Raw genomic sequence first — 72,089 nt, 5'->3', positions numbered from 1 at the left:
CCTGTTCTTCTGTATACACAGAACTAAAGAACCCATTCAGTAGCTCTGCTTTTTCTTGATCCCCGATTACCAACTCTCCATTGCCATTATTTAGGGGACCTTCTTGTTCTGTCCTTGTTTTTTTTTTTTTTTGCATAATGCATTTAACTTTTTGTTTTCCATCTTTCATATGTATTTTGGCTTAATTTAAGGCATTAATACTTGTTCTCTTTGGGTATGCATTTTTCTATATCTTTGTTCAATGTCGATTTCTCCCACTATCTGACAATCACTGCTCGCAGTCTATATCCTTAAGTAAAACCTTTAACCTGGGAAAATTGGCCTTTTTAAAATTAAGGAATTTTTCCCTCCCAACCTTTATTTGTTTTTGACAATTTAAGCAGAATTGGATAAGATTATGGTCACTATTACAAGATATTCACCAACAGTGACATTTCCACCAAGTCTTGTATTATTAGAGATGATCAGATCCAGCAGAGCGCCCCCTCTAGTTGGATCTTTTACAAGCCAGACTATAAAATTGTCCGATAAGAAATTGATGAATTTACTCCCCTTTACAGATGATGCACTGCCATGACCCAAGTCAATATCCAGGTGGTTAAAATCTCCTATCAAGACCACTGTACCCGCCTGTTCCGCCATCCCCCTCTATTTTGGAGGGGTCTATAGATTATACTAAAAGTATTTTATCAGTGATCACATCCTTCTGCAATTTCACCCACAAGGATTCCCCATCTTCACACTTTTCACCCACATTTGCCTCTTTCACAATCATGCCACTTCTGACATACATACCTACTCCACCTCCCTTCTAATTTACATCAATTTAAAAAAAAAGTATAATTACCTATATCCCTGGAGCGATCATGTGACCACTGCAAGGACACTTTCTGATAATTTGTTAACGTTCCGTTTCACCGCTTCTGAAACGGAACGTCACCATCACTCTTTCGCCTTCCCTATCCCATGCAATACTTACCAGCCTTCCTGTGTCTGGGGAACAGGTCCTCCCCCTATTCTTGTCTTCTACAGTGGGCGGAATAGGTTAGGCAGGGAGACGGGGAGAGTGGGAAGGGCTAGTAATGGGCGGGATCGCTAGTCAGTGAGTGGGAGGGTAGGCTAGTGAGTTGGAGGGTTTTGTAACTGAATGAGAGAAGAAGAGGGGGGGTCTGAGTAAGAGGGAGTTAATATATAGCTACATAGGAAGTCTGTATAATATGTATACAAAGACAGAGAATGCAGCAGTAACCAGAGACACTCAGAAATCACTCCAATAACTGATAAAGGTACATGGGTGTATTTATTAACCCATCACTAGCACTAATACACACACACACACACACACACACACACATATATATATATATATATATATATATATATATATATATATATATATATATATATTATATATATATATAAAATTCTGCCTGGAAAACCATTTTAAACTCTCCCAGTTTGCTCACTAGGCTGCTGGCATGTGTGAACATACACTTTAACTTGCCATCCAAGCTCACACATTCATTATCAGAAATGTGCATTTTTGAAGTTTTATAGCCATATTCGTCTATACTGTTCAGTTGCAATAAATCTCTCTATCGTCTATTCTAATCCACCATCACTGCGAGCAGTCCCATTGAAGTGAATGGGAAGTGCCGGTGTATACGGCAAGCTCTGCTCATGCCGTGCCGTACACACCGGCACTTCCCATTCACTTCAATGGGACTGCTCGCAGTGAAAGAAGCAGCCCATTCATTTCTATGGGGAGCGCTCGCATGCCGGCTCCCATAGAAATGAATGGGAAGTGTTCGGCAGCCCTGCTGTAACGCCGGCGTGTATGGCTGTGATACACGCTGGCGTTACATAGTGTGAATGCCCCCTAATAGTTCCTAATACAGCCTAATGCTGCCTAATACTCCCTGATGTTGCCTAATACAGCATAATAATGTGTAATACTGCCTAACCACTGACTGTAGGCCAGAATACAGAAACACTGAACTAAATATTTTATCCTCCATTCTTCTTTATAATAACGTCAATGTTTATGGACATTTGTTGAGAATCTTAACGTTAATAAATGTTTTGTGTTTATGTCTCATCTTACGTCTCATCTGAGCTTCTTCTCTATAATATAACATATGATTCTTCTCTGTAAGAAATGAGGAAGGAGGTTTTTGTACGGCTCTGTATCACTGTGTGTAAGGAGTGCCATAACTGTGCTGACAGTAATAATCTGCTGCATCGTCTTCTGTCATTCTTGAGATTGTAAGAGAGAATGAAGTTTCAGATCCAGATCCAGTGAACCGGTCTGGGACTCCTGTACGTCGGGTGGTTGCAGCATAGATAAGAAGATTTGGCAGTTGTCCTGGTTTCTGTTGGTACCAGTGTAAATGGTTGCTTACAGTGGCACTGGCTGTAACTGAGATGGTGACTGTATCTCCGAGGGACACAGCGATAGAACCTGGAGTCTGAGTCAGTGCAATATCTCCACAGGATCCTGAGGAGGAGAAATAAGAGGAGACATGAATGTATTTCTATCATGGCTGTAATATGTCATCTGTGCTGCTGGACGTTACACTGTGTCAGTAACTCTCACCATGAATAGAGATCAGTAAGACACACAGCAGAAGCCCCTGAGAAGCCATCTTTATGTCTCTGGAGTGACAGCACAGACTATAGAGATGTCACCTGTACAATGTTTCCTATATAGCAGCTGTAATCCCTGGGGAGAGGCCCCTGAGAGCAGATACACAAATATCACATGGAAATCACCTTCTACTTCTCACCATCACACTTATTGTCTCTATGACAAGTCCTTTCTATGACCAGAAGACGAGATATACAAAATTACTTTGCATTACTTTTCTTGCCGGCTCTCGGTGTCTCCTCTCTGGGTCTATATAAGATTATTCTCTTCTGTACTTTGGATGGATAAACTAAAATATAATTACACAATGGAAAAGAGAATAACGAGAAAAAAAAGTATATCAAGAAAGAAAATATATATTTAACCACTTCATGACATACATTTTTTTTCATACCTGCAGTTTTGGGAGCTATAACTTTTTTTACTGTTCACATTTTCAATTAATTTGTATGTCTTCCTTTCATATATTTTTGTTTTTAATATACGAGAAAGTGTAAACCGAAAATAGAAATCTGACTAAGGGGTCATATCCCCGAAACGCGTAGACTTATTCGTCCCTTTATCCCGTCTGCACAAGGATGAATCCACCTGTTGCTTTTTCAAGAACGATATATATTTTTAACTTGGAGCATGTTTCCACAGTAAAATTTTGGAATTTTTTTAAAAAAAACGAATCATCCGATGTGCTGAGACTACTTCAATTTGCTACTTTTTTTAAATGTATTTATTTTAGATTTGCTGATTCGGCGTATATCTGGGCTACATTTGTCTCCAGACTCCAAGCCATCGGGAAGGCAGGGACAGTAATAATCCATTCCTGCCTTCTCTATGCGATGTTAAGCTGTTAAAGGGGTTGTCCAGGATAAAATGATGTTTCTACAGTAAGTTAAACTCCCTCCCCCACCTACTTTCTAATTTACTTACTTTACAAAAAATCTATATTTACCTAGATCACATTTTCAGATTTTTTGGTGACGTTCTGTTTCCCCATTTCTGTAAATGAAATGTCACCAAAACTAACTCTCACCTCATCATATTTATCTGTCTTCCTTTCAAGATCTTCTGGGCATGGAACATCACTTCCTTCTGGGTGGTCCTCCACTTCTAAACGTCTGTCGGCACCTGCGCAATACTCCTGGAGTGCCTGCATGCCATTCCTTTGCAATAGAACTGGATTGTAACACTGACCCCGTGCCTTTATTATTACAAGGCTCCTACGATCTCAATCGGTTCTTCCCAGGCTTGTCATAGCAATATAGCTATTGAGTCTAGTCCATTATTGACCACGCTCAATAATAACATTGTGAATTTCCCATACATGGCAATACAGTTGTGTTGCCAACTATTGGACTTGCAATCAATTGATTGCAAGTTCAAGCCCCTGAGAGCTAATAAAATAGTAAAAGAAAAGTTTATCCATCCACTGCTTTGACATACTTGAGCAGCACGATCAGTGCTCCCCAGGACTGAAGACCCCACCCAAAGTGCACCAAATGCCTCATATACATAAAACATCAAAGATGTTTTTCTCCTCATCTACAAAACTGATAAGACAGATATATTATTTATCACTGTGATGTGCTCAGTAGGACAGCAGGACAGTGACTATGTCTGGGGGGACTTGGTAGACACATTTTAACCCCTTCAGTACCGGGCCAATTTGTGGTCCAGGACCAGACACATTTTAGGTTTATTATGTATGTGCGGTTTTGAGGTCTATAAAATTTTTCTCATATGTCTTAGTCAACTAATTTTTGCGTCTTTTTTCAGGGACACATAGGGCTTTATTTTTATGTTATTTTTATTTTCAAATGTGTTTTATTTTTTTTTATATCCAGGAAAATATAAACAAAATAGGAGGGAAATTGTGTCTGGTTTTCAATTTATAATTTTTTTTAAATTTAATAACACAAAGTGTCACTGAAAAACTTTATAATATAGTTTTTCCTCTCCGTTACGGTAATTTTTATTTTGTATGGTGTCGTCGGGGGTGGGGTTATAACCTTTAATAACGGCGTTTTATTAGCGTATTATTTATTTATTTTTTATTATTATTTTATTTACATTTTTTTAAAACTTTTTTATTATATTTTTATTTTATTTTTTCCCAGATTGTGTCCCCATAAGGTGATAAGAGACCTTTGGGGACATCTGATCACTTTTTTTTTTGTACTGGAGGCTGATTTCTCCTATAACTGAGGCTGCTACATTTAATCTCAGTTACAGGAGGAATACAACCTCCTGCACACTGCTATACACAGTATGCAGAGCTGATCTGAGTCCTGTAGGACCCAGCAGCTCTTGTAAGACGCTGCTCCCGGCAGATCACATGTCTGCCAGGTCAGAGGGCAGCTGATTTATGGCTGCGTCCATAGCCGTGTATACAGCGCTCATTGAGCGCTGTATACACAACGATCGAGATAGCAGGGGAGGTAATAAATCTGCCCTGCTATCTCTCTGGGAGCTCCGGCTGAAGTTACAGCCGACTCCTAGTGAAAGCAGCTGAACGATCTTGTGCAGCTGCTGTGTTCTGGCTTGGACGTACAGGTACGTCCTGGCAGAACTAGACAACCACTATCCGGACGTATATAGTCTATGGGCGGTCCGGAAGTGGTTAACCATTCTGGAGATGAGTCAGATATGGAGACCTCTGTATTCATGTTACATGGCCGGCACAGGTTACAGCTCTGGCTTAGTACAGTACAGGAGGCCATTGATATATCATCCTTCAAGTCACTAAAACTAGACAGAGATGGAGACAGAAGAGGAATTGTTCCTTGTGGTTTGGAGTTTCCCATGAAATACTTGTGTCCTAGACCAGGGATTCCTCACCAGATGAGATGTGATGTGTCTTATCCTAATGGACTTTGTCAGATTCATCTTCAGAAATTTATGTCACTTTATTCTGAGATTTATTGATGTTGGGCAATTATTAGTGTAATATTTAGTAATAAAGTTTCCATTATTCATGTATTTCCTGATAGAATTTGTGCTGAGAATCTTCAGTATCATCCTAGTAGTATAAGATTTCATCCACAAGATGGCACCTGACACTATTACTGGATATTCTGAATACCTGAATTCTTTGGCATTTGTTCCCTTTCTAGGTGAGGAAGAATTACAGGGGAGATGTGATATGTCCGTCCCAGGAGGAACCTTGTCTACCAGGACTTCATGATAGTTCACCAAGTAACATCACATAATCCATGACAGACCCATGAGCCTTATAGCTCCTCTTACACTATATTACATGGCTACTGATTTTTGGAGATTTTATCAGTTTTTAAGAATTTGTCAGTATAGAGAAATCCCTTTTAAACCATGGCTGGACAATAGTTTTTTTTTATCAGTGGCATAACTACCGGGATAGCAGCGGTAGCAGCTGCCACAGGGCCCGGCGACAGCTGCTACTACTGTGTTTTTTTTTTTTTTTCTTAATAGGTCGTTACCGGCTAGATTTACTCCAGCTGGTAAAGGGCCCTATTTACATACCAATCCTGGTAGGGGCCAGGATCGGTAAGTGACGCCAGGGGCCCCACAAACAGTATAATGATCGGAGGCCCGGGAGAGGTAAAGGAACATAAAAAAGGGAACATAAAAAACTTACCTCTCTGCACTTTAGACAGGCTTTGGGCCTATTTGTGTGACATCCCTGATGTCACATTACCGGGAGCTGCGTCCAGGGTCATGTGACGTCCGGACGTCATTGAAGATGGCCGACACCACGAGGACTGCAGCTGAGCCGGGAAAAGGTAAATTACAGTGGTTTTTATGTTGGTATCCCCTCTCGGTCTCCGATTATTATCCTCTGGGGTCTGAAAACACCGCATAGTATATTAATTGTTCATGGGTGTCCACAGTGAGGTATAATACTGTGTTCAGGGGCCACTATGGGGTGTTATCGGAACCCAAGTGGTTCCAGTCTCAGATTGTCAGGAGATGTCCAAATTAATTAATTATTACGAGCTCGGAAAAGAAAGATCACCGGGACACAACGTGTGTTCTCTATGATAATTCTCTCAAGTTTATTGAGGCTGCCCATGGGATTATAAAAGGAAATAATGGCTTCATGCCAATTTACTCATCACACAATACATCATAGAGAAATGCATGTTATAATTGGTTAAAAAATAAAATGGGCGTTTACACATGATGAGCACGTAGACAACACATTAGTTAACACATGAATATCCGTGTCCGCCATCTTGTGCACCTGCCAACACTGGCTCATTGTCAGTAGACCTTGGAATGTTTCACGATAAGGCCTAGCTCTTGTTTCCCACATGAAGGGAGTATGGGAGTGAGGCAGACACCGGACCATCTTATCAGGAGACCTTGATAATAAGCTGGGAGAAGAACTTGCTGAACAATAAGACATTCTAATAACTCAGCTTCTTATAATATACTGAATATATTCTCTTAAAGTCATAGACACAATTACCATTGATTATTGATCTGCAAGCCATTTTCTAATATTTTTCCACCACAGGGGCATAATATTGTGTACTGAGGCCACTATGGAGCATAAGGGTGCATTCAGACTACGTAACGCCGGGCGTGTATGAGAGCCGTACACGCCGGCATTACGGCAGACTGCCGAACACTTCCCATTCACTTCAATGGGAGCGCTCGTAACAGCGGCGTTTACGAGCGCTCCCATTGAAGTGAATGGGAAGTGTTCGGCAGTCTGCCGTAATGCCGGCGTGTACGGCTCTCATACACGCCCGGCGTTACGTAGTCTGAATGCACCCTAAGAGTGCACAAGAACGCGCGGGGGGGGGGGGGGAGTGTCGGTCGGTCGAGGTCTTCGGCGTCGGTCTGGGGGGGGGGGACCCATGTCAAAAGTTTGCCACGAGGCCCCGCCATTTCTAGTCACGCCACTGGTTTTTTAGACTTTTTCATAGTTTTTATACTTTTGACCTATTGATGGAAATGTTTGACATTGCTGCAAAGTTGTTGGGAAGGTAAAGGTGAAGCTATAAACCAGTAAGAGAACCAGGGAGGAAAATTGACTTCCTTATAGGTCCAAGATTTTTTTTACAAATATTATAGAGATATTGATAAGTTCCTTGTTCAACCGATGTCCAATTGGAAAGAATTTAATGCAGAGCTGTATCTAAGCTTTCCTTCATCTGTGCCAAATATGAATTTCATGTCTCTAATGCTGTATCTAAATATTCTGAAAAAGGCAGAACTGTTTGTGGCCCACATCTTCCAACTGATAACCACTATAATGGGCATATGGATTGCCAGCCCCACTTAGCTACACCCCTTAACAACCCTGTGAAGGATATTGCCTCACTAAGCTGCTTAGCACACCTGGTGATCACCCTTCTTATTTACTTTCCACTTATGCCCTGTCAGTGTGTCCAGGCCTTATAGGATAATACAAAACGAGCTTTCTAAATTTTATATATTTATTAACCCTGAATGGGTCGTTACTAACCACTTAACTTATACAGAAATACGTATCAGTGATTGACAAGCAGATACAGATAAAGTACAATATAATACATAAAAATAAATGGGATTAAAAGGTAGAAATGGAAGCAATACCAAATGAATCTCCTAGTCTCCAGGGCACATGCTAAATCAGTAAAAGATCCTTAGCCTTCTGACATGGCTTCTAGCAGTAGAACAACTTCTCTCCTCATGGGAAACAATATATCTCTCCCCAGTTTCCTCCTAGAATGATGTCATTAGGGAGGAATTTCAACCCTCCATCCTTGAAATTATATATCTAAGAACAGTCATGATTCTTCGCCAGAGGATCATAGTGTCAGACCAGTCGTATGATGGGGTTCATAGTGAGGTCCCCATCATGTAGACATCAAGGATGACACCCCCATCCCCTTTGGGTAATGAATTCAGTGCCTGGACCCTTACCCAGCTCTCAACACTAGCAAGTTTGGACTTTGAGCAACTTTTTTTTTTTTAAATGTAGATTGTGAGCCCCACATAGAGCTCACAATGTACATTTTTCCCTATCAGTATGTCTTTTTTGGAATATGGGATGGAAATCCATGCAAACATGGGGAGAACATACAAACTCCTTGCAGATGGTTTTTTGCCCTTGGCGGGATTTGAACACCAGGACTCCTGGTGTTCCCCTGGTGGCCCCCTCATTTGTGGCATTTTATCAAAAACCATACTGCCTTTGAAGTCTGACCCAGAGACAACCTGTCTCACTAATGTGTATTGAGCATTCCTTCAGCATACAAGTCTAGGATACCCCCATGCTGGGATAATGAGATTAGCACAGGCATGCTAATTGTGCTGGGTAGAAAACAACAAAAAACTGTCTTTACAGAGCTAACAAGCCACCTTCTTGTAATTAAAGAGGTTTCACTAACAGACACACACCGTATCCTGTGTATGAGACATCTGGCCAGGTAATAACTCACCCAGGCCAAATACATAATTGTAAAATACATAGCTGGGAGTCTTTTATCCTCACAAACCCCTTGACCTATGTCATGTTACTTATGTAACATTCTATACTTAGGTATCTAGGTATGCACAGTATATTTGGATGGATCACATGGGCTACAGCTGAAGGGTGCACACCTCTGTGCTGATAGGATAAGACTGCAGCAGGTGCACTGTGTGCGCAGAATATAAATTATTACATTACGACATCACACCATGAGCTCATAGTAGATGACCTCTGATTGGTTTCTGTAAGAAACAGAATTCTTCTTAGCTGATATCCGATTGATCGCTGTGTAACAAAGCAAATCCTACTGTAGCGCATGTTCAGACATGTACACCATGGAGATTATCTGCCATATATAATTTGCAGCATATTACAGCATCAGTAAAGTGGATTAAATCTCATTCACACAGAGAAGGAAATCTGCACAGAAAATATAATAGTATGGACTTTCTTTATGTAGCATGTCATTGTATACTCGGGATTTTCACTGTCAATTTCACCCTTTAGAATGTATAGGGTTAGTTCTGTTAAATCGTACCAAATTCTGCAACACTTTCATAGATATCACATTCAGATTTTCATTCTCCAATCCTATTCCTCCACAAAACTGCCATTTTATGGCCATATTTACATACAGTCAGACACTTTTCAAGGGACTGTCTAGTAAAAAACAGAACTAGTGGCAAATATGACCCAATTTCCTCCATAGCCAGTGCTGTAAAGTAAATGTTGTGTTACATAATATTGGAAATATTAGACACGGATATTATTTGCTGGTTTATTGACTCCTGGATATGACTCTTGGGTTGTGGATATAGCGCCCCTATGTGGTACTATATACAGTATATATATATAGATATATGACTGGTCATTGTACTTTAGCCTCTGTTGTCCTCCTTATGTTTTATCTTGTGTTTAATGCTCATGTCTTCTGTTAGATTGTAATATTGTCTGACATTCTGATATTGATAATAAATTCACTAGTAATATTCCTACCATATGGTAAGTTCTGGTATATTATCGGCCTTTATGGTCCTGCAGGTTGTATATGTTCTGCTGCCCTGGTGGGCTGGTTACATTGTTATTGTAGATTTCTGTGTGAAGGTTCTAGAACATCTACCAGATACATTGGAGCAGACACTTTACTGAACTACAAGCAATAATTCTGTGTTCTTGTGACGCTGACCCCGGTGCTGACCCCGATGTTCTGTCACCCTGACAATGATTCTGCTGCTGCTCTTATTCTCCAGCCTGTGTATACGACTAAAATGTAACTTCAGCCAAGTCATTGATTTATTATTTTCTACTTACCTTTTATAACCTCCCAAATAATAACTACTAAAGACCCACATAAAGGAAATGTCTATGAGGAGATGAAGCCCTAGATGTCACATCCTGTACTGAGGAGTGGGCACAACGAATCTGAATGCACTGGTTTACATAGAGTCAATATGCCATAACAAGGCCATGGCCCAGGTGACTGCAGAGGCCGAAACAGATCACAATATATCATATCAGCCAGGTGGAAGAAAAGCATGATGGGAAAGATCAGGCATCATAACAGGAAATTCTATACGGTTCACACCTGCAGTGTTATATTTATAGCTACAGCATGTTATACAGTTCATTGAGGAAGGTTTTTGTACGGCTCTGTATCACTGTGTGAGAGGAACGCTATAATACTGCTGACAGTAATAATATCCTGCATCGTCTTCTGTCACTGGTCGGATTTCAAGAGTGAATGTAGTTTCAGTTCCAGATCCAATGAACCTCTCTGGGATTCCGGGTTGTCTTGTGCTTGCCCAAAAAATGAGAGGTTTTGGAGGTTTCCCGGGTTTCTGTTGGTGCCAGCCTAGGAAATCTTTTGATTTAGAAAGGAGACTTTGACTACATGTACATGAGATGGTGACTGTATCTCCTGGGAATACAGAGATCGAACCCGGAGTCTGAGTCACCACAATCTCTCCACAGGATCCTGAGGATTAGAAGAGACATATTCATTATTGATACATGTCGGGATCTATTCCTAGAAATCCTGATCTGATGATGGATCCCACTGTATAGATTTCTCTACACACAATCCTGATCCAAATCTCTCACCCTGAATAGAAATGAAGATCACAGCCAGCAGATAACTGCCAGAAACCATCTTGATGTTTGTGGAGTGTCAGATACAAAGTATAAGATGAGACAATGTGTAGAATGAGCTGTATATAGAGAGTGACAGGGGGAGGTTACAGGAGACCCCCAGAGACTGGCTATGGAAATCCTGGGGACATGTAAATTCTGTGGTTACAATGTGACGGCCTCTAAACAAATATAAAACAGGAACTTTGGGTTGTTCTTGGTCTTAGGTTTTACTACTGAAACTCAATAACAAACTTCCTGATATTGGAGCATCTTACTGTCCATGTTACTGCAGCGCTGAGCGACTCCTCTGTACATACTGTATAGTTCAGGGGTCAGCAACCTCTGGGACCTGGGCCAATGTCGGCACAATGCTATGTCTAATGTCACTGCTGCTCCAGGTTGTTCCTCTCTCCCATGTAAACATAGTTGTAGTGGAGGAAGCAATAAGAGGGAAAACATGAAGCATGGCATCCTAGTGTCCAGGCTGTGAACTGGTCTACAAATCTAGCCACAGTGCTTTGTACAGTGGTTGTTTGCTGAATATGCTAGGAAAGATCCTGGCACATATCAAGGTATCCATAGGCCCCATTTACTGATGAAGACCAATACTGTACTCCACCATGCCGGTACAAGAGTGTCCTCCACCATGCCAATACAAGACTGTCCTCCACTATGCTGGTACAAGCGTGTCCTCCCCGATGCCAATACAAGAGTGTCTTCCACCATGCCGGTACAAGAATGTCCTCCACCATGCCTTTACAAGAGTGTCCTCCACCATGCCGGAACAAGAGTGTCCCCCAAGCTGTTTAAATTTGGGAAAAAATAATAAATGTATACCCCAATATTCATCTTTTATTACATGGGAAGTGATAAGCATCAGATGCCACTGTATACGCTAATCTAAGCCATCTGCCAGGGGTATCCATTTGAGGGATATGTGTTAAAATCCTCCCAGCATTTACCTCTGAAAGACAGCGCAGACAAAGAACAAAAGCATACGAATATCTTTGTAAATGGTATCCATTATAGAAAACACAGCAAGGTGATAGACCCAACCATGGTTTTATGCCTTGTTACACTAATATATCTGAAATAAAGTAGAATGGAAAATATATGGCGGAAGCTAAAATATGGCTCAGAACAACTGCTGTATATATCAGCCATCTCCACTGTCCTTGTCACCAGACGCTGTGCGGAGTGTGGACAACATACTACCTGTATGGGTAGATGCCATTTCTGTATAGATCAAGTGATACCGGTATGTCTGATCAGAAAAAAAACACTTCATAATAAAGGTGCTGGAACCAACAATGCTATGTTGTATCTCCATAATGCTTTTACACAATATAGAAGCTTATTGAAGAAATAAAATCTACTTTACAACAATGGTGAAATCCCAATACATGAGCAAAAATAGTGTGTGTAACCACAGTGATCAGAGTCACAAGAGAGTGCCATGTAATAATGTCTGTGGCAAGATATTATGTCCCTCATAGAATAATAGGCTGCTCAAAAAAATAAAGAGAACACTCAAAGAACACATCCTAGATCTGAATGAATGAAATATTCTCATTGAATACTTTGTTCTATGCAAAGTTGAATGTGATGACAATACAATCACACAAAAATCATCAATGGAAATCAAATTTATTAACCAATGGAGGCCTGGATTTGGAGTCCCCCCTAAATTAAAGTGGAAAAACACACTACAGGCTGATCCAACTTTGATGTAATGTCCTTAAAACATGTCAAAATGAGGCTCAGTAGTGTGTGTGGCCTCCATGTGCCTGTATGACCTCCATTGTAGATTTTGCTTTATGTTTTGGATCATTGTCTTGTTGGAAGATAAATCTCTGTCCCAGTCTCAGGTCTTTTGCAGACTCCAACAGGTTTTCTTCCAGAATGGTCCTGTATTTGGCTCCATCCATCTTCCCATCAATTTTAACCGTTTTCCCAGGCCCTACTGAAGAAAAGCAGGCCCAAACCATGATGCTGCCACCACCATGTGTAACAGTGCGATTGGTGTGTTCAGGGTGATGAGCTTTGCTGCTTTTACGCCAAACATATCGTTTTGCTTTGTAGCCAAAAAGATCCATTTTGGTTTTATCTGACCAGAGCACCTTCTTCCACATGTTTGGTGTCTCCCACGTGGCTTGTGGCAAACTTTGAACAAGACTTTTATGGATATCTTTGAGAAATGGCTTTATTCTTGCGACTGTTCCATAAAGGCCAGATTTGTGCAGTGTACGACTGATTGTTGTCCTATGGACAGACTCTCCCACCTCAGTTGTAGATCTCTGCAGTTCATCCAGAGGGATCATGGGCCATCTCTGATCAGTCTTTTCCTTGTTTGAGATGACAGTTTAGAGGGACGGCCAGGTCTTGGTAGATTTGCAGTGGTCTAATACTCCTACCATTTCAATACGATTGCTTGCACAGCGCTCCTTGGGATGTTTAAAGCTCAGGAAATCTTTTTGTATCCAAATCCAGCTTTAAACTTCTCCACAACAGTATCTCGGACCTCAACGAGAAAACTAGAAAAGATGGAAAGGAGTACTCAAAATGACACAAGTAGCTAAAAGATTACAAACTTTATTAATAAATATAACAATGAAGGACAAAGTACCATCAGACAAAAAAAGGGGAGAGGTGTGAGTCTGGAGGCAAGAAGGTACTTGATAATAAGGCATAGCTAAAAGGCACAACAGACAAAATGTGAAGTTCTAAAGTTCTATATACATGCTTAGGTATGCAATGTAAGAACTAGGTGAGTATATATGCGTACATACCATGTACATAGCTCTAAATAAATATGTTGTGCAATTAAGAGAGGATCTAATAGAATATACTGGTTAACAAATATTACTGACCTACATGCAAAAGTACATATAAAGAACTAACATAGTCAAAATCCCAAAATGTCATACTGTCACGGTTGTGCCTATGTCCAAACAACCAGATACTGAATGCAGTGTGCACCTCTAAGGGAATGGGGTAGGAAACTTTCCCTGACGCTATGGCGGCTGACAAGGCCGTGCCTGAGGGTGTTGGTCAGCTGTTCCCAGGCTAGACCTAGCCCCGACAACTCCTGGCTCTCTAAACAAGCAGACCTAATGGATAGGTAGGGAAAGAGCTGCAAGAGGCTAGGGACTGGGATGCTAAAGGTGGTCACCCCTACCGAAACAAAGGTGCTGCTGCAAAACAGAAAACTAGAATGGGATGTTCTGGGAACAAGCAAGCAGCACAATAAAAACACACAACAGGAGAATGAGGAGGGAATCAGTGGGACAGTGAGGAAAGGGTTAACAGGACAGGGGCAACATAAACCTGAACCCTAAACAAAACCTCACTAATACAACAACAGTGTCAGGCAACCAGACTATGTAGGACAGGGGAAGTGTAGAAGAGTAGAGGGAACAACAAACTCTCACTCAAGGTAACACTTAACCACTTCCAAGTCAGTTCCTTAACTGTGCAACTGCCAAGTAACTCCTTCTAACTGAGCCACAAATTCTGGTTGGTAACAACAAAAACCAGCAAAGACTGAGGTAAGCCCTCAGCCTTATACAGGCCCCGGAACAACCAGATAGGTTGATGAGTATTGCAAACACCTGAGGCTCAAATCAAAGAAACCTCAAGTGTAAACTCAAGGCAGATGCTCCACACCCAAACAAATAGCTCAGGGGCAAAAAAACCCACCAGACAGCCACAGAATACCGTTCAAATCCCCAATCACACACCACCAGAAAATACATACATTTTAAAAAGTACTCAGGTCCTGACACTTGTTCTGTCCTGTATATCAGGCACAATGGCGTAGGTTTCAAAGAAAGTGGGCCATGTGTGGACCGTGTTTGAGTCTGGCAAGCTCTAGATCTGCTACCAGGTTCCGGCCATTATCACATACACAATCATGCGTGGGCCCGGGTGCAGCGGGGAAAACCATATTGCCATATCTTCCTGGATGGCATCCCTCACCTCGGAGGCAGTGTGCTGTCTGTCCCCCAAGCTGATGAGCTTCAGCACGGCCTGCTGACACCTCCCCACGCCAATGGTATGGCGTTTCCAGCTCGTAGTTGGGGTCGAGGTTGCAGTGCAGGAGTAGGCTTTCAGAGAAACCCTGCCATGAATTTTGGGAATTTTGAGATAGGCCACCCCAGTTTGCACCCCGGACCCAGACTCCACTACATTCACCCGGCCTGTGATTAAAGATAAGCAGCATCCCTGACCGCAGGCGCTTGTCGATGCGTCTGATTTTATGGGACAAGTGCAGGCGCAAGGCAGGGACAGCACACCGAGAGAAGTAGTAACGGCTAGGCCCAGCATAGGGAGGTGCCCCAGCTGCCATGTGGTGACGGAAGGCCTGGGTATCCAGAAGCATAAACGCCAACATCTCCAGGGCCAACAGTTTTTAGATGAGGCTGTTGAAGGCTTGGGCATGTGGGTGGCTTGCACTGTACTTTTGCCTGCAATTAAACACCTGGGAGATGGGGAGTGACTGGGAAGAGGCACATGATGGTGGAGGCCAAAAGGGCGGATGAGGGTGAACTCCCAAATGTGTCAGAGACAGATGTGTAGGTGTCCAGGCCGATGTAAACAGTGGAAGAGGCAGAAGCGCAGAACTTAGGGCCCGCCTGATGTTACAGGACACGTGCAGGTGCAAGGCTCAACTCACCCTAAGGGCCAAAAACACTGCTGGTGAATTTTGTTCAATTCCAAAGGACTCTGTTTAGATTTGGCTCAGTCGCAGCTCCAGGACATGCCTTTGAAGACAAGGTTTCCTTTAGTGCCTTCATCTCAGCAGGATGATGATGGTGAAGCTTGGTTAAATCTGGTGTCGGAAGGGAAAGTGGTTTCTGATCGACATCAGTACTGATCTACATCTAAAGTACTGGAGCATGTTGTTTTGACAATTAACACCTGATTAGAACCCTGTAGAGGTAATGTAGAGTCTCATATTAGAGGACCATTACCGCTAGTAGTGGTTTCAGCCAATTCTCCACCTTTGCGGTCCTCTAAATAAGTTACCCCCAGGACTTGATGCCAAAATGTTATCAATTTCCCAATCAAAATCAAGGTCAATGTCTGGGTCCTCAGTCCAATCCACTGTATCAATCCCACACAATGAGAGTGATAGTTCTGGAACAACTGTTTTAGGGGCTAATACTCTGCTGGTGCAAGGCTGAACTAAGTTAAAGAGCAGAACTCTAAAACTCTGCAGATAAGAGGCTGAAGTCACCTGAAGGGCCTCAATCTCTGCTGGGAGCTCAGCTTAAGGGTCTCTAACTTAATTTGGAAGGGCTCATGTTAAGGGCCAGAAAAGTGAATTTTGGAAGGTCTTACCACATCACACACACACACACACACACACACACACACACACACACACACACACACACACACACACACACATCCACAATGACAGTTAAGGGTGGGGGCTTTTGGATTTCCCATTGCCTGTTCCATCTGTGGTTGTCATGGGCAACATGATTTAAAGGGGTGCTTGTTAATGTTTCTTTAGCTTAAAGAGGACCTTTCACCATTTTGCCCACAGGCAGTTCTATATACTGCCGGAAAGCTGACAGTGCGCTGAGTTCAGCACACTGTCGGCTTTCCCGATGTGGGCCCGGTGTGAAGAGCTTACGGTCCCGGTACCGTAGCTCTTCTATGGTCAGAAGGGCGTTTCTGACAGTTAGTCAGAGACGTCCTTCTTCACAGCACAGCCAATCGCGCTGCGCTGTGGAGCAGGGAGGAACGCCCCCTCCCTCCCTGATAATGCTCGTCTATGGACGAGTACTGTGAGCAGATGAAGGGGGCGTTCCTCCCGGCTCTCACAGCACAGCGCGATTGGCTGTGCTGTGAAGAAGGACGTCTCTGACTAACTGTCAGAAACGCCCTTCTGACCATAGAAGAGCTACGGTACCAGGACCGTAATCTCTTCACACCGGGCCCACATCGGGAAAGCCGACAGTGTGCTGAACTCAGCGCACTGTCAGCTTTCCGGCAGTATATAGAACTGCCTGTGGGCAAAATGGTGAAAGGTCCTCTTTAAATTTGGGTTTCTGTCCATCCATTTGGGAAAGAAAGAAGGTTTCCAGGTATATTCCCACTTTGATAGAGGTTTTTTTGAGTGTGGAAAGTGTGTAATTGATAGGTTGTGATGGTGGGGTAAGACTTGGGCTTGTTAGATGCCCCCAGGCATGCTTCCCCTGCTGTCTCAGTTGCATTGCAGAGGTGTTGGCATCATTACCGGTGGTGTCATAGTGGACTTGGTGACCCTCCTGAGTTGAATGGTGGGTTCCCCTGAAATGAAGCATTTTTCCCCATATACCCATATATAATAGGGTTCGATATTCAATTGAATAGTCGAATATTGAGCGGCTATTTGAAAGGAATAATAAATATTTTACTGTTCGCTCATCTCTAATGGTAGATAATATTTATTCATGTATTTGGGTGGTACGACTATCTGTTTGAAAAGCAGAGCATTTCACATTTTGAAAATTGCGATTTTCTTTTTAAATTTCCATCAAATTTCCACATTTTTTATAAATAAATACAATTTTTTTTTATTGTTTACCACTAACATAAAGTACAATGTGTCACGAAAAAACTGTCTCAAAACCACTTGTGAAAGTTATAGCGTCTCAAAGTTATTGCCATATAAAGTGGTACAGCTGGACCATAAATCATGGGAAGAACTTTCTGAACAATAAGACATTGTAATGAAGATATTCTCTACAGAAGATACTACATATTCTCCCTTAAATTGGTAGATACATAATAAACAAGAATACAATTTTATTGATTATTGATTGGCAAGCCATTTTCTAATATATTTCCATAACACACCAAACCAAATATTTTACTGCTCATTCGTCATCATCACCGTTTATGGTCAGTGTTTTTGAGAACAATATGCAGATGAGAAGAGGCTGCACCACTGAAGACGTCTCATCTGAGCTTCTTCTCTATAATATAACATATGATTCTTCTCTGTAAGAAATGAGAAAGGAAGTTTTTGTACGGCTCTGTATCACTGTGTGAGAGGGTAAGATTTAGCCTGCATACAGTAATAATCTGCTGCATCGTCTTCTGTCACTTTGGAGATTCTAAAAGAGAATGAAGTTCCATATCCAGATCCAGAGAACCGGTCTGGGACTCCTGTATGTTGGATGGCTGCATATCTAATAAGAAGCTTTGGCGGGTGTCCTGGTTTCTGTTGGTACCAGTGTAAATTGTTGCCTATATCAGCACTGGCTGTAACTGAGATGGTGACTGTATCTCCGGAGGACACAGCGATAGAACCTGGAGTCTGAGTCAGTGCAATATCTCCACAGGATCCTGAGGAGGAGAAATAAGAGGAGACATGAATGTATTTCTATCATGGCTGTAATATGTCATCTGTGCTGCTGGACGTTACACTGTGTCAGTAACTCTCACCATGAATAGAGATCAGTAAGACACACAGCAGAAGCCCCTGAGAAGCCATCTTTATGTCTCTGGAGTGACAGCACAGACTATAGAGATGTCACCTGTACAATGTTTCCTATATAGCAGCTGTAATCCCTGGGGAGAGGCCCCTGAGAGCAGATACACAAATATCACATGGAAATCACCTTCTACTTCTCACCATCACACTTATTGGCTCTTTATGACAATTCTCATTCTGATGTATATTTCTTGTTATTTCTCTCTGTTAAGTAAATTGATGGGTAACGGGAACATTTTATTACACATAAAGGGTTAATCTATTTTCAGACATCTAATATATGAATATAAATTGCTTACAACAGTAACTTTTTCTGTAATTTTTTTTATTTTTTATTTTTTTTAGCCAAAGTGTAAAAAATATAGGTGGGAGGGGGTCTTTGTATTTTTTAATAGGTGTGGTAGTGGTGCTCTTTATATTTTACTAGCTGGTACCCGCGACTTCGTCTGCGGTGATTGTAGAAGTGGGTATATACAGGCACGGGTAAGGTTTTCGTACTGTGTATAAGGTATGGGATATGAAATGTAACTGTGTATCTTGTTTTTGCTGTAATTCTGAGAGCACATGAGACTTTTGTGTTGAATGTAATTTGTATTTCAGCTGCTATACGGTGTTGGTATAAACTGTACATAGTGTCTTTGGGACAGAGGTATTTCAGGTTAATATACTTCGATATACATTGTATGATTTGTTATTTTCCGCCAGTACATGTCAGTTTTGGGCACAGGATACTCTCGAGCAGCCACATAAAGTCTGGCCCTGTGCATGACAGTTTAGTAACTCCATGCGCCTCTTAGTAATAGCAATTAACCCCATCATGTCCCTCACATTAACCCTTGTGTAAGAGTTACTGATATGTGAGAGACTTGGAGGTAATAGTTAAGTATCTTCATTATTGAGGTTTATTAGTAACCCTTATATGGGGCCCACAGGGGTTAATATGAGGGACATGACGGGGTTTATTCCTATTAATATGAGGCACACAGGGGTTAATATGAGGGATATGATGGGGTTTATTCCTAATAATGTGAGGCACACAGGGGTTAATATGAGGGACATGATGGGGTTTATTCCTATTAATGTGAGGCACACAGGGGTTAATATGAGGGACATGATGGGGTTTATTCCTATTAATGTGAGGCACATGGAGTTACTAAGACTAAACTAATAACCCCAAATGCCGGACATTAATGAGAACAGTAATCCTATGTACCTGTGTGTTTTTCAGTGTCACTTTGCTAGTAGCTTCCTCTTCTCCTCGGGGAATGTTAGCAGGATGCAGACCACTATAGCAGGCACAGACCTGAGCGATTAAGCTCCACCCCCTGGGTTTCCTGCACCCCTCTCAAAGGGGAGTGTCCTTATGCTTGAGCTCTAGCAGCCCACTGAAGAGACTCGGACTTCATTTAACTCTTGCAGGTCCTGGGCTGCTGGTGTGCCAGTGAAATATGGCAGGAGTGCCACTCTTGGCATGCTGACCTCTGCTGTAGAGGGTAATATGAATTTTGTGGCTTGCTATGGTCCAAAGTGTGTGAGATTGCAGAAATAGTGATGTGAGTTTGGGTTTTGTGGGGGTCCTGGGAAAAACGTATGTGTGCTATTGTGACGAAAAGTAGCCTATTGCGCAATCGAGTGTAGTGGCTATGTTTGTGGAAAATTTCAGCCAAATCGTATGGTCGAAAGTGTGTGAGATTGCAGAAATAGTGATGTGAGTTTGGGTTTTGTGGGGGTCCTGGGAAAAACGTATGTGCGCTATTGTGACAAAAAATAGCCTATTGCGCAATTGAGTGTAGTGACTATGTTTGTGGAAAATTTCAGCCAAATCGTATGGTCGAAAGTGTGTGAGATTGCAGAAATAGTGATGTGAGTTTGGGTTTTGTGGGGGTCCTGGGAAAAACGTATATGCGCTATTGTGACGAAAAGTAGCCTATTGCGCAATTTAGTGTAGTGACTATGTTTGTGGAAAATTTCAGCCAAATCGGTGGAGTGGGTTTTGCGTGATTGAGGAACAAACATCTAAACATCCAAACATCCAAACACACAAACCCACAAACATCCAAACTCACAAACTTTAACCTTTATAATATTAATAGGATTTACTTATCTTGTACACATTGTAGGAGACATTTTTACCATTCATCTCTCTAATATTCTTTATTCTTTGCTTAGTAAAGAAAGATTATGAATGATAATCTGTTTTCCCTTAGCCCAAACAGCAGCACAACTGGGGTATTTCTGCCCCTATGAGCTGTTAGGACAGGTGGAATTTTTAATTATCTAACAGCTTTTGACCCCTATAAGAGGCCGGAAGACCTGCTCCTCCCTTGTGTTAGTAACAAGTATGATATACAAAGCATAATTTATAAAGGTGATACACACCCATATGCACAACATATTTGTACAATAGTGCCTCCTAGGGAGGGAGCCTTGTGCTGCTGTTTGGGCTAAGGGAAAACAGATTATCATTCATAATCTTTCTTTCCCCCTACGCCCAACAGCAGCACAACTGGGGATTTAGCAAGTATTGTTTCCCCTAGGGCGGGTCCTCCAGGCAGGCTGATGCCAAGACGGAGTGCCCAAATGCTGTAGCATCGGCAGTACACCAGTCCAATCTGTAGTGTTTGGCAAAAGTCGGCTGTGAGCTCCACGAGGCTGCAGCACATATCTGCTCTAGAGAGGAACCGTGTCTCTGCCCATGATGTCGCTACTGCTCGGGTGGCATGGGCTCGTAGGAAATCTGGAACAGGAAGACTCTGGGCCCGAAGGGAACAGCTGATAGCTTCTCTGATCCATCTCAACAGGGTTACCTTTGATGCTTTAGCGCCTCTATTGTGGCCAAACACATTAACCAGAAGATTCTCTGATCTTCGGAACGGTGCTGTACGGTCTAGGTAAATACGTTGTGCTCTTACCAGATCCAGTGTGTGTAGCTTCTCCTCCTGCTCCGTAGAAGGAGAGGGAAAGAAACCCGGTAGGGTGATCACTTGGTTGGTGTTCTGAAGTGTTGGTACCTTTGGCAAAAATCCCGGAACAAACCTTAGCTGTACTCTGTCAGGGAAGAAGGTTCTGAAAGGTTCGGAGGCCGCTAGAGCCTGCAATTCGCCAACCCTCTTGGCGGAGGTTATTGCCAGCAGGAAAGTCACATTAAATGACAGGTACTTCCAGTCCACTTCAGATAATGGTTCGAAGGGGGGCGCACACAGCCCTTGTAGAACCGCGGCCAGGTCCTACCTGGGGACAGGGGGCCGTACTTGGGGGCGGAGCCTGGCAGCCCCCCTAAGGAACTGTTTGACAAGAGGATCTTGTGAAAGCCGTGTCTCCAGGAGAGCAGATAGAGCTGACACTTGAACCTTGAGGGTGGCAGGTGCTAGTCCTCTCTCCAGGCCGTTCTGTAAGAACTCTGGGACTGCATCTCTGTCTGGATCGCGGTGGCTGCCTGTACACCAATCTCGGAATATCCGGGTGATCCTCTGGTAGCTCTGATTGGTTGCCTCTGCTCTTGAATGGGCTAAAGTACTTAGCACTCCCTGGGACAATCTTCTGTCTGCGCGTATGGCGCGGTTAACCTCCAGGCAGTGAGGTTGAATTTGTCTAGGCCCAGGCACGGCCGACTGTTCAGTGACACCAGGTTCCTGACTAGTGGAAGCCTCCAGTAGTTCCCCCGACTCATAAGGATAAGGTTGGTGAACCATGCCCTTTTTGGCCAGAACGGCATGATCACTATTGCCGAAGTCTGGTCCTGCCTGAGTTTCATCAATACCTTTGGTATCATCGGGATGGGCGGGAACACGTATGCCAGTTCGAACCTCCATGGTATTGACAGGGCATCCACAGCCAAAGGGTTGTCTTCCCGGTACAGGGAGCAAAACCTTTCTACTTTGGCATTGTGTTGGGTGGCCATCAGATCCACCTCGGGGAGACCCTACCTCCTGGTCAGGTAGTGGAAGATGTCCTGATTCAAGGACCATTCGCCTGCGGTCGGGCGGCCTCTGCTGAGTTGATCTGCTAGGATGTTCAGGCGGCCCTGGATATGTACCGCGGCCAGCTGGGAGAGGTTCCATTCTGCCCAGGAGAAGATCAGGTTGGTGACTTGCAGAAGCGAGGGGGACCTGGTTCCTCCCTGCTTGTTGATATAGTGGACTGTCGTCAGATTGTCTGATCTTACTTTGACCGCTTTCCCTCGTAGAAGTGGTGCAAATGACAGAAGGGCTCGATGAACTGCGGTAAACTCGCGCCAGTTGGATGAGTGCGTCCTCTCCCGCTGATTCCATGTACCTTGAACCGGGGTCTCCCCGAGATGAGCTCCCCAGCCTGTGAGGGAGGCATCTGTCGTCAACAGGGTCCAGGCGGGCTGGACCGAGGACTTCCCATCTCGCAGATGGGTCCACCAGGGCAAGGTTTGCCGGGTGCTGATGGTTAACTGGATTGGCTTCTGTAAACTTAAAGGACTGTGATTCCAGACTCTCAAGATCTCGTTCTGTAGAGGGCGCATATGCCATAGGGCCCAAGGAACTGCATCTAGGGTAGCAGACATCAATCCAAGGACCTTCATAGCCATCCTGATGGTGACCTTCCATGTAGAAGACAAATGATGTGCTGCCCGAGCAATTTTCCTTTTGCGAGGAGAGGGTAGAGAGACCGTCATGTTGAGAGAGTCTAGAATAAGTCCCAGGAACTGAACTCGTGTTGATGGCACCATTACTGACTTCTGCCAGTTTACCAGCCACCCCAGCTTGTCTAGTAGAGCTACGACGGTCTGCACCTGCATGGTAAGAACCTCCTTTGAATGAGCCTTCAGAAGCCAGTCGTCCAGGTACGGGACTATGAATATGCCTTGAGGGCGCAGGGCGGGAATTAGAAGGGGGCATTCTTACGCCCACGAGATAAGCCCCGACCTCTTCCTCTGCCGGATCGCCGCTGGCCTCTGGTTCCTCTCCTGGTGGCGCCTCTTCCTCGAAAGGAGGAACTCCGACCTTCAAGAGGCTGCGGCAGATTCTTGCCTTTGGAATCGGCCAATCCTTCCATGATGTGGTCGAGCTCCCTCCCGAACAGCCGTCCGGGCTCAAAGGGGAGACCACACAGTCTGTTTTTGGAGGTGAGATCAGCCTTCCAGGGCTTCAGCCACAGGGGTCGGCAAGCCACAGTAGCCAGTGCCATGGATCTGGCCGCCAGATGGGTCTGTAAATGGGTAGCCTCGGTCAGGTGATCCACCAGTAAAGTGATATCCGACATTGCCGCGAGGAGATCATCTCGATCCACGCCGGAATCGATGTCCTTGGCAAGAGATGAAAGCTCTGCCCGTAAGCCAGTCGCTACCTCATTCGTGACAATATCCAAAGAGGCCTGGGCAGAGGCGGCCGAATACACCCACCTCAGAGATCCTTCCACTCGGCGGTCCATGGGATCCCTGAGACCAGACCCGTCCTCAGATGGAAGGACAGTGTGCCTGGATAATTTGGCCACGGCGACGTCCACTTTTGGTGGAGGACCCCATGTCTTCAGCTGACTCTCAGAGATGGGAAAAAGCGACTTAAAACGCCTGGATGGCGCAAAGGATCTCTCCGGGTGCCTCCATTCGCCCTCCATCAGGCGGAGCATCTCCGAAGAAGGCCTGAAAGTGCGGGACCTGCGGCTTGAGCCTTCCCGGTCTCTGAATACTCTGGACATCTTGTCCAGGGGAAAAATCTCCTTCTCCTCCTCAGTACTTGATGACGATTCCACGCCCCTGAGGCGCAATTTTTCCAGGGGCGGCAGGGACAACTCACAGTCCAGGCGCGGTCTCTTGGCCAGGGAAACAGATTCCGTCCTCTTCATGGAGTCCTGGACATACCCCTTCACCCAGGAAACCATCTCTCGCATGGGAGTTGTTTCAGAGTGGGGGGGGGGCTCTGCACCCCTGACAGAACCGGTACTGAGAGTCGTCCGGGAGCGGAACCTTACAGGTAGCGCACACCAGATGCTTCCTTTTGGACGCAACTTTCCTTCGAGGAGGAATAGTGGAGGAGGAAGAGGAAGACATTCTGAGGAGGAAGAAAGAGAGATCCACTAACAACTTACCGCTCCCAGGGATAACACCAACACCTGCTTTCCCCCTCCCCCTGGCCATGTCCACGAAACCTTAATCAACGAAGCACAGCTTTCCAGGGCAAATGAATGACCAGTTGATGTGCTTGTAACCGGAGCGACAAGCACTGAATGATGGTCTAGGGGGACTTTAAATAGGCCAGGGGGCGGGGTTTGTCCAGAGCAAAGCCCAAAGGGGGCGGGCCTGCAAAGGAGGCAATATGAATCTAAAAAAGAGAGGGGGGGGCAGGGGGATCCAACTCAGGCCTGGGATCCCCAGGAACAGGGAGGTTTCTTTCTATGTCCGCCGCGAGACCGCGCACTGCGCATGTGCAGCGGACCAGTTAGCCGGCAGACCCGAGGAACCTGAGATAGGTTCCTAGGCCTAAAGTTCCTGCGCATGGGGAAGCCCCAGACCCGGCGCGACAGAGCAACAGAAGCGGCAGGTTCCCCCGCCGGGAAGATGAAGAAACCTCCTAATGAAAAGGAAAAAATGAAGGTCTTCCGCTGTCAGGTAAGGAAGGGGGAGAGCAGTGGACCCCTATGAGAGGTCAGAACACCTGCTCCCCCCTGACCACCTGTCCTGTCCCACAGGACAGAAAAAAACACAAGGGGGAGTAGGTCTTCCGGCCTCTTATAGGGGGTCAAAAGCTGTTAGGTAATTAAAAATTCCACCTGTCCTAACAGCTCATAGGGGCAGAAATACCCCAGTTGTGCTGCTGTTGGGCGTAGGGGGAAAGTTCCTTATATAATATTGAGTAGCCCCATTGTATCCCTGCCCATATAACCTCTAGTATTGAGTCTTATATTCTGGTAACAATACTCAGGTATCAGTAATACAGAAATCCCTCCTTACATTATAATATCACTACAGAGATGATGCGGGGACGGAAGGAGGGATCCTGGATTTCACAGTCCTTGAGCGCCATCTGATGGTGAAACATTTCATTTCAAGGCATAAAAATACAGAAATCTATTAAACAATTGAAGTAGTTTCCAGCAGATAAGTCATCTTAGAAGTAAAGGGACTCCCCAAACAATCAAGAATAGAGAGAGCTCAAAATATAGAAAAGCTGTGAGCTAAACATATAAGGCTAATACCAAAAACAAAAACTTACAGCTAAGATATTTAACTGGTTGACCGGTAAATTTACAGCCGGCGGTCCCGGTCTCTGAAGCCAATAGTAAAAATATGGCCGGCACTTCAGAGACATCTTGGTGGGGATCCAGAGCAGGTGTTAACTGTTACTGCCATTTGGGCACACAGCAGGGCGCAGATGTGAAGGAGCGATTTGTGGCTTTTGGAGCATAGATTTAGATTGTTGGAATTCGGACCCCATGTCATATTTGCAGAGACCCTAAAATTACTCCTACAAAATGGCATCACTTTTTAGAAAATTCCAATTTACTGGCACCTACAATGGATCTGCAAAAACAAAATGGTGTCCAGAAAGTCACAGAACTCCTTCCCTTCTGGGCCCTGTTGTGTGCCCAAGCAGCAGTGTACACCCATGTATATAACTTATATGTATTCAGGATAGCCCACTTAATAGTTTTATGAGAGTCTCTGATGACTGAAAGTGGCTACAATGTATTAGGCACCAAAATGGCAGATTTCTTTAAAAATTTTATTTAGTTTACATTGTATATTAATGTTTGGGAAGCATTTTTAGGCTCAAAATGATAATACTCCTTGTGAAATTCCTTGACGGGTGTAGTATCTAAAATGGGGTCACTTTTGATGGGTTTCCATTGTATTGATACTTTAGGGGCTCTGCAAATACAATATTGTAGCTTAAAACTATTCCAGCAAAATGTGCCCTCCAAATGCCAAATAGCGCTCTTCCTATTTTGAGTCCCACCATGTTCCCATACAGCAGTTTACAACCACATATGGAGTATTGCCGTGTTCAGGAGAAATTGTGTAACAAACCGTGGGGGGGCTTTTTCTTCTTTATTCCCTTGTAAAAATTAAAAATATGGCGCTAAATTATTCGGAAAAAAGTAATTTTTTTTTTTTTTACATCCCAATGCTAATAGAATCTGTGAAACAGCTGTAGTGTCAAAATGCTCACCATACCAATTGAGAAATTTCTTGAGGGGTGTAGTTTCCAAAATGGGGTCACTTTTTGGGGGGTTTTCATTGTTTTGGTACTCCAGGGACTCTGCAAACGAGATATGGTGCCTGAAAACTATTCCAGAAAAATCTGCTTTTCAAATGCCCAGTGTTGCTCCTTCCCTTCCATGCGCTGCCATCTGCCCAAACCTCAGTTTATACCTACATGTGGGTTATTTCTGTGCCCAGGAGAAATTGCATGATAAACTGTGAGATGCATTTTCTCCTTTAACCTTTTGTAGATGTGTTAATTTTAGGGATAAATGAATGTATTATTGGATAAAAATGAAATATCTAAATTTTACCATATTATTTTTTTTTTAATTCCTGTGAAATGCTTAAAGGGTTAACAAACTTCCCAAATGCTGCTTTGAATTATTTGAGGGGTGCAGTTTTAAAAATGTGGTGCTTTATGGGGGTTTCTATTATATAGGTCTTTATAATCCTCTTCAGAACTAAAGGGATCAAAAATGAGTTTGGGAAATTTTCTTGCAAATCTGGAAGAGATATGTTAAATAATTTTTATTAACCCCTTCCCGCCGATGGCATTTTTTGATTTTCGTTTTTCGTTTTTGACTCCCCTCCTTCTAAACCCCATAACTTTTTTATTTCTCCGCTCCCAGAGCCATATGAGGTCTTAATCTTTGCGGGACAAATTTTTCTTCATGATGCCACCATTAATTATTCTGTATAATGTACTGGGAAGCAGGAAAAAAATTCAGAATGGGGGGGATTTGAAGAAAAAATGCATTTCTGAGACATTATTACGGGCTTTGGTTTTACGGCGTTCACTGTGCAGCCAAAATGACATGTCCCCTGTATTCTGTGTTTCGGTACGGTTCCGGGGATACCAAATTTATATGGTTTTATTTACATTTTGACCCCTTGAAAAAAAAAATCCCAAACTGTGTTAAAACATTTTTTTTGTAAAAGTCGCCATATTCTGACAGTCGTAACTTTTTTATACATCCGTGTACAGGGATGCATAGGGCGTCTTTTTTTGCGGGACCGGGTGTACTTTTTAGTTCTACCATTTTCGGGAAATGCTATTGCTTTCATCACTTTTTAATCAAAGCAGGGACCGATCGGAGACATTAGCGCCAGTAGTCTACTGCTTAAAACAGTAGACACCCGGCGGGCGCTGTACTATTATGGCGGATGTCGGGAAGGGGTTAAGGTTTCTTTTTTTTCTGCTCTGCTCACCCACTACACAGTGTAACTGAGTATGCTAATCTGATAATTATTCATTTCTTAAAGAGGTTGTTCAAACTGAATTTTTAAAGTTTAAATACATTGAGGGCAGTTAAAAAAATACATACTCACTAGAGATGAGCGAACAGTAAAATATTCGATATTCGTTTCGAATAGCCGCTCAATATTTGACTATTCGAACGAATATCGAACCCCATTATAGTCTATGGGGAAAAATGCCTCGTTTCAGAGGATCCCACCCTTCAACTCAGGAGGGTCACCAAGTCCACTATCACACCCCAGGAAATGATGCCAACACCCTGGAATGCAACTGGGACAGCAGGGGAAGCATGTCTGGGGGCATCTAACAAGCCCAAGTACCTGTATTACGTCAGGATCCCTGTCAGCTTGCAATATGTGCGAGCTGACTTTTTCCCATAGGAATGCATTGACCAGCATTGATTGGCCGAATGCCATACAGAAAACAGTATTCGGCCAATCAACGCTGGTTCTGCCGGAGAAGGCGGAATCTTATATCGGACCAGAATGGAGACTGCAGTGCTGAGTGTGCATTGAACACTGCTGCACACTCAGCTCTGCTGCATCTCTGTGTGTGCTGAGCTCAGCTGCTTCTTCGTGTAGCAGAGCTGTGTCAGCACTGCTACATCTGAGATTGGACCACAATGAAAACTGCTGTGGAGAGATCTTAGACTCCGCCTCCTCCGGCAGAACCAACGTTGATTGGCCAAATACTGTATTCTGTATGGCATTTGGCTAATCAATGCTGGGCAATGCATTCCTATGGGAAAAAGTCAGCTCCCGCATATCGCAAGTTGACAGGGATCCCGACCATATAGAGCCCCAAAAAGCTGGATGAATGACATTCCCACCTAAATAGAGGTAATCCCTAGCTCACCCTGCCTGTAGATCTGTCCCTGTCTCACAGTCACATAGTTCAGTCTCAAATTGATCGAATGTTAAATCCACCATTCGTCTAAAGTGGAGGTCACCTGATTTCGGCCGCCAATTCCTTTTTCCGATTTTTCTTCGATGCCACCGTTATTGTACTTCCTGTCCCACCTCCCCTGCACTGATATTGGTGCAAAAAAGCACCAGGGAAGGTGGGAGGGGATACAAATTTTTTACCGCGTTTGCCTCGTGGTATTCGATTGGAATCGAATACCTCGAACGGCCTGATATTCGATCGAATATCTATTCGATCGAACCGTATTCATTTATCTCTAATACTCACCTTTCCCTGTTGCTCCATTGTCATCACTCGCCTCCTAGTTTCTTTGCTCTCCCAGGTCTCTTAAAGCGTTGTGCTGAAGACACTCAATGGCCACAGTGGTCACGTGGCCATTTTTGCCTGGACAACCCCGTTAAGTTTTGTTTAACCTTTTCGCTTCAAGGGTTTCTGGAAATTTTGCACCTCCAGTAGCCAGAGCAATTTTCACAGTTTTGAGATGGACAAATCAAACCTAAATTGCAACATTAAAAAAGCATCCAACATCCCCCCATACATATATATTTTCTTAAAGTAGACACCTGCAGCATTGTCAGAATGCCACTTGGTACTGTATACGAACAGGCGCCTTCATGCAATTTTGATTTAAAGTGAATGTTTTATGAAAAAATGCAAATAAATGTATATTAGTTGTTAAAAGCGGAAAACAAACAAAAAAATGTATTGCACCAAACCTCCTAAAAATAAGAGTTCAACATGTGCAGAGTTCATTCATATCACTATAGCCTGCACCCATATGCACGTGTCTTCAGAAAATCGCTAGAACTGGAAGGAAAAAAAATCTGCTTTGAAGCTGGAAATGTTAAAAAAGTATCATCCTATAAAATGTAGGGATTACACACCGTGAATAGTAAGTGAACCCCTAAACCCTATATATTTTTTGAAAGTAGACAACCTGAAGATTACAAATGTCTTAATGGGTCATCGATAGCCACATCCACCTTCATGCAACTTTGCGACCAACACAAATAATTTTTTGAAAAAATACGCTAAAACATATATTTGCACCTAAAACTCATGTTCAATCTCAGATTCATATACAAAATACTTTTAAAATAATAGCTTATGGTGTATACAATGTGTATATATACTATATGTACCGCAGACATCAACTACAACAAGACCTCAGACTCCCAAAAAACATGAATACAGAAGACAAGAAGGATTTAGCTGTTGTTCACTAATATGTTAAAAAGCTATACTGCACCTACCAAACTGTGACTGTGATACCAAAATCTAACTTTTTTTTCAGATTACACAGCATACCGTATATAAAAACACAATTTAATTGTTGATATATACAACCACCTTCATTCAACTTTGCAGCAAACAGAGATTGCAAGCAAACATTGCACAAAAATTCAAATTTGCCACTAAAGTGCGGCTCAAGCAATCCCTTTCTGCAAACATAATGTACTGTCCATAAAACTGCAATATGTGAGGAGTTCATACATACCACACATGTATATATTTACAGGGGCGGGTGTTAAAGAATCGCCAAAAATCGTAGAAATGTGTCATCCCATTTTGTGCATGCAAATTAAATAGGACTTTACATAAAATTGTTATTTTCCATCCCCCTATAAAAATTTTAGCAATCTATATGTTCATCTCTAGTGATAATCGTTATTACTATTATTTTAGTGTGTAACGGATATCACTAGAGATGTATTTTACTGTGGAAATCTCAAGTATAGACAGGACAGGGATTGGGTGAAATGTAATGTTTATATATTTGGACTGCATCAACATATCTTGATGCTTTCAATTGCATTTTAAAGAGGAGAATCTCATCTTTAAAATGATACCAAGAACTTGATGATTGAACTTACAGTTTTGGAGCGATTCACTGTTGAATCGCTGTCAGGAATTGAGATCTGCAGTTGGATCTCAATGCCAAATAGCGTGTTCAACAGTGAATCGTTCCAAAACTGTAAGTTCTAGGCCTCCTCCCCGTATGTTTGGAAAACTGACTATCTGAAATACTTAGGAATTTGCCTATCCAGTAATCTTTCGGACTTATATAAGGACAATTTCCTTACTTTGCTCAAAGATTTGCGCAAAGTATTGCGTTCATATGACCTTCCCTACCTGTCCTGGATGGGTCGTAAAAACCTTATAAAATCATACGTGGTTCCCATGATATTGTACAAATTACAAATGATTCCCATTGCCCTCCCAATTTCTTACTTACGTTCTATCTACTCCCTTTTGAACAAATTCGTCTGGAGAGATAAACCGCCTAGAATTTCCTTTGCCCTTCTAGCTAAATCTAAACATAAAGGGGGCATCTCCATGCCAGACATTATTTCCTACTACCATGCGAACCTCCTCAACTGTTGGTTGACTTTAAGTGCTCCCCTTACAGACTCCATTTTAAATGCAATTGCTAAAGCGGAACATGGCACGTCACTAAAAAAATATTCTCTGGAACACTTCTCTCAGAACGGTGAGATCCAAGTCATTTGATCCGTTGCTTCAAGGCCCCTGTGAAGCCTGGAGCTTACACAAATCGTCCCTCGCCCCCTATCCATCAAAAGCGTACCCTGCTGATTTAACACCACACCTCTTACCTTCAAAAATGAAACCTATGGAAGATTTTTGGTCTAAACTTTTGGGTAAGACACTAGGCGATCTAATTCAACACGGTGAACCAATACCTCCTGAGACTCTTTATAATTGGCTCCCTGAAGTCCCATTAACCCACTTACATCTTGCACACTTTAAAAAAGCACTATCTACTATTCCCAACTTACAAAAAATACGCAGGCCTCTTACCCTTTTTGAAAATCTGATTCTCTCGGATGAACACTCAATGAGAAAACTGATGAAATGTAAATTAGCCTTAACCTCCACCCAGTCTGATCGAACACCTATCTATTAGAGATGAGCGAACACTAAAATGTTCGAGGTTCGAAATTCGATTCGAACAGCCGCTCACTGTTCGAGTGTTCGAATGGGTTTCGAACCCCATTATAGTCTATGGGGAACATAAACTCGTTAAGGGGGAAACCCAAATTCGTGTCTGGAGGGTCACCAAGTCCACTATGACACCCCAGGAAATGATACCAACACCCTGGAATGACACTGGGACAGCAGGGGAAGCATGTCTGGGGGCATAAAAGTCACTTTATTTCATGGAAATCCCTGTCAGTTTGCGATTTTCGCAAGCTAACTTTTCCCCATAGAAATGCATTGGCCAGTGCTGATTGGCCAGAGTACGGAACTCGACCAATCAGCGCTGGCTCTGCTGGAGGAGGCGGAGTCTAAGATAACTCCACACCAGTCTCCATTCAGGTCCGACCTTAGACTCCGCCTCCTCCGGCAGAGCCAGCGCTGATTGGCCGAAGGCTGGCCAATGCATTCCTATGCGAATGCAGACTTAGCAGTGCTGAGTCAGTTTTGCTCAACTACACATCTGATGCACACTCGGCACTGCTACATCAGATGTAGCAATCTGATGTAGCAGAGCCGAGGGTGCACTAGAACCCCTGTGCAAACTCAGTTCACGCTAATAGAATGCATTGGCCAGCGCTGATTGGCCAATGCATTCTATTAGCCCGATGAAGTAGAGCTGAATGTGTGTGCTAAGCACACACATTCAGCACTGCTTCATCAAGCCAATACAATGCATTAGCCAGTGCTGATTGGCCAGAGTACGGAATTCGGCCAATCAGCGCTGGCTCTGCTGGAGGAGGCGGAGTCTAAGATCGCTCCACACCAGTCTCCATTCAGGTCCGACCTTAGACTCCGCCTCCTCCGGCAGAGCCAGCGCTGATTGGCCGAAGGCTGGCCAATGCATTCCTATGCGAATGCAGACTTAGCAGTGCTGAGTCAGTTTTGCTCAACTACACATCTGATGCACACTCGGCACTGCTACATCAGATGTAGCAATCTGATGTAGCAGAGCCGAGGGTGCACTAGAACCCCTGTGCAAACTCAGTTCACGCTAATAGAATGCATTGGCCAGCGCTGATTGGCCAATGCATTCTATTAGCCCGATGAAGTAGAGCTGAATGTGTGTGCTAAGCACACACATTCAGCACTGCTTCATCAAGCCAATACAATGCATTAGCCAGTGCTGATTGGCCAGAGTACGGAATTCGGCCAATCAGCGCTGGCCAATGCATTCTATTAGCCCGATGAAGTAGAGCTGAATGTGTGTGCTAAGCACACACATTCAGCACTGCTTCATCAAGCCAATACAATGCATTAGCCAGTGCTGATTGGCCAGAGTACGGAATTCGGCCAATCAGCGCTGGCTCTGCTGGAGGAGGCGGAGTCTAAGATCGCTCCACACCAGTCTCCATTCAGGTCCGACCTTAGACTCCGCCTCCTCCGGCAGAGCCAGCGCTGATTGGCCGAAGGCTGGCCAATGCATTCCTATGCGAATGCAGACTTAGCAGTGCTGAGTCAGTTTTGCTCAACTACACATCTGATGCACACTCGGCACTGCTACATCAGATGTAGCAATCTGATGTAGCAGAGCCGAGGGTGCACTAGAACCCCTGTGCAAACTCAGTTCACGCTAATAGAATGCATTGGCCAGCGCTGATTGGCCAATGCATTCTATTAGCCCGATGAAGTAGAGCTGAATGTGTGTGCTAAGCACACACATTCAGCACTGCTTCATCAAGCCAATACAATGCATTAGCCAGTGCTGATTGGCCAGAGTACGGAATTCGGCCAATCAGCGCTGGCTCTGCTGGAGGAGGCGGAGTCTAAGATAGCTCCACACCAGTCTCCATTCAGGTCCGACCTTAGACTCCGCCTCCTCCGGCAGAGCCAGCGCTGATTGGCCGAAGGCTGGCCAATGCATTCCTATGCGAATGCAGACTTAGCAGTGCTGAGTCAGTTTTGCTCAACTACACATCTGATGCACACTCGGCACTGCTACATCAGATGTAGCAATCTGATGTAGCAGAGCCGAGGGTGCACTAGAACCCCTGTGCAAACTCAGTTCACGCTAATAGAATGCATTGGCCAGCGCTGATTGGCCAATGCATTCTATTAGCCCGATGAAGTAGAGCTGAATGTGTGTGCTAAGCACACACATTCAGCACCGCTTCATCAAGCCAATACAATGCATTAGCCAGTGCTGATTGGCCAGAGTACGGAATTCGGCCAATCAGCGCTGGCTCTGCTGGAGGAGGCGGAGTCTAAGGTCGGACCTGAATGGAGACTGGTGTGGAGCGATCTTAGACTCCGCCTCCTCCAGCAGAGCCAGCGCTGATTGGCCGAATTCCGTACTCTGGCCAATCAGCACTGGCTAATGCATTGTATTGGCTTGATGAAGCAGTGCTGAATGTGTGTGCTTAGCACACACATTCAGCTCTACTTCATCGGGCTAATAGAATGCATTGGCCAGCGCTGATTGGCCGAATTCCGTACTCTGGCCAATCAGCACTGGCTAATGCATTGTATTGGCTTGATGAAGCAGTGCTGAATGTGTGTGCTTAGCACACACATTCAGCTCTACTTCATCGGGCTAATAGAATGCATTGGCCAATCAGCGCTGGCCAATGCATTCTATTAGCGTGAACTGAGTTTGCACAGGGGTTCTAGTGCACCCTCGGCTCTGCTACATCAGATTGCTACATCTGATGTAGCAGTGCCGAGTGTGCATCAGATGTGTAGTTGAGCAAAACTGACTCAGCACTGCTAAGTCTCTGCATTCGCATAGGAATGCATTGGCCAGCCTTCGGCCAATCAGCGCTGGCTCTGCCGAAGGAGGCGGAGTCTAAGGTCGGACCTGAATGGAGACTGGTGTGGAGCGATCTTAGACTCCGCCTCCTCCAGCAGAGCCAGCGCTGATTGGTCGAGTTCCGTACTCTGGCCAATCAGCGCTGGCCAATGCATTCTATTAGCCCGATGAAGTAGAGCTGAATGTGTGTGCTTAGCACACACATTCAGCTCTACTTCATCAGGCTAATAGAATACATTGGCCAATCAGCGCTGGCCAATGCATTCTATTAGCTTGATGAAGCAGAGTGTGCACAAGGGTTCAAGCGCACCCTCGGCTCTGATGTAGCAGAGCTGAGGGTGCACAAGGGTTCAAGTGCACCCTCGGCTCTCCTACATCAGAGCCGAGGGTGCGCTTGAACCCTTGTGCAGCCTCGGCTCTGCTACATCAGAGCCGAGGGTGCGCTTGAACCCTTGTGCACACTCTGCTTCATCAAGCTAATAGAATGCATTGGCCAGCGCTGATTGGCCAGAGTACGGAATTCGGCCAATCAGCGCTGGCCAATGCATCCCTATGGGAAAAAGTTTATCTCACAAAAATCACAATTACACACCCGATAGAGCCCCAAAAAGTTATTTTTAATAACATTCCCCCCTAAATAAAGGTTATCCCTAGCTATCCCTGCCTGTACAGCTATCCCTGTCTCATAGTCACAAAGTTCACATTCTCATATGACCCGGATTTGAAATCCACTATTCGTCTAAAATGGAGGTCACCTGATTTCGGCAGCCAATGACTTTTTCCAATTTTTTTCAATGCCCCCGGTGTCGTAGTTCCTGTCCCACCTCCCCTGCGCTGTTATTGGTGCAAAAAAGGCGCCAGGGAAGGTGGGAGGGGAATCGAATTTTGGCGCACTTTACCACGTGGTGTTCGATTCGATTCGAACATGGCGAACACCCTGATATCCGATCGAACATGTGTTCGATAGAACACTGTTCGCTCATCTCTACTATCTATATAAATTCGTGGGCGAAGGATTTAAACCTTTCGCTGGAAGACGAAGACATCAGATCTATTCTAACTCACTCACACGGTTTCTCCACCTGCACCAAACTTCAGGAACTACATTATAAGTGTTTGGCGAGATGGTACAGAACCCCTGATTGGCTCCATGCCCATAAACTCTCAGATACAAACCTTTGTTGGAGATGCTCTCTGGAACCTGGTACGCAACTTCATATCTGGTGGTCGTGCCCACTAATTTCCCCATTCTGGTCTCAAATTCAACAAAACATTTCTGCCATTACAGCTAAATCCATAACCCTTTCTCCAGCCCTAGTCCTACTGTCACTACCCCAACTGAACTTCTCTTTGGGCAAAGCCGACTTAACAACCCACCTCATTGAAGCAGCTAAGTCCTTAATTCCCAAATACTGGCTCCAACCGATCACCCCGCAAATTGCTTGCTGGAAAGTGAAGGTAGCCCAAATAGCGAGATTTGAAGAAGCCTTAAGTCGATCAAAAGGCACTCACAAAAAATTCCTAAACACCTGGCTGCCCTGGCTCCAACACAGTAACTCTGTGCTGTCTTCAGACCACCCTAGTTAAGCTCTAACACCCTCTTATATACCTTCCCCCCCCCCCCCCCCGCTTTCTCACTCGACCTCACTTTTTCCTTAAGATATCTAGACGGTTTTACTTTATATAGGACCAATAGTGTATTACATATTTGCGATTGTTTTAAATTACTTTACTAAGTCTAGTTTCTCTGTTCTTTCAATTTTTTCTAGATATCAGTATCTTGCCAAACTTATTGAACTGGTTATTATTAGAGATGAGCGAACACTAAAATGTTCGAGGTTCGAAATTCGATTCGAACAGCCGCTCAATGTTCGTGTGTTCGAACGGGTTTCGAACCCCATTATAGTCTATGGGGAACATATACTCGTTAAGGGGGAAACCCAAATCCGTGTCTGGAGGGTCACCAAGTCCACTATGACAACCCAGGAAATGATACCAACACCTCTGGAATGACACTGGGACAGCAGGGGAAGCATGTCTGGGGGCATCTAACACACCAAAGACCCTCTATTACCCCAACATCACAGCCTAACAACTACACACTTTACACACTCAATACCACCTCTCTGACAGTAGGAAAACACCTTGAAACATGTGTATTTGGCACTTGCAGTGAGGAGAGCTTGTCACCAGCAGTGAATTTGGCCCTTGTAGTAAGTTGAGGTTGGCACCAACATTTGTTTTGAAAATCAGGGTGGATTGAGCCTCTAACCAGCAGAGTTTGGGCAAATTCATGGTGGAGGGAGCCTCTAAACACCCCAGTTTGGACCAATTCATGGTGGAGGGAGCCTCTAAAAACCCCAGTTTGGACCAATTCATGATGGAGGGAGCCTCTAAACAGCCCAGTTTGGGCAAATTCATGGTGGAGGGAGCCTCTAAAAACCCACAGTTTGGACCAATTCATGGTGGAGGGAGCCTCTAAAAACCCCAGTTTGGACCAATTCATGGTGGAGGGAGCCTCTAAACAGCTCAGTTTGGGCAAATTCATGGTGGAGGGAGCCTCTAAACAGCCCAGTTTGGGCAAATTCATGGTGGAGGGAGCCTCTAAAAACCCCAGTTTGGACCAATTCATGGTGGAGGGAGCCTCTAAAAACCCCCAGTTTGGCCCAATTCATGGTGGAGGGAGCCTCTAAAAACCCCAGTTTGGACCAATTCATGGTGGAGGGAGCCTCTAAACAGCTCAGTTTGGGCAAATTCATGGTGGAGGGAGCCTCTAAACAGCCCAGTTTGGGCAAAATCATGGTGGAGGGAGCCTCTAAAAACCCCAGTTTGGACCAATTCATGGTGGAGGGAGCCTCTAACCAGCCCAGTTTGGACCAATTCATGGTGGAGGGAGCCTCTAAAAACCCCAATTTGGACCAATTCATGATGGAGGGAGCCTCTAAACAGCCCAGTTTGGACCAATTCATGGTGGAGAGAGCCTCTAAAACCCCCAGTTTGGACCAATTCATGGTGGAGGGAGCCTCTAAACAGGCCAGTTTGGGCAAATTCATGGTGGAGGGAGCCTCTAAACAGCCCAGTTTGGGCAAATTCATGGTGGAGGGAGCCTCTAACCAGCCCAGTTTGGACCAATTCATGGTGGAGGGAGCCTCTAAAAACCCCAGTTTGGACCAATTCATGGTGGAGGGAGCCTCTAAACAGCCCAGTTTGGACCAATTCATGGTGGAGGGAGCCTCTAAAAACCCCAGTTTGGACCAATTCATGGTGGAGGGAGCCGCTAAACAGCCCAGTTTGGACCAATTCATGGTGGAGGGAGCCTCTAACCAGCAGAGTTGGTGGAAATCAGGGTGGAGGGAGCCTCTAACCAGCAGAGTTGTGGGAAAGCAGGGTGGAGGGAGCCTCTAACCAGCAGAGTTGGTGGAAATCAGGGTGGAGGGAGCCTCTAACCAGCAGAGTTGTGGGAAAGCAGGGTGGAGGGAGCCTCTAACCAGCCCAGTTTGGGCAAATTCATGGTGGAGGGAGCCTCTAAAAACCCCCAGTTTGGACCAATTCATGGTGGAGGGAGCCTCTAAAAACCCCAGTTTGGACCAATTCATGGTGGAGGGAGCCTCTAAACAGCTCAGTTTGGGCAAATTCATGGTGGAGGGAGCCTCTAAACAGCCCAGATTGGGCAAATTCATGGTGGAGGGAGCCTCTAAAAACCCCAGTTTGGACCAATTCATGGTGGAGGGAGCCTCTAAAACCCCCAGTTTGGACCAATTCATGGTGGAGGGAGCCTCTAAACAGCATAGTTTGGACCAATTCATGGTGGAGGGAGCCTCTAAACAGCATAGTTTGGACCAATTCATGGTGGAGGGAGCCTCTAAACAGCCCAGTTTGGACCAATTCATGGTGGAGGGAGCCTCTAAAAACCCCAGTTTGGACCAATTCATGGTGGAGGGAGCCGCTAAACAGCCCAGTTTGGACCAATTCATGGTGGAGGGAGCCTCTAACCAGCAGAGTTGGTGGAAATCAGGGTGGAGGGAGCCTCTAACCAGCAGAGTTGTGGGAAAGCAGGGTGGAGGGAGCCTCTAACCAGCAGAGTTGGTGGAAATCAGGGTGGAGGGAGCCTCTAACCAGCAGAGTTGTGGGAAAGCAGGGTGGAGGGAGCCTCTAACCAGCAGAGTTGTGGGAAAGCAGGGTGGAGGGAGCCTCTAACCAGCAGAGTTGGTGGAAATCAGGGTGGAGGGAGCCTCTAACCAGCAGAGTTGGGGGAAATCAGGGTGGAGGGAGCCTAGTATTAGCAGAATTGTGCAACGCTTATGGTGGATGAGTATGAGGATGCGGAGGAATTGGAGAGGTTGAGTACAGACATGGAGTTTCATGTTGGGGTGCTTTACACAGGTGGGCACAAAAATGAAGGCTCTATCCAGTGGTGGTTCATTTTTATCAAAGTGAGCCGGTCGGCACTCTCAGCTGACAGACGGGTGCGCTTGTCAGTGATGATGCCACCGGCTGCACTGAACACCCTCTCAGATAGGACGCTGGCGGCAGGACAGGACAGCACCTCCAAGGCATATAGGGCAAGTTCAAGCCACAGGTCCAACTTCGACACCCAATACGTGTAGGGCGCAGAGGGGTCGGAGAGGACAGGGCTGTGGTCGGAAAGGTATTCCCGCAACATGGGCCTATACTTCTCACGCCTGGTGACACTAGGACCCTCCGTGGCGGCACTTTGGCGAGGGGGTGCCATCAAGGTGTCCCAGACCTTAGACAGTGTGCCCCTCGTTTGTGTGGACCGGTGAGAACTTGGTTGCCTACTGGAGGAACTGCCCTCCCTGCCGCCAACGTCACATGCTGGAAACATCTCCATCATATTCTGCACCAATTGCCTGTGGCAAGCATTGATGCGATTGGCCCTCCCCTCTACCGGAATAAAAGACGAGATGTTGTTTTTATACCGGGGGTCAAGGATAGCAAAGATCCAGTACTGGTTGTCCTCCATGATTTTGACAATACGCTTGTCGGTTGTAAAGCACCCCAACATGAACTCAGCCATGTCTGCCACAGTGTTAGTTGGCATGACTCCTCTGGCCCCACCGGAAAGTTCAATCTCCATTTCCTCCTCATCCTCCATGTCTACCCATCCGCGCTGCAACAATGGGACGATTCGAAGTTGCCCGGAAGCCTCCTGTATCACCATCACATCATCGGACAACTCTTCTTCCTCCTCCTCCTCCATTAAACGCAGTGAAGCGGACAGATGTGTGGACCTACTCTCCAGCTGTGACGGATCGGATGCTATCCCTAACTCCTCTGTGTGATCTGAGTTATCCCTGATGTCAATCAGGGATTCTCTCAGAACACACAAGAGCGGGATTGTAAGGCTCACCATCGCATCCTCAGAGCTCACCCTCCTTGTGGACTCCTCAAAGACCCGTAGGATGTCACAAAGGTCTCTCATCCATGGCCACTCATGGATGTGAAACTGAGGCAGCTGACTTTGTGGCACCCTAGGGTTTTGTAGCTGGTATTCCATCAAAGGTCTCTGCTGCTCAACCACTCTACTCAACATCTGAAACGTTGAGTTCCAGCGTGTGGGGACGTCGCACAAAAGCCGGTGTTGTGGCACATGCAGGCGTTGCTGGAGAGATTTTAAGCTAGCAGTGGCTACTGTCGACTTGCGAAAGTGGGCGCACATGCGCCGCACTTTCACCAGTAGCTCTGGAACATTGGGGTAGCTCTTTAGGAAACGTTGCACCACTAGGTTGAAGACGTGGGCCAGGCATGGAACATGTTGGAGTCCGGCAAGCTCCAGAGCTGCTACCAGGTTCCGGCCGTTATCACAAACGACCATGCCTGGGCCCAGGTGCAGCGGCTCAAACCATATTGCCGTCTCATCGAGGAGGGCATCTCTCACCTCGGAGGCAGTGTGCTGTCTGTCCCCCAAGCTGATCAGCTTCAGCACAGCCTGCTGACGTCTACCAACGCCAGTGCTGCAACGTTTCCAACTCGTAGCTGGGGTCAATCTAACAGCGGAGGAGGAGGCGGTAGCGGAGGAGGAGGCGGTGGCGGAGGAGGAGGCGGTAGAGGAGGAGGAGGAGGGGGGTGTTCTTCTCGTGTCCCTGCCAGGAATGTTAGGCGGGGAGACGAGGTACACCGGGCCAGTTTGGGAAGCAGTCCCAGCCTCAACTACATTCACCCAGTGTGCCGTCAGTGAAATGTAGCGTCCCTGTCCGCATGCACTTGTCCACGCGTCGGTGGTCAAGTGGACCTTTGTGCAAAGCGCGGAACTAAGGGCCCGCCTGATGTTGAGTGACACGTGCTGGTGCAAGGCGGGGACGGCACACCGGGAGAAGTAGTGACGGCTAGGGACGGCATAGCGAGGTGCCGCAGTTGCCATCAGGTCCAGGAAGGCGGGAGTTTCAACAAGCCGGAACGCCAACATCTCCTGGGCCAGCAGTTTAGCGATGTTGGCGTTCAAGGCTTGCGCGTGTGGGTGGTTAGCAGTGTATTTCTGCCGCCGCTCCAATGTCTGAGAGATGGTGGGTTGTTGTAAAGAAGCGCCTGATGGTGCCTTTGATGGTGCAGGAGAAGGAGATAAGACAGGAACAGGGGAGGATGAGGGAGAAGTCAACAAAGTGGCGGAGGCAGATGAAGTGGTGTCCTGGCTCGTCCTCTGGAGTGCATCGCCAGCACAGTCAGCAGTGGCAGTGGCAGAGGCAGAGGCAGTGGCAGAGGCAGTGGCAGTGGCGTGAATGGCAGGCGGCCTTTGTCCTGCCGTTGCTGCCTGCCACTGATTCCAGTGCTTGGATTCCAAATGACGGCGCATTGAAGTGGTGGACAGGTTGCTCTTCTCAGAGCCCCTAATCAATTTCGAAAGGCAAATTGTGCAGACAACACTATATCTGTCCTCGGCGCATTCCTTGAAAAAACTCCACACCTTCGAGAAACGTGCCCTCGAGGTGGGAGTTTTTCGGGGCTGGGTACGAACTGGAACATCTTGGGAGATTCCGGGTGTGGCCTGGCTTCGCCTAAGCTGCTGACCTCTGCCTCTGCCTCTAGCTACCCTTTTTGGTGCTGCACCTGCCTCAACATCCACACTACTTTCCCCGCTTGACATCCCCCCTGTCTTAGGTCGGGTCAGTGTCCTCATCATCCACCACTTCCTCTTCCAACTCCTGTCTCATCTCCTCCTCCCGCACAATGCGCCGGTCAACTGGATGCCCTGACGGCAACTGCGTCACATCATCGTCGATGAGGGTGGGTTGCTGGTCATCCACCACCAAATCGAACGGAGATGGAGGAGACTCTAGTGTTTGAGCATCTGGACACAGATGCTCCTCTGTTAGGTTCGTGGAATCGTGACGTGGAGAGGCAGGTTGAGGGACAATGAAAGGAGCGGAGAACAGCTCTGGGGAGCAGGGACAGTTGGGGTTATTGTTCTGTGAAGCTTGGGAATTTTGGGAGGAAGGAGGACAAGACTGTTGGGTAATAGGAGGAGAGGAGGCAGAGTCTGACTGGCTGCTGGACAATGTGCTGTAAGCGTTCTCTGACAGCCATTGCAAGACCTGTTCCTGGTTTTCGGGCCTACTAAGGTTTGTACCCTGCCGTTTAGTTAATGTGGCAAGCAACCCTGGCACTGTGGAGTGGCGCAATGCTTGCTGCCCCACAGGAGTAGGCACGGGACGCCCTGTGGCTTCACTGCTACCTTGCTCCCCCGAACCATACCCCCGACCTCGCCCACGGCCTCGTCCACGTCCCTTTCCGGGAGCCTTGCGCATTTTGAATTCCCAGATAGAAATTGGCACTATTTATCAGTAGCAAAAATTGTGGGTGCACGTAACCCCAATATATTCTTTGAATTCCCAGTCAGACAATGGCACTATATACCAGTAGCAAGAAATGAGGGTATTTATAACCCCCATATATTCTTTGAATTACCAGTCAGAAACTGGCACTATATGGCAGTAGCAAGAAATAAGGGTATTTATAACCCCAATATATTCTTTGAATTCCCAGTCAGACAATGGCACTATATACCAGTAGCAAGAAATGAGGGTATTTGTAACCCCAATATATTCTTTGAATTCCCAGTCAGACAATGGCACTATATACCAGTAGCAAGAAATGAGGGTATTTGTAACCCCAATATATTCTTTGAATTCCCAGTCAGACAATGGCACTATATACCAGTAGCAAAAATTGTGGGTGCACGTAACCCCAATATATTCTTTGAATTACCAGTCAGAAACTGGCACTATATGGCAGTAGCAAGAAATGAGGGTATTTATAACCCCAATATATTCTTTGAATTCCCAGTCAGACAATGGCACTATATACCAGTAGCAAGAAATGAGGGTATTTGTGACCCCAATATATTCTTTGAATTCCCAGTCAGACAATGGCACTATATACCAGTAGCAAGAAATGAGGGTATTTGTAACTCCAATATATTCTTTGAATTCCCAGTCAGACAATGGCACTATATACCAGTAGCAAGAAATGAGGGTATTTGTAACCCCAATATATTCTTTGAATTCCCAGTCAGACAATGGCACTATATACCAGTAGCAAAAATTGTGGGTGCACGTAACCCCAATATATTCTTTGAATTACCAGTCAGAAACTGGCACTATATGGCAGTAGCAAGAAATGAGGGTATTTGTAACCCCAATATATTCTTTGAATTCCCAGTCAGACAATGGCACTATATACCAGTAGCAAGAAATGAGGGTATTTATAACCCCAATATATTCTTTGAATTCCCAGTCAGACAATGGCACTATATACCAGTAGCAAGAAATGAGGGTATTTATAACCCCAATATATTCTTTGAATTACCAGTCAGAAACTGGCACTATATGGCAGTAGCAAGAAATGAGGGTATTTGTAACCCCAATATATTCTTTGAATTCCCAGTCAGACAATGGCACTATATACCAGTAGCAAGAAATGAGGGTATTTGTAACCCCAATATATTCTTTGAATTCCCAGTCAGACAATGGCACTATATACCAGTAGCAAAAATTGTGGGTGCACGTAACCCCAATATATTCTTTGAATTACCAGTCAGAAACTGGTACTATATGGCAGTAGCAAGAAATGAGGGTATTTGTAACCCCAATATATTCTTTGAATTCCCAGTCAGACAATGGCACTATATACCAGTAGCAAGAAATGAGGGTATTTATAACCCCAATATATTCTTTGAATTACCAGTCAGAAACTGGCACTATATGGCAGTAGCAAGAAATGAGGGTATTTGTAACCCCAATATATTCTTTGAATTCCCAGTCAGACAATGGCACTATATACCAGTAGCAAGAAATGAGGGTATTTGTAACCCCAATATATTCTTTGAATTCCCAGTCAGACAATGGCACTATATACCAGTAGCAAAAATTGTGGGTGCACGTAACCCCAATATATTCTTTGAATTACCAGTCAGAAACTGGCACTATATGGCAGTAGCAAGAAATGAGGGTATTTGTAACCCCAATATATTCTTTGAATTCCCAGTCAGATAATGGCACTATATACCAGTAGCAAGAAATGAGGGTATTTATAACCCCAATATATTCTTTGAATTCCCAGTCAGACAATGGCACTATATACCAGTAGCAAGAAATGAGGGTATTTATGACCCCAATATATTCTTTGAATTCCCAGTCAGACAATGGCACTATATACCAGTAGCAAGAAATGAGGGTATTTGTAACCCCAATATATTCTTTGAATTCCCAGTCAGACAATGGCACTATATACCAGTAGCAAGAAATGAGGGTATTTGTAACCCCAATATATTCTTTGAATTCCCAGTCAGACAATGGCACTATATACCAGTAGCAAGAAATGAGGGTATTTATGACCCCAATATATTCTTTGAATTCCCAGTCAGACAATGGCACTATATACCAGTAGCAAGAAATGAGGGTATTTGTAACCCCAATATATTCTTTGAATTCCCAGTCAGACAATGGCACTATATACCAGTAGCAAGAAATGAGGGTATTTGTAACCCCAATATATTCTTTGAATTCCCAGTCAGACAATGGCACTATATACCAGTAGCAAGAAATGAGGGTATTTGTAACCCCAATATATTCTTTGAATTCCCAGTGAGACAATGGCACTATATACCAGTAGCAAAAATTGTGGGTGCACGTAACCCCAATATATTCTTTGAATTACCAGTCAGAAACTGGCACTATATGGCAGTAGCAAGAAATGAGGGTATTTGTAACCCCAATATATTCTTTGAATTCCCAGTCAGACAATGGCACTATATACCAGTAGCAAGAAATGAGGGTATTTGTAACCCCAATATATTCTTTGAATTCCCAGTCAGACAATGGCACTATATACCAGTAGCAAGAAATGAGGGTATTTGTAACCCCAATATATTCTTTGAATTCCCAGTCAGACAATGGCACTATATACCAGTAGCAAACATTGTGGGTGCACGTAACCCCAATATATTCTTTGAATTACCAGTCAGAAACTGGCACTATATGGCAGTAGCAAGAAATGAGGGTATTTGTAACCCCAATATATTCTTTGAATTCCCAGTCAGACAATGGCACTATATACCAGTAGCAAGAAATGAGGGTATTTATAACCCCAATATATTCTTTGAATTACCAGTCAGAAACTGGCACTATATGGCAGTAGCAAGAAATGAGGGTATTTGTAACCCCAATATATTCTTTGAATTCCCAGTCAGACAATGGCACTATATACCAGTAGCAAGAAATGAGGGTATTTATAACCCCAATATATTCTTTGAATTCCTAGTCAGACAATGGCACTATATACCAGTAGCAAAAATTGTGGGTGCACGTAACCCCAATATATTCTTTGAATTCCCAGTCAGAGAATGGCACTATATGGCAGTAGCAAAAATAGTGGGTGTATATAGCCCCAATTCTATTGCTAGGGGACTTGCAGTGTATTTCTGGGGTGAAGGTGGGGGGGCACACCGTTGGAACGGGTATCGGGGGTATATATTGGGTATACGGGAATACACTGTCAGTGTATTCCATTCAGGATCCTGGGAAAGCTGGGTTGCGGCGATTGAGCCCGTCAGTGCCACGTTACACTGACAAGCTTCTCCCTGGAATTGAAGTTATATGTAAGCCCAATATATTCTTTGAATTCCCAGTGAGACAATGGCACTATATGGCAGTAGCAAAAATAGTGGGTGTATATAGCCCCAATTCTATTGCTAGGGGACTTGCAGGGTATTTCTGGGGTGAAGGTGGGGGGGCACACCATTGGAACGGGTATCGGGGGTATATATCGGGTATACGGGAATACACTGTCAGTGTATTCCATTCAGGATCCTGGGAAAGCTGGGTTGCGGCGATTGAGCCCGTCAGTGCCACGTTACACTGACAAGCTTCTCCCTGGAATTTAGCTCTTATAAGAGCTGTTGGTTGTCTTCTCCTTCCTATCCTAGCCTGTCCCTGCCTACCCAGAATCTAAGCCCTAGCTAGCTGGACGGAAACCTCCGTCCCCGGTGAATTGCAAGCTCAGAATGACGTGAAGCTGGGCGTCGCTGTTCTTTTAAATTAGAGGTCACATGTTTTCGGCAGCCAATGGGTTTTGCCTACTTTTCTCAACGTCACCGGTGTCGTAGTTCCTGTCCCACCTACCCTGCGCTGTTATTGGAGCAAAAAAGGCGCCAGGGAAGGTGGGAGGGGAATCGAGTAATGGCGCACTTTACCACGCGGTGTTCGATTCGATTCGAACATGCCGAACAGCCTAATATCCGATCGAACATGAGTTCGATAGAACACTGTTCGCCCATCTCTAGTTATTATCTATTAAACTTATGCTTAGGGTACCACTTGGTGGTGCACTTATCAGAAGCTTAACTTTGATCTGTTTTACTAGTTGTATGTTATAATACTTTCAATTACCTCATCCATCCTATTTGATATTTTGTGCATTATATGTAAAATGTTGTAAAAGTTTCCATAAATAAAGAATTTCAAAAAACAAACAAACTGTAAGTTCTATCATGGATGGAGACGTCACCTATCCACCAGTCAGCTAGTCCAGACATCTGACAAGTCTCCTGGGCCGCCTCATCTCATTGACATATCATCAGCATCCACCCCTGTATCTGAGCTGTACAATGCAGAGCGGCCCCTATGGGATTATATGGCATACTCATATACCTTAACCCTTTCGCTGCCAAGCACGTAGCTATACGTGCTCCCAAGGTGGTGCTTCAGTAGCTACTACATCCTCCCTACTAATGCCGATATCTCTGGACTGCATCAACATATCTTGATGATTTAAAATGCATTTTAAAGAGAGAATCTCATCTTTTAAATGATACCAAGAACTTGATGATAGAACTTACAGTTTTGGAACGATTCACTGTTGAAACCACTATTTGGCATTGAGATCCAACTGCAGATCTCAGTTCCCAACAGCGATTCAACAGTGGTCGCTCCAAAACTGTAACTTCAATCATCAAGTTCTTTGTATCATTTTAAAGATGAGATTCTCTCTTTAAAATGCATTTTAAATCATCAAGATATGTTGATGCAGTCCAGAGAAATCGGCATTAGTAGGGAGGATGTAGTAACTATGTCCTCGGCTACTGAAGCACCACCTTGGGAGCACGTATAGCTACGTGCTTGGCAGCGAAAGGGTTAAGGTATATGAGTATGCCATATAATCCCATAGGGGCCGCTCCGCATTGTACTGCTCAGATACAGGGGTGAATGCTGATGATATGTCAATGAGATGAGGCAGCCCAGGAGACTTGTCAGATGTCTGGACTAGCTGACTGGTGGATAGGTGACGTCACCATTGTCAGGGACACTACAGGGACTCGCCATCACCCAGAACATAAAATGTTATTAGAGATTCAACATAGAAAATAGAGTAAAACATAATTTAGTAGGATCTATACTATGAATGGCATTGGAGAGATTTATTAGATAGGAGATCTAGTAGATCTATAAGACATGTGAAAATGAAATATAACAATGGGTACCATATTTTGGGATTGAGAGGCCAGTCCTAGAAAGTTGTTGCTGGATCCCAAGGAATATGGATCTCATGGTACCAGGAGAGAGAAATATCAAGGAGGATCAAGAAGAAATAAAGTCCTCGGAGTTGGGTAGTAAGGATTCAGGTTGGGTGGATGGGGGGAGGGGGGCTGTAATGCTCTGGACCCCCCAAGGACTGGCATTACTATGCCAAGAAATATGTCTGGCTTACAAGGAGTGATCTTAATTATGGGACTCCTTTCACCTGGGAATAGTGATTTGGTGTCTCTGAGCTGGAAGGACGGCTGGAGGTACATTACAAATTTTGGGTAATTCACCAGACTGTGGGCTTCGAGGACCTCCTTAGCCTAGGAACTAAGGTTACATACTCAGGGATGTTATGTATATTATAGTTATATATTTTGTTAACTGTTTGATTGTAAATAAAATCTACGTGTGTTGAGTTTTTATTCAGGCAAAGAACTATGCTGGGTAGGTGGAAGGACTAGACCTACCGCGTCATGTTCTGTATATACTGAAAAGTGATATCAAAGTGAAATTTCAGTTTTTGACTTTAAAAACGGTACAAAGGTGGGGGCACATGGGTTTCTATGTGACCCCGGCTTATCTGTGATGATGTCTTTATCATTTTTTCTCCACCTTCACTGAATGTATATAAGATGGTGACTGTATATAAGATGGTGAATGTATATAAGATGGTGACTGTATAGAAGATGGTGACTGTATATAAGATGGTGACTGTATATAAGATGGTGACTGTATCTACTGTGGACACTGCGGTGGAAATGTCTAGTCAGACATGGCTTTCATGAGACAGTAACAACAGTAAAAGGAAATGTACATAGAAATACAAGAGAAGTGATAAACCACTGAACGCTCGGAGAGTTTCTTCTGTTACTGTGTATGAAGCTTTATATAGTGATATAATGGGGAATGAGGAAGGAGGTTTTTGTACGGCTCTGTATCACTGTGTGAGAGGGTAAGCTTCATACTGCTGACAGTAATATTCTGCTGCATCGTCTCCTGCAAATCTTGTAATTGTAAGAGTGAAACTATAGTCATATCCAGTTCCAGTGAACCGGTCTGGGACTCCTGTATGTCTCTTGGTTGCATCATACATCAGAAGCTTTGGTGGTTCTCCTGGTTTCTGTTGGTACCAGGCTAAATCATCTATAGCAGTACTGGCTGTAACTGAGATGGTGACTGTATCTCCGGAGGACACAGAGATAGAACCTGGAGTCTGAGTCACCACAATCTCTCCACAGGATCCTGAGGATTAGAAGAGACATATTCATTATTGATACATGTCGGGATCTATTCCTAGAAATCCTGATCTGATGATGGATCCCACTGTATAGATTTCTCTACACACAATCCTGATCCAAATCTCTCACCCTCAATAGAAATGAAGATCACAGCCAGCAGATAACTGCCAGAAACCATCTTGATGTTTGTGGAGTGTCAGATACAAAGTATGAGATGAGACAATGTGTAGAATGAGATGCATATAGAGAGTGACAGGGGGAGGTGACAGGAGACCCCCAGAGACTGGCTATGGAAATAAGAGACAGATAGACAAATTCTGGTTTCCGCTCTCAGACCTTTCAGCAGCAGTTTCCAGCAGTCGGCAGGAGATATAAGAGCAGAGAACTGAAAACCTGTTTATTCTTCATCAGGAGTTTTCTTTGATAACTGAGAAGAAGACAAAGGAGATTCCACAAGATCCCAGATGGAATACACTGGATCTAATAATACATCTGGGCTATTATCCTGTATATTTCACATGGTAACAAGTCCAGTAATAATGGGATTAGCAGAAAGTTATCAGCCCAATACTGAATGTAAATTCCTGGGATTATACAGGATATGATGGATGATACATAATGGAAGGATCTCTCTAGAATAGACAGGTTTTATTCTTCTTTACCACTTTTTTCTGTTTTGCTCCCACACAGACCATTACCTGCTTACTACAGATGGTCCCACTTTGATATTTGCCAGAGATGAGATTAACAATAATCCAAATATGTTACCAAATAGAGATGAGCGAACACTAAAATGTTCGAGGTTCGAAATTCGATTCGAACAGCCGCTCACTGTTCGTGTGTTCGAATGGGTTTCGAACCCCATTATAGTCTATGGGGAACATAAACTCGTTAAGGGGGAAACCCAAATTCGTGTCTGGAGGGTCACCAAGTCCACTATGACACCCCAGGAAATGATACCAACACCCTGGAATGACACTGGGACAGCAGGGGAAGCATGTCTGGGGGCATAAAAGTCACTTTATTTCATGGAAATCCCTGTCAGTTTGCGATTTTCGCAAGCTAACTTTTCCCCATAGAAATGCATTGGCCAGTGCTGATTGGCCAGAGTACGGAACTCGACCAATCAGCGCTGGCTCTGCTGGAGGAGGCGGAGTCTAAGATCGCTCCACACCAGTCTCCATTCAGGTCCGACCTTAGACTCCGCCTCCTCCCGCAGAGCCAGCGCTGATTGGCCGAAGGCTGGCCTATGCATTCCTATGCGAATGCAGAGACTTAGCAGTGCTGAGTCAGTTTTGCTCAACTACACATCTGATGCACACTCGGCACTGCTACATCAGATGTAGCAATCTGATGTAGCAGAGCCGAGGGTGCACTAGAACCCCTGTGCAAGCTCAGTTCACGCTAATAGAATGCATTGGCCAGCGCTGATTGGCCAATGCATTCTATTAGCCCGATGAAGTAGAGCTGAATGTGTGTGCTAAGCACACACATTCAGCACTGCTTCATCATGCCAATACAATGCATTAGCCAGTGCTGATTGGCCAGAGTACGGAATTCGGCCAATCAGCGCTGGCTCTGCTGGAGGAGGCAGAGTCTAAGGTCGGACCTGAATGGAGACTGGTGTGGAGCGATCTTAGACTCCGCCTCCTCCAGCAGAGCCAGCGCTGATTGGCCGAATTCCGTACTCTGGCCAATCAGCGCTGGCCAATGCATTCTATTAGCTTGATGAAGCAGAGTGTGCACAAGGGTTCAAGCGCACCCTCGGCTCTGATGTAGCAGAGCCGAGGGTGCACAAGGGTTCAAGTGCACCCTCGGCTCTCCTACATCAGAGCCGAGGGTGCGCTTGAACCCTTGTGCAGCCTCGGCTCTGCTGCATCAGAGCCGAGGGTGCGCTTGAACCCTTGTGCACACTCTGCTTCATCAAGCTAATAGAATGCATTGGCCAGCGCTGATTGGCCAGAGTACGGAATTCGGCCAATCAGCGCTGGCCAATGTATCCCTATGGGAAAAAGTTTATCTCACAAAAATCATAATTACACACCCGATAGAGCCCCAAAAAGTTATTTTTAATAACATTCCCCCCTAAATAAAGGTTATCCCTAGCTATCCCTGCCTGTACAGCTATCCCTGTCTCATAGTCACAAAGTTCACATTCTCATATGACCCGGATTTGAAATCCACTATTCGTCTAAAATGGAGGTCACCTGATTTCGGCAGCCAATGACTTTTTCCAATTTTTTTCAATGCCCCCGGTGTCGTAGTTCCTGTCCCACCTCCCCTGCGCTGTTATTGGTGCAAAAAAGGCGCCAGGGAAGGTGGGAGGGGAATCGAATTTTGGCGCACTTTACCACGCGGTGTTCGATTCGATTCGAACATGGCGAACACCCTGATATCCGATCGAACATGTGTTCGATAGAACACTGTTCGCTCATCTCTATTACCAAATATAAGTCTGGGACACCATGTGACTGATTCCTGTAACAGTGTGAATAAGGCCATAGAGAATGTGTTACAGATTTTATCGGACTTAGTTCCTAATTATTCCTGCGCTGATCATTACAGATTTTTCGCTGTTATTGGGGATCAGACATCAGATATCTTTACACATATCAAACATTTTGCATATTTCTGGTAACCACATGTAAGAATTATGGGGTAAAACTGAGTATTCACATAGATAGGAATTACAATAAAATCTGTAAGATTCTCTGCACCAGCTGGAGAAACAGCACAACAGTGTCCAATACATGGAAACAGTCACCATTATTTGGCACACTCCATGTTTACTCCAAAAAATGTAACTTTTACCTATTTTCCACCGCACTTGTCTCGCCTCTCTCTGTAAGAGTTTTTGGTCGAAATCACCCCCGGGCAATGGACATACAATTCCAATCCCCTGAAAGCTGATCTTGGAAGCATCCCCACCATGTTGGTGCCACACATGCCGTATAACAGTGGTATCTTCTTGGCGATAAATGTTGGTGACAGGCTCCCTCACCCTCCTGCGGAGTTCCCTGATGGTCTCGCCAACATACTGAACTCCGCAGGAGAAGTTATGGGGCAGATCACCCTTCTGTCTGACGATGAATAAAACTAATGTTCTTGTACCATTTCTTCATAGTCGTACTTGTAAACGATTCACTTAAATTCATAAAACTACAAGCGCGACACGAGCCTCAGGAGTAAGTACCGACAACCCCCCTTCTTGTCTTTCTAGCCACGTATCAGAATTGTCCGGAGCCAAATATCTGTGCACCAGTTCTGATCTGCATTATGCTACAGGCAGACTCATTCTGACACTTAGTCTATGTTATTGAGGAATGAGCTTATTAGCAATCGCCTTTCCTAGGGCTCCCGTTTTATGAGGATTTGGGTTATTACCGCTACTTATTTGGTGAGGGGCAATAGTGGCAGTATCTGGGTTTATTGCCCTGTGACAATATATCCATTAGTAACAGTGGTGCGGTGATCTCCTTATCCCAGCTCTGTTTTACAGTATGAGGAGCTTTTCTGTATTTTGGTTTCTGTTAGTTTGGGGGATAGATTTTTAACATAGTTTCTAAATAAAGAAATATTTTTTAATCCGTCCTTTCATTAGGGCGACTCTCCTATTCCATCTGCTGTAATGAATTGCAATGATTTAGCGTTGTAACACATTACATTACAGATCAGACCCCCAGGGGTGTAAGACAACTAGGGGATCTAATAACTACAATTACACAATGAAATAAGAAGAATTAAACATTTCCATCAGCCCCTTCTCCTAGAACACAGATAATAAGGAACTGATAATGGGAAACATTTACACATTAGGTATCACTGTGTCCGAAAATGTCCCGTCTACAATCTAATAGGAATAGTTTTCCCATAATGTGAACGCTGTAGAGGGAAGAGAAGAGAACTGACATTTTTTTCATTGTTTTGCTTCTAATAAAAGTTTGGATAAAAAGTGATCAAAGCAATAGATTTCCTGTATCAAAAAAGAATATAGAAATGCAGAAGTGTATTAGAAGAGGCCGCACCACTGAAGATGTAGATGTGTATGAGAAGAGGCTGCACCACTGAAGATGTAGATGTGTATGAGAAGAGGCTGCAGAACTGAAGATGTAGATGTGTATAAGAAGAGGCTGCACCACTGAAGATGTAGATGTGTATAAGAAGAGGCTGCACCACTGAAGATGTAGATGTGTATGAGAAGAGGCTGCACCACTGAAGATGTAGATGTGTATGAGAAGAGGCTGCACCACTGAAGATGTAGATGTGTATGAGAAGAGGCTGCAGCACTGAAGATGTAGATGTGTATAAGAAGAGGCTGCACCACTGAAGATGTAGATGTGTATGAGAAGAGGCTGCACCACTGAAGATGTAGATGTGTATGAGAAGAGGCTGCACCACCGAAGATGTAGATGTGTATAAGAAGAGGCTGCACCACTGAAGATGTAGATGTGTATAAGAAGAGGCTGCACCACTGAAGATGTAGATGTGTATGGAAGAGGCTGCACCACTGAAGATGTAGATGTGTATGGAAGAGGCTGCACCACTGAAGATGTAGATGTGTATGGAAGAGGCTGCACCACTGAAGATGTAGATGTGTATAAGAAGAGGCTGCACCACTGAAGATGTAGATGTGTATGGAAGAGGCTGCACCACTGAAGATGTAGATGTGTATGAGAAGAGGCTGCACCACTGAAGATGTAGATGTGTATAAGAAGAGGCTGCACCACTGAAGACGTCTCATCTGAGCTTCTTCTCTATAATATAACATATGATTCTTCTCTATAAGAAATGAGGAAGGAGGTTTTTGTACGCCTCTGTATCACTGTGTGAGAGGGAGATATCTAGTCTGCCCACAGTAATAATCTGCTGCATCGTCTTCTGTGAATCTTGAGATTGTAAGAGAGAATGAAGTTCCAGATCCAGATCCAGTGAACCGGTCTGAGACTCCTGTATTTCTTCTGGTTGCATAATAGATAAGAAGCTCTGGTCGTTGTCATGATTTCTGTTGGTACCAGTGTAAATTGTTGCCTATATCAGCACTGGCTGTAACTGAGATGGTGACTGTATCTCCGAAGGACACAGACATACAATCTGAAGATTGGCTCAGTACAGTCTCTCCACAGGATCCTGAGGAGGAGAAATAAGAGGAGACATGAATGTATTTCTATCATGGCTGTAATATGTCATCTGTGCTGTTGTACGTTACACGGTGTCAGTAACTCTCACCATGAATAGAGATCAGTAAGACACACAGCAGAAGCCCCTGAGAAGCCATCTTTATTAGAGATGAGCGAACAGTGTTCTATCGAACACATGTTCGATCGGATATCACGCTGTTCGCCATGTTCGAATCGAACACCGCGTGGTAAAGTGCGCGATTACTCGATTCCCCTCCCACCTTCCCTGGCGCCTTTTTTGCTCCAATAATAGCGCAGGGTAGGTGGGACAGGAACTACGACACCGGTGACGTTGAAAAAAATAGGAAAAACCCATTGGCTGCCGAAAACATGTGACCTCTGATTTAAAAGAACAGCGCCGCCAAGGGTTCGCGTTATTCTGAGCTTGCAATTCACCGGGGACGGAGGTTTCCATCCATATAGCTAGGGCTTAGATTCTGGTAGGCAGGGACAGGCTAGGATAGGAAGGAGAAGACAACCACAACAGCTCTTATAAGAGCTAAATTCCAGAGAGAAGCTTGTCAGTGTAACGTGGCACTGATGGGCTCAATCGCCGCAACCCAGCTTTCCCAGGATCCTGAATGGAATACACTGAAAGTTCATTCCCGTATAACCTATATATACACCCCCGATCCACGTTCCAATGGTGTACCCCCCACCTTCACCCCAGAAACTAACTTCAATACACTGGAAGTCCCCTAGCAATAGAATTGGGGCTATATACACCCTCAATTTTTGCTACTGGTATATAGTGCCATTTTCTGACTGGGAATTCAAAGAATATATTGGGGTTACATACACCCACAATTGTTGCTACTGGTATATAGTGCCATTTTCTGACTGGGAATTCAAAGAATATATTGGGGTTACAAATACCCTCAATTCTTGCTACTGCCATATAGTGCCAGTTTCTGACTGGGTATTCAAAATAGATATTGGTGCTTGCCTTTTATACCACCCTCAATTCCTTCTATTGGCATATAGTGTCAGGGTCTGACTGGTAACAGAAAATAGATATTGGGGCTTTCATACCATCCTCAATTCTTGCTATTGGAATATAGTGCCACTTTCTGACTGTTAATTCCCAAAATATATTGGGGCCTTCATACAACCCTCAATTGTTGCTATAGGCATATAGTGGCAGTTTTGGAGTGTGAATTCCCCTAATATATTGGGGCTGCATCCCCCTCTTAAGTTGTTTATATTCACATAAACACCCAGGTTCTGAGTGTTAATCCCACCCAATAAATTGGGGCCTGCATACACCCTCAATTTATTGGTATTGGCATATACACCCAGGTTCTGAGTGTGTTTAAGCAAGAAAAGCATATTGAAATGCGCAAGGCTCCCGGAAAGGGACGTGGATGAGGCCGTGGGTGAGGTCGGGGGAATGGTTCTGGGGAGCAAGTTAGCGGTGAAGCCACAGGGCATCCCGTGCCTACTCCTGTGGGGCAGCAAGCATTGCGCTGCTCCACAGTGCCAGGGTTGCTTGCCACATTAACTAAACTGCAGGGTACAAACCTTAGTAGGCCCAAGAACCAGGAACAGGTCTTGCAATGGCTGTTGGATAACGCTTACAGCACATTGTCCACCAGCCAGTCAGCCTCTGCCTCCTCTCCTCCTCTTACCCAACAGTCTTGTCCTCCTTCCTCCCAAAATTCCCAATCTTCCTAGAACAATAACCCCAACTGTCCCTGCTCCCCAGAGCTGTTCTCTGCTCCTTTCATTGTCCCTCAACCTGCCCCTCCATTTCGCGATTCCACGGACCTAACAGACGAGCATCTGTGTCCAGATGCTCAAACACTGGAGTCTCATCAATCTACGTTCGATTTGGTTGCCCACCCACCCTCATCGACGACGACGAGACGCAGTTGCCGTCAGGGCAGCCAGTTGACATGCGCATTGTGCCGGAGGAGGAGATGAGACAGGAGTTGGAAGAGGAGGTGGTGGATGATGAGGACACTGACCCGACCTGGACAGGGGGGATGTCAAGCGGGGAAAGTAGTGTGGATGTTGAGGCAAGTGCAGCACCAAAAAGGGTAGCTAGAGGCAGAGGCAGAGGTTAGCAGCTTAGGCGAAGCCAGGCCACACCCGGAATCTCCCAAGATGTTCCAGTTCATACCCAGCCCCGAAAAACTCCCACCTTGAGGGCAAGTTTCTCGAAGGTGTGGAGTTTTTTCAAGGAATGCACTGAGGACAGATATAGTGTTGTCTGCACAATTTGCCTCTCGAAATTGAGTAGGGGCTCTGAGAAGAGCAACCTGTCCACCACTTCAATGCGCCGTCATTTGGAATCCAAGCACTGGAATCAGTGGCAGGCAGCAACAGCAGGACAAACATCGCCCGCCGTTCACGCCACTGCCTCTGCCACTGCTCACAGTGCTGGCGATGCACTCCAGAGGACGAGCCAGGATACCACTTCATCTGCCTCCGCCACTTTGTTGACTTCTCCCTCATCCTCCCCTATTCCTGTCTTATCTCCTTCTCCTGCACCATCAAAGGCACCATCAGGCGCTTCTTTACAACAACCCACCATCTCTCAGACATTGGAGCGGCGGCAGAAATACACCGCTAACCACCCACACGCGCAAGCCTTGAACGCCAACATCGCTAAACTGCTGGCCCAGGAGATGTTGGCGTTCCGGCTTGCTGAAACTCCCGCCTTCCTGGACCTGATGGCAACTGCGGCACCTCGCTATGCCGTCCCTAGCCGTCACTACTTCTCCTGGTGTGCCATCCCCGCCTTGCACCAGCACGTGTCACTCAACATCAGGCGGGCCCTTAGTTCTCCGCTTTGCACAAAGGTCCACTTGACCATCGACGCGTGGACAAGTGCATGCGGACAGGGACGCTACATTTCACTGATGGCACACTGGGTGAATGTAGTTGAGGCTGGGACTGCTTCCCAAACTGGCCCGGTGTACCTCGTCTCCCTGCCTAACATTCCTGGCAGGGACACAAGAAGAACACCCTCCTCCTCCTCCTCCTCCTCCCCCTCCACCGCCTCCCCTTCCACCGCCTCCTCCTCCGCTGTTAGATTGACCCCAGCTACGAATTGGAAACGTTGCAGCATTGGCATTGGTAGACGTCAGCAGGCCGTGCTGAAGCTGATCAGCTTGGGGGACAGACAGCACACTGCCTCCGAGGTGAGGGATGCCCTCCTCAATGAGACGGCAATATGGTTTGAGCCGCTGCACCTGGGCCCAGGCATGGTGGTTTGTGATAACGGCTGGAACCTGGTAGCAGTTCTGGAGCTTGCCGGACTCCAACATGTTCCATGCCTGGCCCACGTCTTCAACCTAGTGGTGCAACGTTTCCTAAAGAGCTACCCAAATGTTCCGGAGCTACTGGTGAAAGTGCGGCGCATGTGCGCCCACTTTCGCAAGTCGACAGTAGCCGCTGCTAGCTTAAAATCTCTCCAGCAACGCCTGCATGTGCCACAACACCGGCTTTTGTGCGACGTCCCCACACGCTGGAACTCAACGTTTCAGATGTTGAGTAGAGTGGTTGAGCAGCAGAGACCTTTGATGGAATACCAGCTACAAAACCCTAGGGTGCCACAAAGTCAGCTGCCTCAGTTTCTCATCCATGAGTGGCCATGGATGAGAGACCTTTGTGACATCCTACGGGTGTTTGAGGAGTCCACAAGGAGGGTGAGCTCTGAAGATGCGATGGTGAGCCTTACAATCCCGCTCTTGTGTGTGCTGAGAGAATCCCTGATTGACATCAGAGATAACTCAGATCACACAGAGGAGTCAGGGATAGCATCCGATCCGTCACAGCTGGAGAGTAGGTCCACACATCTGTCCGCTTCATCGCATTTAATGGAGGAAGAGGAGGAGGAGGAGGAGGAGGAAGAGCTGTCCGATGATGTGATGGTGATACAGGAGGCTTCCGGGCAACTTCGAATCATCCCATTGTTGCAGCGTGGATGGGTAGAAAGGGAGGGTGAGGAGGAAATGGAGATTGAACTTTCCGGTGGGGCCAGAGGAGTCATGCCAACTAACACTGTGGCAGACATGGCTGAGTTCATGTTGGGGTGCTTTACAACTGACAAGCGTATTGTCAAAATCATGGAGGACAACCAGTACTGGATCTTTGCTATCCTTGACCCCCGGTATAAAAACAACATCTCCTCTTTTATTCCGGTAGAGGGGAGGGCCAATCGCATCAATGCTTGCCACAAGCAATTGGTGCAGAATATGATGGAGATGTTTCCAGCATGTGACGTTGGCGGCAGGGAGGGCAGTTCCTCCAATAGGCGACCAAGTGCTCACTGGTCCACACAAACAAGGGGCACACTGTCTAAGGTCTGGGACACCTTGATGGCACCCCCTCGTCAAAGTGCCACCACTGAGGGTCCTAGTGTCACCAGGCGTGAGAAGTATAGGCGCATATTCAACCTCTCCAATTCCTCCGCATCCTCATACTCATCCACCATAAGCATTGCACAATTCTGCTACTACTAGGCTCCCTCCACCCTGATTTCCCACAACTCTGCTGGTTAGAGGCTCCTTCCACCATGAATTTCCCCAAACTGTGCTGGTTAGAGGCTCCCTCCACCATGAATTTCCCCAAACTGTGCTGGTTAGAGGCTCCCTCCACCATGAATTTCCCCAAACTGTGCTGGTTAGAGGCTCCCTCCACCATGAATTTCCCAAAACTCTGCTGGTTAGAGGCTCTCTCCACCCTGATTTCCCACAACTCTGCTGGTTAGAGGCTCCCTCCACCCTGATTTCCCACAACTCTGCTGGTTAGAGGCTCCCTCCACCCTGATTTCCCACAACTCTGCTGGTTAGAGGCTCTCTCCACCCTGATTTCCCACAACTCTGCTGGTTAGAGGCTCCCTCCACCCTGATTTCCAACAACTCTGCTGGTTAGAGGCTCCCTCCACCCTGATTTCACACAACTCTTCTGGTTAGAGGCTCCTTCCACCATGAATTTCCCCAAACTGTGCTTGTTAGAGGCTCCCTCCACCATGAATTTCCCCAAACTATGCTGGTTAGAGGCTCCCTCCACCATGAATTTCACAAAACTTGGCTGGGTAGAAGCTCCTTCCACCATGAATTTCCCCAAACTGGGCTGGTTAGAGGCTCCCTCCACCATGAATTTCCCCAAACTGGGCTTGTTAGAGGCTCCCTCCACCATGAATTTCCCCAAACTGTGCTGGTTAGAGGCTCTCTCCTCCATGAATTTCCCAAAACTTGGCTGGTTAGAGGCTCCCTCCACCATGAATTTCCCCAACCTGGGCTGGTTAGAGGCTCCATCCACCATGAATTTCTCCAAACTGGGCTGGCTAGAGGCTCCTTCCACCATGAATTTCCCCAAACTGGGCTGGTTAGTGGCTCCTTCCACCATGAATTTCCCCAAACTGTGCTGGTTAGAGGCTCCCTCCACCATGAATTTCCCCAAACTGTGCTGGTTAGAGGCTCCCTCCACCATGAATTTCCCCAAACTGTGCTGGTTAGAGGCTCCCTCCACCATGAATTTCCCAAAACTGTGCTGGTTAGAGGCTCCCTCCACCATGAATTTCCCAAAACTTGGCTGGTTAGAGGCTCCCTCCACCATGAATTTCCCCAAACTGTGCTGGGTAGAGGCTCCCTCCACCATGAATTTCCCCAAACTGGGCTGGTTAGAGGCTCCCTCCACCATGAATTTCCCCAAACTGGGCTGGTTAGAGGCTCCTTCCACCATGAATTTCCCCAAACTGGGCTGGTTAGAGGCTCCTTCCACCATGAATTTCTTCAAACTGGGCTGGTTAGAGGCTCCCTCCACCATGAATTTCCCCAAACTGGGCTGGTTAGAGGCTCCCTCCACCATGAATTTTCCCAAACTGGGCTGGTTAGAGGCTCCTTCCACCATGAATTTCCCCAAACTGGGCTGGTTAGAGGCTCCTTCCACCATGAATTTCCCCAAACTCTGGTTTTTAGAGGCTCCCTCCACCATGAATTTCCCAAGACTTGGCTCGTTAGAGGCTCCCTCCACCATGAATTTCACAAAACTGTGCTGGTTAGAGGCTCCCTCCACCATGAATTTCCCCAAACTGTGCTGGTTAGAGGCTCCCTCCACCATGAATTTCCCAAAACTGTGCTGGTTAGAGGCTCCCTCCACCATGAATTTCACAAAACTGTGGTGGTTAGAGGCTCCCTCCACCATGAATTTCCCCAAACTGTGCTGGTTAGAGGCTCCCTCCACCATGAATTTCCCAAAACTTGGCTGGTTAGAGGCTCCCTCCACCATGAATTTCCCCAAACTGGGCTGGTTAGAGGCTCCTTCCACCATGAATTTCCCCAAACTGGGCTGGTTAGAGGCTCCTTCCACCATGAATTTCCCCAAACTGGGCTGGTTAGAGGCTCATTCCACCATGAATTTCCCCAAACTGGGCTGGTTAGAGGCTCCTTCCACCATGAATTTCCCCAAACTGTGCTGGTTAGAGGCTCCCTCCACCATGAATTTCCCCAAACTGTGCTGGTTAGAGGCTCCCTCCACCGTGAATTTCCCCAAACTGGGCTGGTTAGAGGCTCCTTCCACCATGAATTTCCCCAAACTGTGCTGGTTAGAGGCTCCCTCCACCATGAATTTCCCCAAACTGTGCTGGTTAGAGGCTCCCTCCACCGTGAATTTCCCCTAACTGTGCTGGTTAGAGGCTCCCTCCACCATGAATTTTAGCAAACTGTGCTGGTTAGAGGCTCCCTCCACCATGAATTTCCCAAAACTTGGCTGGTTAGAGGCTCCTTCCACCATGAATTTCCCCAAACTGTGCTGGTTAGAGGCTCCCTCCACCATGAATTTCACAAAACTGTGGTGGTTAGAGGCTCCCTCCACCATGAATTTCCCCAAACTGGGCTGGTTAGAGGCTCCCTCCACCATGAATTTCCCAAAACTTGGCTGGTTAGAGGCTCCCTCCACCATGAATTTCCCCAAACTGGGCTGGTTAGAGGCTCCTTCCACCATGAATTTCCCCAAACTGGGCTGGTTAGAGGCTCCTTCCACCATGAATTTCCCCAAACTGGGCTGGTTAGAGGCTCATTCCACCATGAATTTCCCCAAACTGGGCTGGTTAGAGGCTCCTTCCACCATGAATTTCCCCAAACTGTGCTGGTTAGAGGCTCCCTCCACCATGAATTTCCCCAAACTGTGCTGGTTAGAGGCTCCCTCCACCGTGAATTTCCCCAAACTGTGCTGGTTAGAGGCTCCCTCCACCATGAATTTCACAAAACTGTGCTGGTTAGAGGCTCCCTCCACCATGAATTTCCCAAAACTGTGCTGGTTAGAGGCTCCTTCCACCATGAATTTTCCCAAACTCTGCTGGTCAGAGGCTCAATGCACCCTGATTTCCAAAAGCAATGTTGGTGCCAACCTCAACTCACTACAAGGGCCAAATTCACTGCTGGTGACAAGCTCTCCTCACTCCAAGGGCCAAATACACATGTTTCCATGTGTTTTTCCACTGTCTGAGAGGTGGTATTGAGTGTGTAAAATGTGTAGTTGTTAGGCTGTGATGTTGGGGTAATAGAGGGTCTTTGGTGTGTTAGATGCCCCCAGGCATGCTTCCCCTGCTGTCCCAGTGTCATTCCAGAGGTGTTGGCATCATTTCCTGTGGTGTCATAGTGGACTTGGTGACCCTCCTGAGACGGATTTGGGTTTCCCCCTTAACGAGGATATGTTCCCCATAGACTATAATGGGGTTCGAAACCCGTTCGAACACTCGAACAGTGAGCGGCTGTTCGAATCGGATTTCGAACCTCGAACATTTTAGTGTTCGCTCATCTCTAGCAATAAGTTTTCCCCGTTTTTTGTGGTAAAATTAGGGGGGTCGGCTTATAATTCGGGTCGACTTATACTCGACCATATACGGTATATTTCCTTTTACTGTTATGTCTCATCTCCCATATTCTTCTGTGCAAGCGAAGGAGCAGAGGCAGGAAAAGGGGAGGATGAGGGTGAAGTCCCCAAAGTGTCAGAGGCAGATGTGGAGGTGTCCTGACTGGTGGTCTGGACTGCAATGCCAGCACTGGAATAAGTGGAAGAGGCAGTGGCGGCAACACCGGCTGATGATTGTCCTGTGTTTTCTCTCTCCCACTGGGCCCAGTGCTTGCCTTCCAAATGACGACGCATAGCTAAGGTAGTCAGGTTTCTCTTCTCAGAGTCCCTACTCATTTTTGAGTGGCACAGTGTGCAAACTGTACTCAGTTTGTCCTCCACGCATACGTTGAAAAATCTCCACACCATCGAGAAACGTGGCCTCATTTGGCGAGTTTTTTGCGAGTGGCTAGAACAGGGAACATCTCAGACCTTGCTGGCTCTGGCCTGGCTTCTCTGAAGTAACTGTCCTGTGCCTCTGGACATGCCTCTGCCTCTAGCCACCATTTTTGGTGCTGTGCTTGCCTCCACATCTACACTGCTTTCCCCGCTAGACATCAAACCTGTCTAGGTCTGGTCGGTCACCTCGTCGTCCACCACCTCCTCTTCCAATTGCTCACTCTGCTCCTCCTCCTGCACACCACACATGACAACAGCCTGCCCTGATACAACTGCATCTCGTCATCATCACCAAGGACGGGTTCCGGGTCCAAAACAACAAAATTGCCAGGAGATGGCGGATGCTTCAGTGTTTGGGCATCAGGACAGAGAAATTCGTCTGGTAGCTTTTGGGATTCGGGAAGTGGTTGAACAGAGTGCAAGAGGATAAAAGGACCCGAAAACAGCTCCTGAGAGGGGGAAAAGGTGAGATGACTCTGCTGAGAAGATTGGGAATGTTGGGAGTAAGGACAGGCAGACTCTTGGGTAGGAACACGACTGGAGGTAGTGGCTGACTGACTGGTGGAAATGCTGCTGGAAGCATTATCCTCTAGCCATTGTAACACCTGTTCCTGGTGCTCCTGCCTCATCAGTGTTGTACCCTGCACCCTGCTTAATGTTGCCATCAAGCCAGGGATTGTGGATGAGCGCAATGCTGGCTGCCCCTCACCAGTAGGAATTGGATCCGCAGAAGCTTGACCGCAGCCTTGGCCCCCAGCTGCATTTCCATGCCCTCGTCCTCGTCCCTTTGCGCTAGCTTACGCATTTCAAGATGCATACAAGCATACTGTATGGCAAGTATATACCTTGCTTCACACCGGTATAGGACAGGTATATTTGGCGCACAAAACAGTATGTATACAAGCGTACTGTATGGCAAGTATACACCTTGCTTCACACCCAGATAGGACAGGTATATTGGGCGCACAAACCAGTATGTATACAAGCGTACTGTATGGCAAGTATACACCTTACTTCACACCCGTATAGGACAGGTATTTTGGGCGCACAAACCAGTATGTATACAAGCATACTGTGTGGCAAGTATTCACGGTATATATTTAGAGCATATAGCACGTACGGTATATACTGTATGGCAAGTATACACCTTGTTTCACACCAGTATAGGACAGGTATATTGGGCGCACAAACTAGGATGTATATAAATGTACTGTATGGCAAGTATACACGGTATATATTTAAAGCGTATAGCAAGTACAGTATATACTGTATGGCAAGTATACACCTTGCTTCACATCCGTATAGGACAGGTATATTGGGCGCACATGTATACAAGCATACTGTATAGCAAGTATACACAGTATATACTGTATAGCAAGTACTGTATGTACTGTATACAAGTATAAAAGGTGGTAGGGAATTGGGGCCCTAAAACGGGCTTTTGTGAAAAGTATCTGCAAGAAGATTGTATATACTGAATGTGTATATACAATATTCAAGCAGTTTAGCTCTTCTAAGATCTGTTTCCTGCCTAACTGAAGCTAATTCCTAGCTAACCCTGAGCAGAAGTCTCTTCCTATCTAAATCCAAGTCACATCTGAAACGAATCACACACCCACTATTCTTATAAATTGGAGGTCACCTGATTTAGCCAGCCAATGAGTTTTTCATCATTTTTTCCGATGTCTACGTTTTCCTACTTCCTTTCCCACTTCCCCTGCACAGTTATTGGTGCAAAAAAGCGCCAGGAAAAGTGGGAGGGGAATCGAATATTTACTGTGAAAACCGCATGCTATTCCATAGAATACGAATATTTTGAATACCTTAGTATCGGACGGAATACTATTCGCTCATCTCTAGTTATCACCATGAAATATCTGCACAAATAGTAGGAAACTACAAAATTTACCAAAAACACTTGTACACACAAAAAGTTCAGATTTTTTCTATAACGTGTATTACCAAAGTCCTCTTACTATCAATGCAGATAAAGCAGTCAATAAATTCCATAAATCTCTGATATCTCACATGTCTAAGAAACAGGAGATTGTCGGGATCCTTACACAATGTAACAAATGAGATTGATTTTATATAATCAGATTTACATCACATAAAAAATAAATCGCATTATATGTAGAACAGTTTTCTCAGTCATAACAACTAGAGATGAGCGAACAGTGTTCTATCGAACTCATGTTCGATCGGATATTAGGCTGTTCGGCATGTTCGAATCGAATCGAACACCGCGTGGTAAAGTGCGCCATTACTCGATTCCCCTCCCACCTTCCCTGGCGCCTTTTTTGCTCCAATAACAGCGCAGGGTAGGTGGGACAGGAACTACGACACCGGTGACGTTGAAAAAAGTAGGCAAAACCCATTGGCTGCCGAAAACATGTGACCTCTAATTTAAAAGAACAGCGCCGCCCAGGTTCGCGTCATTCTGAGCTTGCAATTCACCGAGGACGGAGGTTTCCGTCCAGCTAGCTAGGGCTTAGATTCTGGGTAGGCAGGGACAGGCTAGGATAGGAAGGAGAAGACAACCAACAGCTCTTATAAGAGCTAAATTCCAGGGAGAAGCTTGTCAGTGTAACGTGGCACTGACGGGCTCAATCGCCGCAACCCAGCTTTCCCAGGATCCTGAATGGAATACACTGTCAGTGTATTCCCGTATACCCGATATATACCCCCGATACCCGTTCCAACGGTGTGCCCCCCCACCTTCACCTCAGAAATACCCTGCAAGTCCCCTAGCAATAGAATTGGGGCTATATACACCCACTATTTTTGCTACTGCCATATAGTGCCATTGTCTGACTGGGAATTCAAAGAATATATTGGGCTTACATATAACTTCAATTCCAGGGAGAAGCTTGTCAGTGTAACGTGGCACTGACGGGCTCAATCGCCGCAACCCAGCTTTCCCAGGATCCTGAATGGAACACACTGACAGTGTATTCCCGTATACCCCATATATACACCCCAAATCCCCGTTCCAACGGTGTGCCCCCCCACCTTCACCTCAGAAATACCCTGCAAGTCCCCTAGCAATAGAATTGGGGCTATATACACCCACAATTTTTGCTACTGGTATACAGTGCCATTGTCTCACTGGGAATTCAAAGAATATATGGGGGTTATGTGCACCCACAATTTTTAATACTGGTATATAGTGCCATTGTCTGACTGGGAATTCAAAGAATATATGGGGGTTACGTGCACCCACAATTTTTAATACTGGTATACAGTGCCATTGTCTGACTGGGAATTCAAAGAATATATGGGGGTTACGTGCACCCACAATTTTTAATACTGCTATACAGTTCCTTTGTCTCACTGGGAATTCAAAGAATATATGGGGGTTATGTGCACCCACAATTTTTAATACTGGTATACAGTGCCATTGTCTGACTGGGAATTCAAAGAATATATGGGGGTTATGTGCACCCACAATTTTTAATACTGGTATACAGTGCCATTGTCTGACTGGGAATTCAAAGAATATATGGGGGTTATGTGCACCCACAATTTTTACTACTGGTATACAGTGCCATTGTCTGACTGGGAATTCAAAGAATATATGGGGGTTACGTGCACCCACAATTTTTAATACTGGTATACAGTGCCATTGTCTGACTGGGAATTCAAAGAATATATGGGGGTTATGTGCACCCACAATTTTTAATACTGGTATACAGTGCCATTGTCTGACTGGGAATTCAAAGAATATATGGGGGTTATGTGCACCCACAATTTTTAATACTGGTATATAGTGCCATTGTCTGACTGGGAATTCAAAGAATATATGGGGGTTACGTGCACCCACAATTTTTAATACTGGTATATAGTGCCATTGTCTGACTGGGAATTCAAAGAATATATGGGGGTTATGTGCACCCACAATTTTTAATACTGGTATATAGTGCCATTGTCTGACTGGGAATTCAAAGAATATATGGGGGTTACGTGCACCCACAATTTTTAATACTGGTATACAGTGCCATTGTCTGACTGGGAATTCAAAGAATATATGGGGGTTACGTGCACCCACAATTTTTAATACTGCTATACAGTTCCTTTGTCTCACTGGGAATTCAAAGAATATATGGGGGTTATGTGCACCCACAATTTTTAATACTGCTATACAGTGCCATTGTCTGACTGGGAATTCAAAGAATATATGGGGGTTATGTGCACCCACAATTTTTAATACTGGTATATAGTGCCATTGTCTGACTGGGAATTCAAAGAATATATGGGGGTTACGTGCACCCACAATTTTTAATACTGCTATACAGTGCCATTGTCTGACTGGGAATTCAAAGAATATATGGGGGTTATGTGCACCCACAATTTTTAATACTGGTATACAGTGCCATTGTCTGACTGGGAATTCAAAGAATATATGGGGGTTATGTGCACCCACAATTTTTACTACTGGTATACAGTGCCATTGTCTGACTGGGAATTCAAAGAATATATGGGGGTTATGTGCACCCACAATTTTTAATACTGGTATACAGTGCCATTGTCTGACTGGGAATTCAAAGAATATATGGGGGTTATGTGCACCCACAATTTTTACTACTGGTATACAGTGCCATTGTCTGACTGGGAATTCAAAGAATATATGGGGGTTACGTGCACCCACAATTTTTAATACTGCTATACAGTGCCATTGTCTGACTGGGAATTCAAAGAATATATGGGGGTTATGTGCACCCACAATTTTTAATACTGGTATATAGTGCCATTGTCTGACTGGGAATTCAAAGAATATATGGGGGTTACGTGCACCCACAATTTTTAATACTGCTATACAGTGCCATTGTCTGACTGGGAATTCAAAGAATATATGGGGGTTATGTGCACCCACAATTTTTAATACTGGTATACAGTGCCATTGTCTGACTGGGAATTCAAAGAATATATGGGGGTTATGTGCACCCACAATTTTTACTACTGGTATACAGTGCCATTGTCTGACTGGGAATTCAAAGAATATATGGGGGTTACGTGCACCCACAATTTTTAATACTGGTATACAGTGCCATTGTCTGACTGGGAATTCAAAGAATATATGGGGGTTATGTGCACCCACAATTTTTAATACTGGTATACAGTGCCATTGTCTGACTGGGAATTCAAAGAATATATGGGGGTTATGTGCACCCACAATTTTTAATACTGGTATATAGTGCCATTGTCTGACTGGGAATTCAAAGAATATATGGGGGTTACGTGCACCCACAATTTTTAATACTGCTATACAGTTCCTTTGTCTCACTGGGAATTCAAAGAATATATGGGGGTTATGTGCACCCACAATTTTTAATACTGGTATACAGTGCCATTGTCTGACTGGGAATTCAAAGAATATATGGGGGTTATGTGCACCCACAATTTTTAATACTGGTATACAGTGCCATTGTCTGACTGGGAATTCAAAGAATATATGGGGGTTATGTGCACCCACAATTTTTACTACTGGTATACAGTGCCATTGTCTGACTGGGAATTCAAAGAATATATGGGGGTTACGTGCACCCACAATTTTTAATACTGGTATACAGTGCCATTGTCTGACTGGGAATTCAAAGAATATATGGGGGTTATGTGCACCCACAATTTTTAATACTGGTATACAGTGCCATTGTCTGACTGGGAATTCAAAGAATATATGGGGGTTACGTGCACCCACAATTTTTAATACTGCTATACAGTGCCATTGTCTGACTGGGAATTCAAAGAATATATGGGGGTTATGTGCACCCACAATTTTTAATACTGGTATACAGTGCCATTGTCTGACTGGGAATTCAAAGAATATATGGGGGTTATGTGCACCCACAATTTTTAATACTGGTATACAGTGCCATTGTCTGACTGGGAATTCAAAGAATATATGGGGGTTACGTGCACCCACAATTTTTAATACTGGTATACAGTGCCATTGTCTCACTGGGAATTCAAAGAATATATGGGGGTTATGTGCACCCACAATTTTTAATACTGGTATATAGTGCCATTGTCTGACTGGGAATTCAAAGAATATATGGGGGTTACGTGCACCCACAATTTTTAATACTGCTATACAGTGCCATTGTCTGACTGGGAATTCAAAGAATATATGGGGGTTACGTGCACCCACAATTTTTAATACTGGTATACAGTGCCATTGTCTGACTGGGAATTCAAAGAATATATGGGGGTTACGTGCACCCACAATTTTTAATACTGGTATACAGTGCCATTGTCTGACTGGGAATTCAAAGAATATATGGGGGTTATGTGCACCCACAATTTTTAATACTGGTATACAGTGCCATTGTCTGACTGGGAATTCAAAGAATATATGGGGGTTATGTGCACCCACAATTTTTACTACTGGTATACAGTGCCATTGTCTGACTGGGAATTCAAAGAATATATGGGGGTTACGTGCACCCACAATTTTTAATACTGGTATACAGTGCCATTGTCTGACTGGGAATTCAAAGAATATATGGGGGTTATGTGCACCCACAATTTTTAATACTGGTATATAGTGCCATTGTCTGACTGGGAATTCAAAGAATATATGGGGGTTACGTGCACCCACAATTTTTAATACTGCTATACAGTGCCATTGTCTGACTGGGAATTCAAAGAATATATGGGGGTTACGTGCACCCACAATTTTTAATACTGGTATACAGTGCCATTGTCTGACTGGGAATTCAAAGAATATATGGGGGTTACGTGCACCCACAATTTTTAATACTGCTATACAGTGCCATTGTCTGACTGGGAATTCAAAGAATATATGGGGGTTACGTGCACCCACAATTTTTAATACTGGTATACAGTGCCATTGTCTGACTGGGAATTCAAAGAATATATGGGGGTTACGTGCACCCACAATTTTTAATACTGCTATACAGTGCCATTGTCTGACTGGGAATTCAAAGAATATATGGGGGTTATGTGCACCCACAATTTTTAATACTGGTATACAGTGCCATTGTCTCACTGGGAATTCCACAAATAATTTGGGGATTCATTCACCCTACATCTCAGGCTCTTGCCATATTCACCCAGGTTGTCAGTGCTGCACCAGCTCGTTCCCAGACAGCTCGGCCCGAAAAACGCGTTACCTATATAGAGGATTTGGACAATGAAGACAACATGTTCTAAATCTAATGTCTGCACCTTCTCCAGAATTAAAATAAAGGCAGCGTTTAACTTTCAAATAGCACTGCACAAAGGAAGAGCTTATCAGCTTGTCTCATGACATGCTACTGAAAAGTTTCATTTGTGTATCTTAATGTAAATATAGTTGTATAAGCTTTTTGGGTTTTAGGCACTGCCAAGTTATTTATTACCACCCACTCCCTTATAATGATGATGACGCCAAAGTCACTGTGGGTGTTCAGAGCTCACAGCTTTGGGTGACATTTGTCTTGCTCTCTGTCGGTACCAGCTGTCTTTTTGGATACCGTAAAGTTATGTTGACTTTATTAACAGCTATAGAAGCTTTAGCCAGGTTGTGACGGTGTGTAACCCTAACAACACTAAGTGGGATACACATTAATAGTCAGTCTATGTACGCTAAACGTATCACTGAAGTAATTTTTTTTCCCTCTCCCCTAATATAAGAAAGGAACAGACATTAGACCTAGACCGGGGTTCGAGGCTTGAAAAAATCCAGTATTATTTGTTCTTCATGATGTGAAATATGTGTTGAAAAGCAACCCAAGATGAAGTCAGCCATGTGTGCCAGTGTGTTACTTGGCATGCCTTTGCTGGCCCCAACTGTAAGGGTCACTCTCCATTTCCTCCATTTTCCACTCCCCTTCACACCATTTGTGGTGAAGCAATGGGATGCACTGAAGTGCACCCTCTAGCCTCGTGTGGGATAGGGACATCAGATGCCACTCCAACCCCCTCGTCTTCCTCCGCCAGCCAACGGTGCGAAGATGAGAGGAGTGTGCTCTGAATGTTTTCTGCCTAGCAGAGGCTAGTTCTCACTTACGAAAATGGCCCCACTTTGACCTGTATATCAGGCACAATGGTGTAGGTTTCAAAGAAACATGGCACCAACAAGTTGGAAAACGTGGGCCATGCGTGGACCGTGTTTGAGTCTGGCAAGCTCCAGATCTGCTACCAGGTTCCAGCCATTATCACAGGCGCAAAAATGCCAGGCCCCAGGTGTAGCAGGGAAAAAAAAATGCCATCTCAGCCAGGATGGCATCCCTGACCTCGGAGGCACTGTGCTGTCTGTCCCCCAAGCTGATCAGTTTCAGCACGGCCTACTGACATCTCCCCATGCCAGTGTTACAGTGTTTTCCGCTAGTAGCTGGGGTGGAGGTTGCAGCTTCGTAGGGTTTCAGTCTACTCCTGCCATGGCCTGGGAGAGGAGATAGGCCACCCCAGTTTGCACCCGGGGAACAGACTCCACCACATTCACCCTGCCTGTCATTAAAGATAAGCACTGCAGCATCCCTGACCACAGGCGCTTGTCCATGTGTCGGTGGTCAAGTGGACCTTGCAGCAAAGCGCAGAGCTCTGGGCCCGACTGATGTTATGGGACACATGCAGGCGCAAGGCAGAGACAGCACACCAAGAGAAGTAGTAACGGCTAGGCCCAGCATAGGGAGGTGCCCCAGCTGCCATCTGCTGACGGAAGGCCTGGGTCTCCAGAAGCATAAACAAACACCAACATCTCCAGGGCCAGCAGTTTATCGATGAGGCTGTTACAGGCTTGGGCATGGGGGTGGGTTGTATTGTACTTCTGCCTGCAATGAAAAGCTTGGGAAATGTGGAGTGGCTGGGAAGAGGCGCATGATGGTGCAGGCCAAAAGGGCGCATGAGGGTGAACTCCCCAATGTGTCAGAGATAGGTGTGTAGGTGTCCTTGCATCATATACTTGCACCATATTTGGCTTTGGAAGTTAATTTTGTGCCAAAAAGTGGTTAAGACAGCGATCCCTCAGCTACTCCCGTTACACTGTCTATTGAAGTTACCATCTGTGGAAGTGGACCACCATTTCTAAGATCCCAAAGGAAGCAGGCAAGAGATGTGCAGTTCAGAAAAAAAGATGAGAAAATAAGTTTAGGCTGTAGAGCACAGAGGGATCGGAGAGGACAGAGCTGGTGTCGGCCAGGTATTCCCACAACATGCGCCTATACTTGTCCCTCCTGGTGACACTAGGCCCCTGAGTGGCAGTAATTTGTCCAGGGGGGCCATTAACGTGTTCCAGACCTAGGAATAAGTCTTCCAACAGGGTAGAGTTTTGCATGCCTTTGCTTCTACCCACTGTTTTTGCTGCTTAGCTTCCCTCCACATCTACTCTGCTTTCACCCCTAAACATCACCCCAGTTTATGCCTTTGCTTCTACCCAGGTTTTTTGTTGATTTAGCTTCCCTCTACATCTACACTGCTTTAGCCCCTAGACATCACCCCTGTCCATGTGGGGTCGGTGGCCTCGTCATCCACCAACTCCTCTTCCAATTGCGCACTGCCCCCTTACTGCAAACCGCACATGACCACAGCTTGCCTTGATGGCAACTGTGTCTCATGATCCCCACTTA

General features: G+C 45.3%; 2 gene segments (V, D, J or C); both read right to left on the bottom strand.

The window, feature by feature from the left end:
- Positions 1-18,249: 18,249 nt before the first annotated feature.
- LOC142188557 (Ig kappa chain V-V regions-like) lies at positions 18,250-36,055 on the bottom strand. The segment is given in 2 exon segments: positions 18,250-18,557; positions 35,983-36,055. Coding segments are annotated over 2 exon segments (381 nt in total).
- A 12,725-nt stretch (positions 36,056-48,780) lies between these two features.
- Positions 48,781-49,259, bottom strand: LOC142188558 (immunoglobulin kappa variable 3-20-like). The segment is given in 2 exon segments: positions 48,781-49,085; positions 49,211-49,259. Coding segments are annotated over 2 exon segments (354 nt in total).
- Positions 49,260-72,089: the final 22,830 nt, after the last annotated feature.

This window comes from Leptodactylus fuscus, unplaced genomic scaffold (genome assembly GCF_031893055.1).
Source record: "Leptodactylus fuscus isolate aLepFus1 unplaced genomic scaffold, aLepFus1.hap2 HAP2_SCAFFOLD_508, whole genome shotgun sequence".
NCBI classification, from domain to species: domain Eukaryota; kingdom Metazoa; phylum Chordata; class Amphibia; order Anura; family Leptodactylidae; genus Leptodactylus; species Leptodactylus fuscus.
The sequence above is the reverse complement of the archived record's forward strand: the minus strand, read 5'-3'. Positions and strand labels throughout refer to the sequence as shown.